Source organism: Vigna radiata, chromosome 7, assembly GCF_000741045.1.
Source record: "Vigna radiata var. radiata cultivar VC1973A chromosome 7, Vradiata_ver6, whole genome shotgun sequence".
NCBI lineage: Eukaryota > Viridiplantae > Streptophyta > Magnoliopsida > Fabales > Fabaceae > Vigna > Vigna radiata.
The window spans coordinates 26,954,925-27,027,013 of NC_028357.1; the positions used below are offsets into that span (position 1 = coordinate 26,954,925).

The window sequence follows — 72,089 nt, forward strand, 5'->3', positions numbered from 1 at the left end:
TTTACAATTTGGAGACACCTTAAGCCTATAAATGGAGGGATCTCCCCCATGTGAATTCACTTTTGAATTGAGCATTGTTATGCTTTCAAATACTACTCAACTTAGGTCACCAAGGCTAGAACACTCCTTCCTCTTGAGTTGGCCAAACCTGTCTTGAGAGCTCTTCAAACACGACTATAGCCTTTATCCTTATGAGTCATATAGCTTTTATGAGGATCCACCATCTCACCACATCAAACCCACCATATATCCACAATATTCCTATCACCATCAAGCTTCTGCAACCACCAATCCATTTGGAAATCTCCACCTTGCTTGAGTCATATAGCTTTGGGGAGCTTATCCTATCACTACGACTATTTAAGGCCTATGATATCCATCAATGAAATACATAGAATTACAAAGTCAAATTATACAGTGATTGAGAGAAAAAAGAAAAGAAAGCGAGACTGAAACATTATGCCTGAGTGCTTGAGAAAATGAGAGAGTGAGAGAGATGGAAAATCTAGTAAACAATATGTCTATGCCACAATTGCTAAAGAAAGTCAATTTTGATAATTGGAGTCTTTTTATAAAGGCTCTTCTTCCAAGACATATGCGATGTAATGGAGAGTGAGTACCATGAAGAGAAAACGATGGCCCAGATTGCCATGCTGAAAAAGACATGAGTGAAAAATCAACTTTGTACTTATTATATAGAGAGGTTGACAAATCAGGCTTTAAGAAGATAATGAAACTCACACCTTCAAAAGAAGCATGAGAAATTCTAGATATTGTGTACAAAGAAAACAATCGTGTTAGGTAGGTCTGACTGTAAACTCTTACAAGAGAGTTTGAAAACTTGAAGATGGAGGACAAGGAAAGGTGACTAAGTATATAACTCAGGTAGAGAAGGTGGTCAACCAACTCGGCAAGAATGGAGAACCAATGTCAGCCAACATGGTTAGGGATAAAATCTTGAGATCATTAATGATTTTAAGAGCATTGTGGGTGCCATAAAGGAGTTCAAGGACTTGCTTGTGTCCTCTAAGTTGAAGAGCTTGCTAGGCCCCTTAGGGCCCACGAACAAAGGAGAATGAAGAAGAATGAGACCCTCGACCAAGCACTACAAGCACAACTTGACGTGAACGGAGGAACTCGGAAAACTCAGGGTCGACCTCTTGGAGGACAAGGAAGAGGTGTTTTTAAGCATGACAGCGAAGATAAAATCGGTCAACAGAATTAACGTGACTGAGGACAAGTGAAAGGTCGAGGAATTCGGTCAAGAGTGAAGTGTTTTAAGTGTGGCAAGCACAAACATTACACAAATGAGTGCAAATTAGTGAGTTGCTATAATTGTGGCAAGGGTGGTCACAGCAAAATTTTGTCGAGCTAAGAAGGAGAATGAGAAAAATCACCTTTTAGAGAAAGATGACAAAGAAATAGTTCTTTTGATATTGAAGAGCTTGAAGGTTAAGCTATCGAGCTGGAGGTTGAAGGTCGAGCTGTCGAGCTAGAGGTCAAACACCGATTAACCCAACTATAGACAAATGAAGAGCTCAACAAGAATGGTGCATCACAAAGCTTGGCAATGTTGTTGATTAGCATGGAGAGCTCAAGATTTTTGGTAGAGAGCTCGGAAGCGTAGAGCTTGATGTAGGTGAAGAGCTCAGCAAAATGTGTAAAGAGCAAGGTACTAAGCCTGGTGGAGAGCAAGGTCGACTTGGTAGAGCAAATGGGAAGCTTAGTTGAGTTGTTTGAGAGCTCAGTAGAGAGCATAAAAGAAGAAGAGATTGCGATGAAGAGCTTGAACGATGAGTAGTTGGAGAGCCCGACGAGCCTAGGAAAGCAGGAAGGAAGAGCCATTAGAAAGCCCGACTTGCTTGGTTCAACGACTACATAACTCGACAGAATGCAAGGACAACGTGACCAACTTAATGGTATGCCTTGAAAGCTTGGGAGAGAGTGTGGATAGCCTAAAAAGGGATGTGTAGAGCTCGAAAAAGATGGCTAAGGATGTGCAAAGCTCGACAAAGATGGTGGAGGTCATGTAGAGCTCGACAAAGATGTTCAAGGTCATGAAGATTAGGGTGACAAACTTAGAGATGGAAATGGCAAGAATAAGGAACGAAAAAAATCTTAGAGCTTGAGGAATAACAAGTGAGACAATTGAAGATGTTTGTAAAAATGATACATGAGACTGTGGAAAAGAAACTAAAAGAAAAAGATGATGAGATACAATGTTTTGAGAAACTCAATTGGATGCTCAAGAAAAAGTGAAGAATCTCAGCATAGAGAACTAAATATGGAGGGAGTTGACATAGAACAATATGAAACATAAGCCTACAATTGTTAGCAAAGAGAACCACCATCATAGTGAAGTAGCCATTGACAAGTCAAATTTCAAAAACAGTGATATTAGAAATAGAATGATGAATGACGAGTGTAAGAATAGTCATGAAGAAAATTATAAAAGGGTTGAATGTGCAATAAACCGTGGTGGCAACAAGATTATTAGGAAGATGGCCAGAACAAAGAACAAATAAACAAATATTAGAGACAAGTCAACCAAAGTCAAGAAAAGGATGACCATAATGAAAATATAGTCGGCAAACATAATTAGAAAGTTGGTTAAAGTAATGGGGAAGTCATTCATTAATAAAAACAAAGAACTTAAATCTAATTAGAATAATAAGCTTGATGTGAGATAATATATATGAAAAGTCGAGATAAAAAATAAATAATAGAAAATTTAAGTTTATAGAAGAATTTTATTAGATAAACTTAAATATGAAGTATTTTAGTAATTTTATCATAATCATAGTTTTTTTTATATGATTATTATGTTTCCGTTTTTATTTATTGTAACAATTTGCTATAATTTGATTGTCATTGTTACTGGTTTTATCTATTTACAGTTATTTGTATGGTCAACAATTTCATGACCAGGAATTTGGTCAATCTAATCTTCAACAAACTCTCATGTGTATATACATGGATCATCACCTGTGTTTTCAATCTCTATACCAACAACCTCTGAACACATACAATATTTTTCTTAATTAACCAAATAATTTTTTTAATCTAACAAATATGTTTGAAACTTCGACCTTCACCCCTCCATTTGCATCCAATCACATACCATTCATGATTATTATCAATCCATAATGTGTTTGCAAGGACTCGATAACGAAAATGGCAACAAGAAGACAAAAACAACAAATTCACTTCAGCTCCTTGTGACACATCTCACAGATAAATTATTTTTTATAATGTAACAACGAAGTTAAAATTTAATAACAATTTTCATTATTAACTTTCCTTTTTTTTTTATCTTCTAGTCAAATTTATAGTTTCATTTTTTTCTTACTATCTCAAAATAATCAAACAAATATTAATATGTAAATAAATAAAACTAACATATGAATATTTCTAATCACAAACCTTTTCAATAAATATTATTTATAATTATACAATATTAACTTTCACATAAACAATTAATAATAAAATATCAATTACATTTTTTATACAAAACTGTGTCTTGTAAGACATTATAAACGAAAATTAAAATCATGCAAAAAGTCGTGTTGAAAGTGTATAACTTTAGTGTATATGACACGTGTACAACTTTAACTTGTATGACTTGAAATAGTGTCCATCATGTTCATTTAAAATTAAAAAATAATAATAAAACAGCATTAAGCGTACTTAAAATTGTATTTGACTCACTAAATTTATCCTCTTACACAAAAATTATGTGAAATCAACATAACTTCATTTTGAAAAGTTTAAAATTATCATGCAAATACAACTTACTCATAATATAATGAATTTGTGTTATATATAAACACAACTTACTCATGTCCCATATCTACGATTTTTGTTTTTAATTTTCTCATTTTGATCATTTTAGTTTAAAATGACCCTATTATACAATAAATTTAAATATTTTTGATTAAATATTAAACATTTAATCCTATAGGCATTATTTCTATTTTTTGGTCTATGAATAATCTTGCTCTTTTCCATAAACAAATTGATTACAGAATTTGAGAAAGTTATAAAAGAAAAATAACGAGCACATTATCTTATCAACAGAAGAATCAATCAGTAAAAATACTTAAAATAGAAATAAAATTAATTTTAGACACTTAATAAAATCAATATAAATAAATATTTTTAATAAAAAATTAAATTAAAATTATCCAAATTTGTAAAATACTTGAAATTTAATTACTTGGAAGTAATTATTTGGTCTAGTTCCGAGTGTCCATGCTTTATTTATTTTAATATGTTGAGTGACATTTATTTTGGTGCACCCACTGGAACCCTACCAGAGTATATTATTCCTTCAGCTTTCATATCCCACCCCACTTTGTCTAATTCTACACTCATTTCTATTTCAAAATATTATACCTCTCATTTCCATAGTGGTATCCAATGCAGTATTATTATTCCACTCATATTATCAAATGAAAAATTGTATATAAAATAAAATAAATTAAATTAAAAGTTATAGAAATAAAAGTAAAAAAAAAAAAACATCGTAAATTTAAGTATAACTTCTTAAAAAGCTAAAATTGTGTTTAAAAATGTATAAAAATGCATAACTTCTAAACAAAAACTAATAATCCTACTTATTTGTAGAAACGGTTTAGAAAAGAAAGAGTGAAATTGTATATGCAATGCAAGATGTGAATAAAATAACTAACAAAAGCTCTATTAAGAGCACTAAAAAGTAAAAAGATTAAAAATATTTTTTGAAGTACCCTTATGAAATTATATTTTGAATTACAAGTTATTTCTATAAATATTTGTTTAAATTTTAAAATAAATTAATCTTTCCATAAATTTCCTCTTCCCACATGAACTCTCAAATAATGCTTTTTAATTAGTTTCGAATAGCGAGCATGACGGAGTGTTGTCGTTGATAGAAGAAATGTCAGACATTGCAGTTTTTCTGCGAGATGTGACAAGTGCTGCAGTAAACAAGCCAAGTTTGAAAGAGTAAAAGTAAATTATGATTGAAGAGAGTGGGTTTTGACTCCTAACCAGACCTAATTAAAATCGATTCTGTTGGTTTAATGGCGGATTAAATGAGTTAATTAATACAAGTTAGAAGCATGTCGAATCTGAATAACAAATACAACATTATCAAAATGAAAAGATAGAAAATATGTATGAATTATTGCAAAGAAAGGTGAGAAACTAACCTTTTCCAAGACATAGGATGGGTTGTGTTGAGTGTCTGGAATTACAGCAGTTACGAAAACACCAACGGCAACCTTTTCTGGGAACTTGTCCATGGCAAGGGCGATGTTAAGCCCTCCAAGACTGTGACCTACTAAAATGACCTTCTCATTTGGGGGAAGTGAGGCCAATAGCTGCAACAAAGGTTCAGAATACTGTGAGAAAGTATGAACATCTTCAATTTTCTGCATGTTGGTGCCAGAAGCTGCAAGGTCCAGCACGGAGACCTTGTGGCCTGCAGATTCCAAGCGTGGCTTCAGCTTATACCAAACCCAAGCTCCATAGCAAGCCCCATGCACCAGAACATAGTGCTTCCTATCTATACACTTTTCTGAACTCATTATGTTTTCTTGTCCGGGATTCAACTCACTACTTTCTATCCCTTCTCTTATTTTTATACACTGAAATGCCTTTCAACGGTCAAGCTACATCTTTACTTATTGTAATCAGAATACGCATGAATAACATAAATTCCTGTAGGGTTATAAAAAATCCAAAATTATCTTTTTATTTTTTTTTAGATTGTTATTGTAGGGAAAAATTAAACATTTTAAAAATTATATCAAGTTCACACATTTAAGCAATTGGATGTAATATATTCTTTATGCATAACTGATTTAATTCTCGTAAATTATGTTTTATTTTATGATTTTAAATAATTTTTCTAGAATAAACTAGAATGACAACTTCAAAAACTTTTTTTAAACTTGTTTTATTTTAGTTCGTCGTCCTAACATGATTCGAATTGCGACACTAAAGAAATAGTGTATAAAAAGGGAAACTAATACCCATAGTTTTAGAATCTAATTATATAATTGTAGAGGAATCTTGAGGAATTTTAGAGCAACCTTAATTGGATATTGTAATTTCATTTAGAGGAATCTAATCAATATAAAAACAATTTAAAATTGTGTCTCAGAATTAAAAAAGAAAACATAGTTTGCAAATAAAACATTAACTCAAATTTGAAACTAAAGACTATAGGAATGGATATTTTAAAAGAAAGAATCGAAACAAAATTATAAAAAAAATCATTGTATTAAACTGAATATAATTATAATAATATTGTTAACAATACGTTTTGAATGATATTTCAGTTTATTATTATATTTTTACCTAAAAATTGGATTGAAAAATAAATATAACGAAAATAAAATTTAAGATTTACTTTGAGTAGTTTAAAGTGAAATAAAATATTTATATGCATCTCATTTTTGTTTTCACTGTAAAAGTTTATCTTCGTTCTTATCTTTATATTTAATGGATATAATGTCACATCTTCATCATATACTCGTATTAATCCACACATATTCTAGTATTGTTTTAAATATTAATTTAATTATACTTAATAAATAAAATAAAATAACGTAAAAAACATAATATTAATAATATTTAATGATAAAAAGATACACATCTCATTCTATCTAATATCAATATGAATAAAAAATAATAATTTATATAAATTTGTAATAATAATATCAATTTAGTAAAAGTCAAGTAATGATATAATGAAGTAAAACAAACTTTAAAAATAAATTTTAAAATTAAGAATAAAAGAAAAATAATATAAGTGTTTTAGATTTAATCATAAATTAAAAGTGTTTTATGTTGTAAAACAAGAATTTATTTCAAGAAATTTTATTTTCTCATTAACGTATACAGTTTTATTTTCTCATTAATGCTCTGCAATGCTACATTCAATTTATATCAGCAACAATCATTTTGCATTTTCTCCTAACTCTATAAATAGAACACACCTCCTTCATTCCAAAAGGAAAGCATAAAACACCTTCCAATTTCTTGCTCTTCCTAGTTCCTCGTCTTAATTTATTTGTTTTCTTCTATTTATATTTCTAACTTTTATATCATGAGTATAAATTCTTTTAGGGTGTGTTCAGTAGGGATGATCGGAGGTGATTAGGGGAGAGTGATTGAGTGGATTTGAAAATAATATTTTTTGTTGTTTATTTAAGTGAATTTGGAGATAAACGAGAATGAATTTTGAAGTAAATTTTTTTAATTTATCATATAAACTAAATCCTACACTAATTCTCACAAATTTTATTTTACATAGACAAATTAATGTCTCCCTAATAAGAGTGGTAGCTTTTTTTATCGTTTTCTAGATAAGAAATTATTGATATTCTTACATAACATTATAGCACTTTAGTATTTTATTTGCTAGTGATGATATCGAGAAAAATTGTGGGCAATACTTTCTCTTTTTTTAATTGCAATTATAGCAACTAAGAAAAACACAAATGCAACAAAGAGGCTCCACTATTTAACTATACACTGGTTTTTAAGTGGATGGTGTGCCTTTTGATATACGTTCAAATATTGTGCTTTGATTTGTTTAAGAAATTGCTGTTGCTTTAATATTCTTTTACTAACATGCAAATAATTGGAGAATCAATACAATCTTAGCTTTTACTGTTTCATAATATTTTATAAATTCTTAATCATGAAGTATATCTTTCATACGCTATTAGATCCCATAACCATATGCTAGTGTGGCTGCGTAGGCAAATCATACACCATATTTATATTATATAGTAAACACGGATGCATTACTAATATATATATATATATATGGGGTTTGTTAACACGCGTATGTCTGTTTTTCAGTTAATACGTTTTAATAATGTGTACCGCATTATAGTAGACAAAAATATCCTCATTTATCATGGATTCTAAGTTTTAAGGTCAAGGATATTTAAATAATTTTCATTCTCAAAATTAAAAAAAAAAAAAAAGAAACCCCAAACCCATCCTCACCTCCCTCATTTCTCTCAACCCTTTCTCTTTCATCTCTCTCACTTCAACATTTCCTCTGCCATCTCTCTCACTCCAACATTTTCTGTCTGTCATCCTACTGTTGCCCCAATTGAAAAAAAAAAATCAGAAACACTTTGTCATCAAAGATATTTTCTCTCTCATCTCAACATTTTCTCTGTCATCACTTCAACATTTTTTCTCTCATCTCAACTCAATTTAAGATGGTGGTAGTAATTTGAATCAGAGATATTTTTTAAAAATTGAAAAATTTTACTCTTTTATAATCATTTTATATTTATTAATGTGTGATTATACTTTTAAAGAACAATATATATATATATATATATATATATATATATATATATATATATATAGACATGATTGGAAAATTTAGATTTCCTGTTTTAAAATCATATTTTTTTATTACTTGATAGATTCTATAGTGTGTAAGTGTACAATTCTAAGATTTATTAAGATTTTACATTCATCCTGTTTTTGCTATAAAGAATAGCTTATATTATATATCAAAATGAATGTGTTTAACAATACGTTAAGATATTAAACATTGAAATGAAGGACTAGCATATTAATTATTCACCCTAATTAATGTATGTGTAACAAAATTTATGTTTCTTAACCAAAATTTGTCAACTCTTAAGGAAAGTGGTTTGCACTTTGAAAGAATATAACGAAATTATGTGTAACAACTTTTTTTTTTTGTCTTGAACATTTGGAATCAGTCTCCACAACATCTTAGAAATCTTTATTTTTATGAAAAACTTCAACACAGAGAGTCATGGATGATCTATTTATAAGGTAGATAGGAATAATGTTATCATCAATCTTATAAGATTTAGATGATTTGTGACCACAGTTGTTTAACTGTAATGAAGCTCCTTCCCATACTATTTCATTTCTTTTGTATGTAAAAAAAAGCCACATTATCATTATCACATCAACGATAATATTCGGAGAAACATTTTATATAATAGTGAAAAATAGTTGTCTAAATACTTTCGTTCTGGAAAATAAAAGTCATGTTGGGAATTTGTCCTTATTTTTCAGTTGGGTTTCAATTTTGTGAGGAGAACTATCTGATCCTTAATTTTTATTCAAAGCAATAATCTTCGTTATCCAGATACAAACATGATCTTGCATTAAGAGTACAAATTTATCAATAAAAATTCAGCCAGAAATAACGGCAATGGTGTGACGTTAATTTTTTTCTTCCATCTCATTATTTTCCCTAGTGCAAAAACGCTGATTAACATCCGTTGTTTTGAGCTTTTAACATCTACAAAAGAACCGACATCATTTCCGGTGATGTCAATGGGACGTCGGACATGAATATAACCAACGTCTAGGACTAACTGGACGTCGGGTGTAGAACTAACTGGATGTCGGGTGTAGAACTAACTGGACGTCGGGGGTAGGACTAACTGAACGTCTAAAGTCATTATATAGAAGTCAGTCTGAGCAATAACCGACGTCTTAAAGGTACTATAGACGTCGATGTATACATTAATCGACGTCTAATCCAATGGTTGTGTTTTTGTGCAGTTTTGTTCCCGTCTTTGGATAGCCTAGTAGCACAATCTCCTTTCGCTAGTTTTCCCCCAAAAAAAGCTTGCGTCTTTTGAATTTCTTATGGATCGTTTCAACCCAAAACCGAACCTGGGTTGTTGCTTAGTTCCATTTTCATCCGCAAGAGGAAAAATTCACAGTGAAACATAACTAGGCAACGACCCAAGGTCGTTTTTGGGTTGAAATGATCAAAAGAAATTCACTACACGTGGCTTTTTCTGGGAGGCAGCTAGCAAATGGAGAATGTGTTACTACGTTACCCCCAAGAAAGGAACAAAACTGCACTAAAATACAACACAAAGAAAGAAAATTTTAATCAGTTGAACCAGAAGATAATCGATGAAAGACTAAAGAAAGTTTAAACGGTAAGCATAAAAAAAAATCACACACCTGGGATGCCGCAAGAGAGAAAAAGGAGAGGAGGAAGACGATAAATATATCAGAAACAACAATGGAATGTCGCAAACAAGAAAAAAAAGAGGTGCCGCAAGAGAAAAAGGAGAAGAGGAAGACAATATCAGAAGAAACTGAATGTCGCGAAGAGTTTGCGGTTTATTTAAAATGAAATATGGCGTTGATTGCTCCAGAAACCGACGTCTATAGTCACATAGAAGTCGGTTATCCCACTAATATGACGTCCAAGTTAACATTTAAACTGACTTTTTGAATACCCATTAGACGTCGGTTTCGAGGGGAGCCGACGTCTAGGAAGATGAACTGATTGACGTTTGATTTCCTGTCAGGGATTTTCACGACAGTTGTGATGGGGTGTCGACGTCTATAGTAACGTAGACGTCGGTTCCCCTCTAGACGACGTCTAGGGCCCTCGAGTTTGGTGAACATAATTAATTACAAGCACATAGACGTCGCTTCCCCTCAACACTGACGTCGCTTACCCTCAACACCGACGTCTAAATTGAAGAATTTTTTATCTTCCCGCCTTCTAAACATGCCTTATACGTCGCCCTTTGACTACGTGACGTCTAAGCGTCTGAGAATTAGGTGAAGAGCATTAGTTGCAGCCCAGTAGACGTCGGCCCCCGTTAACACCGACGTCAATGGACTGTCTTATCACCTACCTCAGGCCATTAGACGTCTACAATATCATAGACGTCGCCTTACCTTAAATTCGATGTCTAGTTTACCAAGCTATTTACGATAATGCCACTGTCCACTCATATACGTCAGGTTACCAGCAAACCGACGTCTACTGGGTGACGTTAAACAACGTTTTTGCACTAGTGTTTTGTCTATTAGCAAAAGATATTTTATAATTATGATAAAGTATTTGGGGTACTATAATTTATTTATAAGATATGTATAACAATATAATACAATATTAGTTAAAAAAATCTTATTTGTGATTTCATCCTTATAAGAGATATTTTCCTGAGTACATTGAGATTGAAATATATAGGCTAAATCCCTTTATCATTCTAATTTACATTTGAATTATTTAATTTGATTTTTTTTTCAATTAAGTCACATTTTTTTTTTGTTAAAATGATTCAATTAAATATTTTTGTTAGTTTGGTGTTAACACCATCTTTGTATATATTCGTGATATTTTTACTCTATTCAATGTAAACCTCTTAGTACATTGTAAGAGAGCTTAAGTGTTAGAATGGATAAATGTATTAAAATAACGGGATCAAGCCTTTTATGTTAAAATAATTTAAGTATATAAATAGAAATTTCAATCATATCTCTCTAAAACATAATTTTTTACTCTTTCTCTCCCTTCTCTTTAAAATTACTCACTGTCGGTTCATCTGATCGGTGATCAGAACCTCTCTAGGTAATCCTGAGATCAATGACTTCCTTTTCCATTGATCAATTTCGTGTTTAGAGCAGGTAAGTTTCATTCCTTAAATTCTCGTGAGTTTTTGGAATTTCTGGTACATGCAAGAAAGTTTTGTTGTTTGCATGTGTTTAGCAGTATTATTTTCCCCTTTCTAACTTCATTTTGTCAGAACTGCTGCAGCGGAATTGTTAGCATGGAATAACAAAACAGAGGGTTTTTCATATAAACGTGTGCCTGTTAATTTCTACTCAATTTATCTTACTACGCAAATAATAAATATAAATAAAAGAGTAAGGTTGAGAGAAATTTGCAAGATGAATTTTATACTGGTTCAGATCTTACCAATCCTACATCCATTCGCTTATCTCAAACCGAGATAAACAGTTCACTAAGCACAAAACAATTACAAATTACAATCACAAAGAAACAATTTGTAAGAGATTAGAAACCACCTCTCTTGATACCACAAGAGATGAACCTGCACCTCCTTTGAATCTTCACAAAGGATGAGACACCTCCTCCGAATACTTCACGAAGGATGATCCTCTTCCAAACACCTCCTTAGACGCACCAAGGATGAACTGGCTATTCCTCCGTCACCGTAGCAGCACTTCATCGGCTCCACAGACGAGAGTTTCTCAAGCCGAACAAGAACACACAACTCACAATGATTTATGAGTTCTAAAGTACAAGGGAAGAGTTATTGTTGATGGATAAAGAGAGCCTATATATAGACTCAACCAAATACTCTTCCATTCTTCGAAACTGGCTATTTAATGCATTTAATCGATTAATATTAGTGTTAATCGATTAAAATGAGTACAACGGCTAATTTTCAAAAGTAGAAAACTCCAACGGTCACTTTTAATCGATTAAAATGAATTTTAATGGATTAAAATGAATTTTAATGGATTAGAATTTTAATCTATTAAAACAGAAAAAGTTGAGTTTTCAGCTTTTACTTGTTTTAATCGATTAATACTAGTTTTAATCGATTAAAACAATGCGATTTTGACTCTTAACATCAATTACAAAGTATGAAAGTACATGGAATCAAAACCTATTACAAATCTAAGATCTAAACATTTATACTACATTTATTACAAAAGCTTTTCAAAACAAAAATAAGTCTTCAAAGGATCTTCATGAATCTTGATATATCTTGACTTGATTTGGACATCATCAAAACTTCATCTTCATCATTTTGCTAACAAATTTTGGTTCTTTGGTTGATCTCTTCTCACCAATCGGTGAGCTTTAGGTGTGCATAGGACTTTTGGAGTTGTGCATAAAATTCTGAAGTTATAGAGTTGTTCGGTTCAGTTAAGAGGTAAGGGAAGCTAGTTAATTTAATTAATATGTGCTATTGAAATTTTGATATTGTGAAATGTGGTGTGGAAGTTTGTATATATATATGAAATTGGGTGATTGTGTGATCTGTGTAGTTGTATGAAATAAGATGAACTGTGACCATGTGAAATTCTCTGCAGAATTATCTGTTATTGTTTGGCCGAGTGAGTTTTGAGGACGTGGAGAAGTAAAAATGGGGAATTAGGACCAGGTGTGGAATTGGTTGGTGGGGAGGGTTGGGATAAGTTGTTTAGGATTTGTTAGAACCCTTAAGTCACTCATAACTGTACTAAAAGTAGTTGCGTGTGGAATTGGTTGAAGGGATTTACTATTTGTGAAGAAGAAAAAGAGAGATGGAGAGTGTTAACTTCACGGGATTTGTGTGAATTTGTGAGTGAGGATTTGAGGGATGGGGATTAAAACCAATCCCTCCTTTGATGATAGGATTTGAGGGATGAGAAATAAATTTACTAAATAACCCTTAATAATAATAATAATAAATAATAATAAATAAATAAATAAATAATAATAATAATAATAATAATAATAAATAATAATAATAATAATAATATTAATAAATAAATAAATAATTATTATAAATAAATAATAATAATAATAGTATAATTTTTTTTCATGTTAAAAATTAATTTTTATTTTTTTCTCTTCTTATAATAATGTTTACAATTATATATAGAGTTAAATATGTTTTTGGTCCCTTAATTTTCTGTGAAAATTGGAATTAGTCCATCTTGGAAACTTTGGTCCAATTTAGTCTCTCAACTTTAGAAATATGTGGATTTAGTCTTTTGAACCAAATTTTACTAAGTTTATTTAACATTTCAAACGTATTTCATGATAGCATTTGAGTTGTTTATACTATTTGACACATTTTTTTCTTCAATGTTAATTGACAAATGCATTTGAAACCTCAAATAAACTTAACAAAATTTGGTTAAAGAGACTAAATTCATGTAGTTCTAAAGAGAAGGGACTAAATTAGTCCAAAATTTCGAAGAAGGACTAATTCCAATTTTCCCTGAAAGTTAAGGGATAAAAAACATATTTAACCCTTATATATAGTATTAACAATTACAATTTTATATTATTTTTACTATTAAGGATATTTTGGTAATATTCAATTTTTATAAATTTACACTGATTTTTACAAACTTTACTTTCAAATTCACTCTAAAATCCCTTCAAACAAATAACAATCAATTCACTCTCATATCTTCTCAAATTCATTCACTCACTCTCCTCCAAATCAATATCACCTATAAGAGATATAAAAATCATTAAAAACTTTGTTTAAACTAAAATTTTTACACTATATAAAATTTTAATTACAAAATGTAATCTCTTAAAATGATATAATCTCTAGGAGTTTATTTTATCTATAGGAAAAAGTCTCTTTAACAATTTTTTTTTGACAACTTTTTGACAACACATACGTGGCAGTCTATGATTGGCCCGTTTCAAATATTTTTTTAAACATAAATTTAAACAGACTAATAAAATAATGACACGTGTCCTGTTATAAAAAAATTGTTAAAAAAGAATTGTCAAAATATCATTGTCCTTATCCATATGAACCTTATTCATTGGATATTCAATCACAAAGATTGAGGTACCATAGCTTGTTTGTTTGATCGCTTGTTTGTTTGCTTGCTTGCATGTGACTTAAATCCTTTTCTATCAGACGAGCAACAATTGTTAGTGACCACAAATGGCAGCAGAGGCCTTTGGGAAGACGAACACGTTCTATCAGACAAAGGTGGGAGGATGACGGTGGTGACGAGTAACAGTGTGAGGCTGATTAAAAACACCCTACGAAAACGAAGAACAACAATGTTAGTGGTCCCCTGATAGAACATTGGGTGGAGGGGAGAAAGAGGCTCGTAAATTGCAGTGGTCACTGATCTGTCGTTGTTGGTCCCGTGTCGGAAGTGGACGTCATTGGCTGGAGGGGAGAAGAGACTCGTAAATCGCCAGCTGGAGGGGAGAAAAACATGAACCACTGCAGATCACTGAAGAAAAACGCAACGCAAAAGTCATTCCGCCAATTCTATCTAAAACAACAACCGGTATGTTGTTCCGTCGCCGCTGGTGAGCTGCCAGGTTATCGTTGTCGACTGGATGGGAGAGTGTGGCACTACCAATCTAAGACCTAGCAAAAATTAACAGATAAATTTAAGTTTCTTGGAGAATTAGTAGACTTAAAGATATCAATTTAAGTACGTTGGAAAAACTAAAATAGTATCTTTTATTTACCAGAATGTTACCGCACAAATTTAAGTGTGTTTCCTCGTAAACAAATTTAGATTGACAGACTTAAAAGCCTATTATGCATATAGAAGCACAAGAGAATAAAAAGTGAGAGAAGAAAAACAGTTGTATTATCACTTGATAGAGAAAGATACAAAATTCACATCCCAAAACAGATACATGCAGAGTTCTTATATAAGAGATATAACTCTAAAAGAATAACTAACACACAAAAAGAAACATTACTTAGGAGAGTTTATCAAATATAAAGCTCTTAGTGGAGGTATAAAAAAAATGAGAACTGATTTTCAATGGAAAGTTTAAAAGATTCAATAATTCGTCTTTAAGACTTCGTTTTTGGTCTCATAATAAATCTAATATTCCAATATCAAGTTTATTGATTGTCATTATTAGGATCAACAAATGTAAAAGTATTGTTCGTTTTTTAATTTGAAGTCCAATCACGGTTTTGTCCTTAAAGATTAATATTTAATAAAGTGTGGTGAAAATAGCATGAAAATGAAGAACTAGAAAAATCAAAATTACCATCTTTACATAATCACGCTCAAAAGCGTTTCATAAAAAATTCCAAAAAGGTGGTAAAAAAGGACAATAAATCGTAAAAAGTTTGGGAAACAAAAAACTTGTCGTCAAAAGAACGAAAGGAAAGCTACTAACAATACAATATTATGAACTATGAAAGAAAAGGAAAATTACAAAAAAGAGAAAAAAATGAAACACCCAGACTAGGGTTTTGTATGGTGCAATAGGTAGAACGGTATGAGGAAAAGAGGTAGGGAGAAAACAAGAGCCAAGGAGTTTCTATGTTTGTCCAATATGATAGATCCACTTCATTTACAGCAGAGCACACCTGTGAAACATGAAAAAAAAAAAAACGAAGAGCATAGAGGCGGAATAGGAGAAAGCCGAAGCAGTTTCTGTTATTTAATTTTCTTTCTAAACAATATTAGCATAAAGAAATTCAAGAAATGAGAAACTCAAAATGAATTGGTCTCTACGATACAACTTCGTACGTATCTATGGTCAAAATATAAAAAAAAAAAAAAATGGTACAAATTTTTTCAATAATATTTTGACATTGTATATTTGTTATTTTCTTATCGATTAAGTATTTATTTATTATTATACTGACATATTCTAAACTTAAAAAAAATATTGTGATGTTTTGAGATTGTTGATAAGGAGAGCATTGGTTTAACTGAACTTACAATCTTAGAGCTTCTAGTTTTTTATGATGACAACACATAATTAATAACACATGTGTATGTGTTATATTACATGTTTATTGCTTTTATGACTGTGATCATATGAGAATATGTTTGTGTTGTTTTTGTTTCTGTGATGATCATTGCAAATTACTATGTTATATAATGAAATTTTATTTTTGATTGCATGAAATATGTTTTAGAAAAGAAAAATTACATGCACTTTTGTTGAACTTTAATTTTTAGGTACTAGAACTAAATTGACCATAAAGTGAAATAAAGAAAGACTAATGTGATTTGAGCGATCTCACTTCTCATAATCTTTTACCTTCTAAGAGGTACTATAATATGTAGAAATGATTTTCTCATTTCTTAGTGTAAAGTCAATATTATACTCAAGAATAATTTTCTTACAAATTGGTCCATTAAGAATCGAAATTGAGTTTAGATCTACAAATATTAAAGTGATAATAACTGAATTTAAAGAAAAACATGTAATTTAAGGTTATATATATATATATAAACCAAATTAAAGTTTAAAGGTATATTAATTTATCTAGAGGTGAGTTTTCTGTTTTAACGGTTGTGATAATAAGTTTGTTTTGAGTGTGTTGTTTTTTTGAACCCTCATCTTGTCTTTGGCTAAAGGAATTGCAGATTTTTTGACAGTAAAGATTGGTGTAACTTATTCTTCTCTAATGATTGGAATCTCCCAGTATCATGAAAATAGCTCTTTTCTTTTCTGAGCGTGATGGTTGAGTTATACATGTAAATGTTATCACTTTAATATATGCATTTAAAAACTGAAAAAAGTAGTAGTCGTAGTCTTCTGATTTTCTGATTAGTCTTTTTCTCCCATTAAGTCTTCTGCACTGCTTGCACGATACATTTCTTTTCAATGCTTACTGTAAAATGTTCAGTGATTAAAAAGATTAAATTTTCACAAAGTCTAGACCAGTCACTGTAAATAAATTTTCATTTCATTTATTAAGTTTGTTCTATCAAACTTTAAAATATGTAATTTATTAAATATTTATGTGTTTTTGAATTATGTTTTATTTTATGAATTTGAGGTTAAGTCTTGCTACACAAATAATTTTCAAACACTAAACTTAGATCGAAGTTTTAATCTTAATTCTCTCTCCATAATTCAGTCAGATTGAGTACTATTTATAGAAAACATTGTGATGGTAAACTTTGTACAAGTACTTTTATAACAATATATAGTAAAAATATTTAATTATTTAAATATTAAACATGTATTTATAAACTTTTAGGATAAATTTGTTAATAATACTAATAATTAACATAGAGTTAACATAATTATTCTGATTGATAATATTATTTATGATTGGACGGATTGATTATCCAATCGTTTCGTGTTGGATTAAAGGATACTGTTGGATCCGTTTATTGTCGTATAATACAAATTATTTTATTTAAAGACTAAAATTTAGTTGTCTATTATTAGTTTTTTTAAACTGTTATGAGATAGTCATGGGTAGGGCTGTACAAAAATAACTGAACTGTATTGTATTATAGTTAATTATACTATATTATACTAAAAAAAACTCATTCATTTATACTATAACTTAAATATATTGTTTTATGGTTCAGTTTTTAAAAACACATCATTATATTTTCTACAAACAATTGTAATATGAGTGATGATACTAAAGACCAAAAGGCATTCATATTCATATTACAATTCAAAATAATATTATTTTAATCATATTTATTTTATTTTTAATTTGAAATTCTAATATACATTATTATTGTATTATTAGAGAGTTGCCAAGTGAAAATTCTTTTAGGATTATCAAAGTATTATTTTTATTATAATGTCATGTATTAAATAAGTGTATTACTATTATAATTCTTATCATTACTTAAATTAGAATTTTTCTCAAATGCGGTAGTATTAATATGCAATTGATCTCATTTTGTATTAAATTTTAAATTTTTTTATTTAAAATAAAGAATATTTAAAATTTATAAATTATTATTATTAATTCTATACATAATTAACGTTTTTAAAAGATATGAAATATGTTGTTATGTTTGAATAAGCAATACATTATCTAAAATATGATTTCTTATTAAATATATTTTTAGTTGTTAGATGTTTGTGGCCTATTGGACTATTGTATGAATGTATAGTGAATATATTTATTGCCTTATTTCATTCGATTAATCGAATTGGGGATAGTGTTGTTTTGAATTATGGACATGGTTATGTAAACCCTTACGATGATGGCAGCTGGAAGCATACGCATTATTGCATACGCATTATTGCATACGCATTATTGCATCCGCATTATTGCATCCGCATTATTGCATCCGCTTTAGTCTGTAGGTCAAATGATTATTTCATTTTAGTTCTGAGTTTCTAAGATATGGTTAGGTTTATAAATGTATGTTGAACGGGTATTGGATTGTTAAATAGGGGGTGATCTCTTGGGATATAGATTGTGATAAAATAAATTGTGTTTCTTGTACTAATTGGGAATGCAACATGTGAATTTATTGTGTTGTAAAGACAAACTTTTGAGTGTGTTTGATTAAACTTTACAAATTGATTACGGATAAAAAAAGAAATTTTTTATTCCAAATAAATCAAAATGGTTTTTACAATTTTTTTATCAAATTTTTTATTAGATAGTTTTACAAAGAAATTATAATCTAAAGTTACTTTATTATTAGATAGTGTTAAAATTAAATTTTAAAACTAGTGCAATGTTAAAATTAGTACAATTTAGTTTAAAATTAGTAGTTCAGTTAAAATTAGTATAGTTTACAATTCAGTTAATAGTTCAGTTAGTGCAGTTCACAATTTAGTTAATAGTTCAATTCACAATTCAGTTAATAGTTCAGTTCAATTAGTGCAGTTTACAATTCAGTTAATAATTCAGTTCAGTTTATACTGTAGTTTAGTACAATTTAGTATAGTTTAGTTCAGTTCAATTTGATAAAACAAAAAACAATTTAGTTCAGTTTCTCTTAACTATTTTACAGTTCAGTTTAAATAAAATAATTTTTAGTTCAATACATTTTTCAACAGTACAGTTCTATTTGTCTACCCCTAGTCATGAATATAAATTCCGCTAAAAGTTTAGTTAAAGTCTGTCGATCATTCATTGGTTGTTCAAAGTCATAAGAAATAATCATTCTCCATCCATATCACGAGTTTAAAATTGGAATCCTCGTGTGAATGCTTTTGTTCTCACTTGATTAGCAACAGAAACAAAATAATCAACATTTATTGCCAATAATTTCAACTTTTGTGTACAAGAGGCCAAATCGGACCCATTTCACTGTATGCATATATATATATATATATATATTATATGGATAAGGATACTTAGACAACATTTTTTTGACAATATTTGAACATTATCTACATGTTATTTTGTGATTGGTCCAATATTTTACAATTAATAATAATAATTATAAATATTACCATAAACCAATCACAAAATGACACTTAAATGATGTTTAAATATTGTCAACAAAATATTATATAACTATCATTATCCATAATATTATATAGGATATATGGGAAAACGGAATAGAAGGCTGAAAAATGAAAAGAAAAGGTGATGGGTTCAGAGAATAAGCATTTTGTTCTGGTGCATGGGGCTTGCCATGGAGCTTGGTGCTGGTACAAGCTCAAGCCACTCTTGGAATCTTCTGGCCACAAGGTCTCGGTGCTGGACCTTGCAGCTTCTGGCACCAACCTGCAGAAGATTGAAGATGTTCATACTTTCTCACACTACTCTCAACCTTTGTTGCAGCTATTGGCAACAATTCCCCCAAATGAAAAGGTTATTCTGGTCGGTCATAGCTTTGGTGGACTCAACATAGCACTTGCCATCGAGAAATTCCCACAAAAAGTTGCTGTTGCTGTTTTCTTAACAGCCGTTGTTCCAGATACTCTGCACAACCCATCCTATGTTTTACAAAAGGTTTCTTTCTCACCCTCCTCTCACCATTTTTCACCCCTAGCAAGAGTTTCATAATATTTCTAATAGATTGTGTTCAAAAAANTTCCNNCANTTTAAAANATTTTTANTANTTTATTANTNTATATATATATATATATATATATATATATATATATATATATATATATATACATACATTTAAAACATATAAAAGTAAAATAAAGTTAATTATATTATCATTACTATTAAATTTTAACTTTTCTTTTTTCATGAAAAATATATATATACAAACGATTTTTCAACAATCAGCACAATCATTTAATAGCTGTATTATATCAATATAAATCAATAATTAGTGAATTAATTGAAATTGTTTATATATATTTAAATAAAGTTGTTAATACATTATAGAAATATAAATAAATGATTGGTTAATTAAATTGGATTATTGTGTGATTACATATTTAAATGAATTTGTTAATTTAACAATGTCCTTTAATTTAATGAGTAGATATAATAAAAATAATATTATATAAATTGTTTCCGTGGTCCGAAATTTCCGCCTTTAAGGACTATCGATAATGTTGATAGTGCTCCACAACACAAAACAAAACGGGGGTGCACCAAAATATGGACCCATAACAACGTGTCGGTATTCAACTTTCCCAAATATGCAACTATATTTCTTTAAGAAATATATAGTTTCTTTATTAATTGTAAACTGACGATGCAACATCTTTTTATTTTAATTAATAATACATGCATAAAGATTAACCTTTTGTTTTTATAAATAGACATATATTTTTTCCTTAACATATTAACTGTATTGTCTACTAATATCAAGTCTACAACATCAAGATTATTTATTAAATAGTTAACCATTCTGTAAATTTCAACATAACAATGTATATATAATAATAATAATAATAATAATAATAATAATAATAACAATAATAATAAAGTTTTCATCAGACAACATCTGCACCAAGGATAACTCAAATGCAAGAAGTATATAAAAAATGTTATCTTCTCTGAATAGTTACATATACATTTGCATCTTGTTTTCTAAGAAATCAAAGAAAATAGGAATAATAAGCTTACCATATATGGCCAATTTCTTGACTTAAACAGTACATTGAGAGTGTTCCAGCTCCGGATTGGTTGGACTGTGAATTCTTGCAGAGTGGAAACAAAACAGTAGTTCGTTTTGGTCCCAAATTCGCGTCCACCAAACTCTACCAAGCCTCCTCCGCTGAGGTATAATTATTATTACATGTTGCAACATTCTATTCCACAATGGAAAAAAAGTAATATATATATTTTTTTATGAAAATAAAAATAAGGATTCGATTTTGCAGGATGTAGAATTGGCCAAAACTCTGTTAAGACCAAGTTCCCTCTTCCTCGAAGACTTGTCTCAGCAGACAAATTTTTCTAAAGAGAGATATGGGTCAGTTACTCTTGCTTTTATTGTTTGCACTGAGGACCTTGGAATTCCATTGAATTTTCAGCTCTGGATGATTAAGAATGCTGCTGTCAATAACGTTGTAGAGATTAAAGGTGCTGATCATATGGCTATGCTTAGCAAGCCACAAGAACTATGCGATTCTCTGCAGCAAATAGCTGCTAAATATGCATGAATTCACCAAGCAGCCTTTATTTGTTGCCTTTTGAAATTAACATGCCTTTTAATTATAAGTTCTTATCTCCAACTAGTAATATCAATAAGAACAACAATATATTAATACAGACTTTTTTTTTTTTACATCATTTTGATACATCATGTTGAAAATAGTATAGTTTAGTTTTTCACATTAAGAGATGGGGAATTGATGAAGCTTTAAAATCAGAATCTTTTAAAAATCTTTTTCACAAAAAAATATCTCTTGAAATGTAAGGAATAAGATTTTTAAATACAGTGGAATATAGTTGACTATGCACAGAATAAAGTCGACATTGAATTTAAAAGTGTAAAGATAGAGAAATCAAATGCAGATTTTTATACTGGTTTGGCCAACCTGCCTACATCCAATGTCCTTCCAATCCTAGGAAGCAAATGCACTATAATGATCAAAGTTTTTACAACAAGGCTTTTATAGCGACAACACGTCAAAAATATAAAACACATCTCTAACACTTTAATCAAAATATAAGCATATAACAAAGAAGAACAACAACAAGATGTCCCCTCTCCTACATTCTTCAACCCTTTTGAGCAACCCTGCATATGGACATTTGTGAACTATTATTCATTACACCTTCATGGAATTGTCAACAATAATTTATACCATTCATAGACGATTACTCTTGATATATATATATATATATATATATATATATATATATATATATATATATATATATATATATATATATATATATATATATATACACACACACATCTCATGCATGAAAAATTTTAATCTTTGGACGTATTCAAATCATTTAAGGCTGAAGTTAAGAATCAACTCAACAAATGGATTAAGAGTGTGTGATGGTGAATACTATGACAAATATGACGATTCATGTGAACAACGTTTAGGGCCTTTTGCCAATGGGTTCACCTAGCATGATTGGAGTGGCTAATTAGTAAAATTTGGTAACAGGTGTTGTAGGGTTTTGAAATTTGGTAATTGGTGTTGAAGGATTTCGAAATTCTATTTAAAGTAAAACGTTGGGGAAGTAAATCACTATTTAGTATTTATTTATTTTGGATTGGATGTTTGGTGTTTCCTAAGCTGACATTATTTCATTACTAAGGTCATTGTATAACGTCGAACTGGTGCATAGTTAGACGTTATTTCCTTTTAGACGGCGGTTTCTATGTTCAAGAGACGTCGAACGATTGAATTTATTTAAAACAATGTCATCGGTCATTGTTAATGTTGATTGTTCTGTTATTGGGCATTGAACACGTGACGTTATACGCGATTTTTGTACTAGTGCTAAAAGATGAAATCAGACTTTTCAAGATATAATAAGGAGCATGATATGTAATTCTACCTTACCATAGTCACTCTGGAGAGATACACTAAAGACTGCAGCTTACATTTTAAATAAAGTGTCAACTAAGGCAATTGCCACAACATCTTATGAGCGAGCTTTGAATTTGGTGCAAGCCTAGTCTAAAACACTTTTCGTGTGTATGGATGTCCAGTTTGAAGTAAGGCCTTATAAGATAAATAAAAAGAAATTGGGTTCTCGAATAATGAGCAACTACTTTATTGGTTAGAACATCAGATGTCGACATTTTATTCATCTTGCATAGAATCTCGACATCCGATGTTGTGATTTTCGAATTTTCATATTCAATTCATGTTTGATGTGCTCTATATCTCATGCACCTAAAATAGATTAAAAAAAAAAACACTCCTAACTTCCCACCATCAATCTCTCATCGGCAATCTCCCACCAGTGACACAACCAGCAACAACACCACCAAGAGACATCCCAAGCCTGCTTGAAGCACCACTCCAGAACACTCTAAACTTCCTCAACAAATCCTCTCAAATCTCTCTCGACTTTGAAGATATGAACTGGAGAGGAAAACACTCAACCAAAATAAGTGAAATAGAATGGAGAGAAACAATATTAAGAAAGAGAAGAAATTATGAGGGATGTAATACAAATGGGATGCAATGGGGTTCAGGGTTTCTTAATAGATGAGAAATGGAGGTGCATGTTTCGTATGCTTCGCATAAATTCTCAACGAACATAAATAACTACCTCATTAGTTAGAAATATTTTAGAAAATTAAAGTTAAAGGATAAAAAGGTTGAAGGTATATGATCAAACACTCCATAATAAGTTAAAGAAAAGTAAGCAAAATAAGTTCGGCATTCGACACTATCAAAAATTATTTCACGTCTCTTCAATTCATTTTAGTCACTTTTTTAATAATATTCTTACGACCGACACTGTATTTTCAATAACAATGTCTTGGCTTGACCGACATTTTTTTAATAAAAAAAGTTATTGGAAAAAATATTTTGTATCATTTATATTATTATATTTATAATCAACTTGTCGTTAACTACATCGACACTCAAATATTATTATTTAATTCATAGTATTATTTAGCTTCTCTATTTGTGTTTTCATGACTCTAATTAATTGTTACTATTGATTTTTTCCAGTTCTTAGAATGAGTTTAATGTCCATTTGACTGATTCTAAACTTTTTATTTTTTATTTTGTTGTACTAGAGCTTGTTTGGTAAACGCTAATAGCATTCCCTTCATAGCCTACACTAATTTATGCCATTTAATCAACGTGATTCATGAAGTGTTTATAACATGTGTATTATCCTAAAACATTTCCACTACATAATGTTCTAGAATATTCCCTCGGGGGATTTGCTTAATCTTATAAAATTTCCACTATCCCAGAAAAATACGTTTTACATATGATATTTTTTGTTTTTTATATCCTTTGACATCTATGCAAATGATATAAATTTTTATCACTTAAAATTCTCAGCATATATTTACATAGAATCTTATAATACTTGACATAAAATTTTGTTATTTAAAAAAATAGTTTTGGCTTAAAAGAAAAATCTGAAATAAAAAAAAAAAATGTTAACTATAATGGTTTTGTATTCTGTATACAAAGCACAAACAACAATGTGAGAAATAAGAAAAGAAATTAGAATAGAGATATTTATGCATATGTGATTAAGATTCTAAAAATAATTATAGAGATATAAAGTACATACTTTAATCATGTGTAAAAATTTTAATAACATAATTAACATCGATATAATTAATTAAATATAAATATAAATAAACTTAAGCTTATTAAAAATATTAATTTTAATAAAATATTTTGTATAACATTTATATATTAATTAGATTTGATTTAAATTTAGAAGGAGACAAAATTATTTAGTTTTAAAAAATTTATAATCAAATTAAAACAAAATAAAAATATAATGATCAAAAGACTAATGTAATGATTTATGATATTGTTAATGTTAGTTACACTTTCCATGTCAAGTGACACAATATATTTTGACAAGTGACAATTTCTTTTAAATTAAAAAATAAAAAATAAAAATAATAAATATTTAAAAAATAAATTAAAAATAAAAAATCACAAAGTGACGTTTAATACTCTCTTTAACTTAGTGACGACAATCAGTTGATTGCTTTATTTTTTTAAAAATAGAAAATGAATTGAAACAAAAGAAACTGATACGCGACTTTCAATAAAAATGTAAATCAATAAAATGATTAAACTTTTATTATAATTCAGTCCTCTAACAAAACTTGTTATGTACTTCGTGGTTCAATACGAGAGACCAAAGCATAAACCTAATATATAAATTGATGGAATATGAGAAATCCTTTTTTCATATCTATTTGATAATTACCGGAATCTCCTTTTATAATACTTTTATTTTACATCTAAAGGAAATTGTTTTTTGAACACAACTCAAAATATTAATGCATTTATTTATATATTTATTCGTCCCTTGATGCATTTAGTTGAGTCTTGAGGGCATATTACACACAATTAGAGAAAGAAGGATGAAAATGTACGAGTGATGACAACTCAACGAAATAGACAAGACTGAAGAATAGCTTACTGAACGACAGAATCTATTATGATAGATACGTACCTTAAAAGCAAAGGAGCATAAACCATTCAATCTAATTTGGATTCTGTGTCCAATTTGTGATCCAAAATACAAAGAAAATGTGTTCCGTGACCCAGGTAACGAGGGAAGGTGTCGTGATGTAATTTGGACAAACATATTACGAAGTAACAAATATCGATTCAAAAATAAATAATCAAGATGCCGATAATTCCATAATTTACTGAAAGCATTTCTATATTTTATCATAATCTTTACTGCAAATTCCTCAACGACTTCACCACTACATCATATAAACTGAAAGACCTAAATTAAAGATTAACTTCCTGTGATGCTTCAAAGGAATGAAGGGTTTCAGTTACCATGGATAAATGTGTTGAGAGATGAGTAGAATAAAGACCAGATATCAAACGAGAGCTTTAACAAGGATGTATATTTGAAAATATATATATTTAAGTCATTTTGCACCTATAGATTCTGCTATATGCTATCCACGATGAGATTGAACCCTGCATTCCTTGGCTTTCTTTGGCATCATATTTCAAGCTTAAACATATGAACAAGAATACCTTTAACCCCATAGACCGCTCTACAAACTTCGACAATCAACTTAGCATTGTTGGATGCCCTGTCTGGAGCATTCTCTTGATCATGTCCATCCCAAATGCAGAATCTGATGAACTGGTCATTGACAGTACAAGGTTAAGTCAGCATCTTCAGCATAACTTTCAAAAGTAGAAGTAACTAACTACAATTCATGACGCAAGATGCGGAGGGTAGTAATCTCATTCAATATAGATATTATGTACATCTAGGCTCATGGAATAATTGCTGTTTATACTAACCAACCCATCTGAAGACCTTAACAAATTATATTTCCTTCAGCTTTTCAAAATAAAATTACAAAAATATAATCTAAAAAGGCAGTATATCATTAATGTATGGGACATGTTGTTAGGAGAGTGGTTATTAGTTTGAATTGTTGCTGCTAGAATTTTGGAGATGTTGCTTATTGTGTTTGTAAATGTTTGCTGCAAGACATCTATTTCAGATTGTCATGTCTTTGAAATTCTGTTTTCCTCTTTCAGTTTTAGCATTACAAAATAAAAATGTAATATCAACAAATAAATTATGTTTTATGATAATTCTTAAAATATGGGTTTAGGTTTATCTCATTAGATTGTAAGGTAAGGATTGTTCAAATTTTATATTAAGTCGTGTCTATAATCAAATATCAGACTATACCATCACACACATGAGACTGCAATTAAGATTGCCACCAAAAGATGGCCATCTAATGCTATCTTAGAATTTGGATCTATAACATAACTTGATTCTACAAAACTGTCTCGTCCAATGAGATTGCCATTAAGGTAGTTCTCAAAGGGACCGCACCTAAGACAATCTAAAAGAGACCACAATCTAGACAACTTTTCAACAATAATTCTAAAAGCTCTTCATCGTGTCACCGATCACAAAGCAAATATCACAGAATTGTTTTGCAGAGACCCTAATTAGCATTTGACCAGTTGATTTAGGGAATACTTTTGCACTGACACAAAATTTTAGAAATATTAGTAATATGTGACAACAAAATAATATATAGTGAAGATCATGGAAAATATAGTTGATAATACCTATTCTACAATGATAGATGGAGGGCTCCCGAATAAGTAGGGAATATAAGCTATCAAATTCAAGGCATTCATTCTGCTAAAAGAAAGAACTTTGGTGCAACAACAAGGGACGGACTGCTTGTGAACTAGAGAACATGGGTTCAAATCCTAGAAACAACCTCTCTGCTTGCAAGAGTTAAGGCTGTGTACATTTATGATTTGCCACGTTGAAGATATGATGAAATTTAGGAGACATTGAGGAGAATAAAGAGCCATCACAATAAATTCGCATGAATCTATTATCCATGGTCTTCAACTAACACTATGCCTTGAGGCACTACTGGAAAAAGAACCTGCTTCTGACATGTTTCCTTAAAACACTTGAGAATATCTTGAAGAGCACAAGAAACAACAGTGAACAATGTACAAATGCACAGTGGACGAAAGGTACCAAATTATGTTCAGTGCAACAGTTGGTGACTGGCAATAGCAGACAACACAGAAAATGTCCAAAAACAGAGACAAGCAGAGCGGCAATAAACCTACTCTAGTACCAAGTTGAAGACTAAATTTTGGTGAAATGCTCAAGTTATTACCAAGTTGAAGACTAGATTTTGGTGAAATGCTCTAGTGAAGAAGCAATAAGCAGCACCTCTATTTATAATCATTCACGTTGAACTACATTAAGAGCAATAATTGGATGATGCAACGCCCTAGGAAAATGATAAGCCACTACACATGAATCTACCTTTTAGCTATCCTAAGCATTAAGTCCGAATGAATACAAACAATTTCAAACAGAGAACATGATGCAAGCATCGGACTTGAATTTGTCGAATTAGAGATATGTCTTACCTAACAAGTAATGACACCTTTATTTACAAATGATTACAAACAAAGCAAGAAAATAGGTAAAGCAAAAGGGTGGACATTCAAATTACAGTATATCATCCAAAAAGTCTTGTCATGAAATTAGGTAAAATTAGTGGGTAACAAAATATCACATAATCAACACTAAATAATGTCAACACGAATTTTCTTCAATGATGATCCCAATCAATACAAAACAATTTATGATTTGAAACTTTTCAAGTTATGCAGAATAGATACCGTCTCAATAAATTTACATTCTCCAAACAATAAGCTGATGCAATGCTCTTAAACAAATGAATGTTACTAAACACTACCCTGAAAATAGTTTTCATGAAAATGTAATTTATGTTCTCTGCCCTGGTCTCTCTTCCACTAAACTCTGTCAACAGTAATTTTCAACAGTGATCCCAATCTATATCAAACCATTTATGATTTCAAACTTTTCAAGTTATGCAGAAGAGACAGCTTCCTTTCAATAAATTTATATTCTCAAAACAATAAGCTCATGCAATGCGGCTTAAGCAATGCATGTTACTAAACACTACCTTGAAAATAGTTTTCATGAAAATGTAATTTCTGTTATCTGGCTGGTCTCTCTTCCACTAAACTATACAGCAAAATTCATTGCAGTACACATTAAAGTCTGCAATTCTTTCTACCAAGCTAGACCATAGCCATTCAATTTTTTTTCTGCCTCTCCCTAATTAGGGTAAAAGTAACAGTAAAGCCTAATTTCACTATGTGGAGTTAGCTGTATGGATCATTTGACGCCGATGTGGTTCAGTCAAAACCTAATTTGCAGTGAAAGAGAAAAGCAATTTAGAATGGAGTGTTTTCAAATAGTTCTCAACTACTGGGTGAGGAGGGGGAGATCTTATCTTAATTCTTTAACATTTTATTATTTCATTGGACTACTAACATGACCAAGCCATATATTGGCTAAGTTTTTGCCATCTTTTACTTGAAAAATGTCGCTCTGTTTTTCTCTCATACGATTGTCCCTAAACTTATATTTCTAGTAAATCCACCAATCTAACTCGGCCTTCCCTATGCACTGAACCCTTTTTAGCACTTGACTGACCAATATAAACTACAACCTGTGCATTATCAAATCCCTTTCTAATTTTGTAGACAATTCATAAGCACAAGCACTTTCGAATCCTTAGAATGGTCCCCCATGTTGGACCTAAGATGCCTAAATTGTACAGTTTGTGGCAGTGTTATTCTGAAATTTTACCTCTAAAGCATTGTTAATTTCATCTTACTACATTTTATTACAATATATGTACTTCAACTTAATCCCACTCAATCCAAAAACCTCGGACTCCTAAAGCTCAGATTTTCTACAAGTCATATTGAGAAAAGAAAACTTGAAAGATATCATGTTATCAACACAATCAACCAAGTAGAACACTGCCTTAAAATCAGAGCGGTCAGAATATTAAAGAAATATAAGAAATGCAAAATCACAACTGGTAAGGTCAGCCAGAGTACACACAACTCACCTAGGTATTGTAATTTCATAGGGAAATGAAACAGCGCCCTCAAGATTTGGAATTGGTGGAACATGATCCTTTTTCTCATTAACAAATTTAATTATCTGAAACAAAACCTCACGTAGTGATGCCTCCAGTGCTGCACTACGGGCATTTCTATCCTCCAATGCTCCCTCTACACATAAGAAACACAAACGGAGGTAAACAACACCCTACCCAAAACACGTATAAGTAAAGGAGTGAAAAAACTAAATTAGTAGGAGTGAAACATCATAAGAGATTTAGTTTGACAAACAGAGCAAGCAACTGCACCTCCTGGATCTACAACTTTGGGATGATGACACTTGCTAGAATGCACCTTATGCTGAGCCACATTCAGATTAATATACCACTGCTCCCAATACAAACGTTCAATCTTGTTACTGAACCAAGACGCCTGTTTGTTTTTCACCTCATAGAAAGATAAACATATCTGCACTATCCAATTCACAACCCAGTCAAAATAATAATTACACAAAACAAAATCAAAATACAATACCCCAACTATCTCCATTTTCACCATATCACTGACCTGACTCTTTTTGTTTGGGTGCTTCTCCACCCAACAAACAAACTGCTCAATCTTCTCATCTATTTTCTTTTCAAGCTCTGCCTCTCCACATTGCACCTACACACCAAGAATGATATAAAAAACAGAACACAATACAATTAGTTTATTTCACGTGTTTAGGTGAGTGTTTGCAAAATTGATTCTGATTAAAATTTGTTTAGAAGTGAAGCAATATATACTTAGCTGTTTTTATACGAAAAAGTAACAGTAATAAAATCCAATATAAAAATTTGTTTTTCAACCTAAAGTCTATCTAAACTTGCTTCAACTCAATTAATTTTAGACCAGATCCATTTCGACTCTAAACCAAACATGCACTTATAATTGTAATGGATATATGACAGTTAAAAAGAGTATCAAATATATTAAAGCACAAGTGATAATAGCACTATATTGAGATTGAAAACGTACATAAGTTACATCAAAAAGCTCCAAGTCAACGTCTTTAGGGCGCACAAGACCCAAGGCACGGTGAAAGACGATGGTGTGCAATATGCCTGCAACACCGTCACTCTGGTTATTGCAATTGAACAAACTAACAACAAAATCATAATTGAGAAAATTGATTAGTAATAGGAGCAGCGGAATTACATCGCAAAACTTCACGTATCTCGAAATGCTCGAGTTCCAATTCCTTGAGCTGGCAGACCTCACAGTTCATGATCGGATGAAACCCTAAGAAGGCTGTGCGGTGTTGGAAGAAGAAATGAAAAGACGTGGAAGAAAGAGTATTCGGGAATAGCGTAAACGTAGAGTGTTCGTGATTCCACTGTACAAATTCCTAATTACTATTAGTTCTTCCTGTTAGCTATCAGAGTGGGAGAGACAAAGCGCAGATGATGACTTTACCTTCTTTACCCATAACAGATACTGTACTGTATAATACCAAATTTCATCAAACATTTGTCATATTAACTAACTAATTATAAAGATTTTTTAAGTTTTTATTAGAATATATTTAGTTAATCCTGAAACTTTATCGATCAATATTTAATATAGCTAGTATTTATAGTCATTATTAACTTTTAACTAATTATATTTATTTCAAACTTTAAATGCATGGTTCTCAATTAAATTTAATTAAAAACAATTTTTTAATTAAATTACATTTCTATATTGTTTTATGATATTAATATTTAAACTTGCTTATATAAGTATATGCATGGTATCATAACTACTTAGTGTCAAGAGAATGTTATCTTCCAACAATGTGCATTTAGCTCGAAAACAAATTACACAAAACATTTTTAAATATTATCTCATAAAATAATAACTGAAAATATATTCACATTTAAAAAATAAAAATTAAAAAAATGTATTTAAATTTTTTATTTCATTTTTAATTATATTTAAAAATAAAAATTAAAAATAGAATGTTTAAATACCAAATTCATATATATTTTAATAACGCAATATAATAAATTATTCATACATCTTTTAATAATATATATATATATATATATATATATATATATATATATATATATATATATCAAAATATACATATTAAGGACTAGAAAATGATTAATAATAAACTTAAAAAATAAAACTCGATTATTATATTACTAAAAGTCATATCAAAATAGGATTTTTTATTAATTGAGTTTCAATTTTATTTTATAAGAATTATTTTTTTTAATTATTTTTTTTTTAAATTCAGTTTTCTATCTAGATTTATGATTTATTTTTTTTATCATTTTAAAGATTAGAATATGTTATAAAACTTTTGGATATAATATTTGATTAGTTCGTCAAACATAATATATTCATCTTTTCTCTCTTAAATTCATTTTTAGATGCATGACTATTGTATGTTTATGTGCTTTTTAACACCTCTAAACGAAGTTTTGTTCAATTAGGATTGTTAGGATGTGATCATTTAAGCTTTCCTTGTATAAATATTGTTTTCTTTATGATTAGAGATACTTAGAGGCGGAAAAGTGGTGTATTCTTGCTCCTAGTTAGGTAAGAGGAGTTAGTTTATTTATAATGATCTCTTTGTTCTGAAATTGATGAATTTGACTTGTGATGCTATGATTTCTAAATTATGGATATGGTTTATTATGGTTTATGCTTGTGGAATTGGTTTAATTGTGTTAGAATCATCTAATATGCTCTACTTAACTTGGTTGAATTAGGATTGTTTGTTAATACAATGTTAAGTGGTACCAATATATCATTGGGCGACTTGTGAAAAACATAAGTCAGAGAGTCCTAAAGGTTTAAGGTGTTAGGCGCCACTTTAATATCGCCAAATGCTTAAAAGTCAGTGACACCCAAGGGGTTAACATCATGCACCACCTATCGTTGGGTGCCATTGTCCAAGAGTCGGATGCCATTTGCCCACCACTGGACACCACCTTATTTTCCTTTTTAGAGTCATATTAGGAAAATTGGGATTTTCGTTTCATTAACTGTTAGATCAAGTTGAAATTTTGATAGTTGGTTTAGACATAAGATTATTCACTTTGACCATTAAAATCTTTTCTTAGAGATTTGTTGTTAGAATAATCAGTTGCTTATGATTGTTGTATTGTTTTAGGTTTCTCTTACTTGGTTTGTCAATTGTGAAAAACATTACTACATAGATGTGTTGGTTAGTTGTTAGGTACATATTTGTAGTTTTGGTTTGACCTTAAAATAAAAGAGTGTATATTGATAATAATTTTTGGTTTGTAGCAAGTTCAATTGGGTTTTGATTGATGAGAAAAATGAGTTTGATATGAAATGTAAAACATGTGTGTGCTATATTGTGAATGATGGATGATTGTGATATGAAATGTAAAGCATGTGTGTTGTTATATTGTAAATGATGGATGAGTTTGATATGAATTGTAAAGCAAGTATGTTGTTATATTGTGAATAATGGTATGTTGTGAAAATGGAATAAATTTCAAGGAAGAAAGTATTTCATTATTGTGTAAGGTGTATTGAATAGGGACTCAAATAGATATTATCCAAACTTTACTAAGTATTCTAACTCACATAAAGAAATACATTTAGGTAATGAGAGTCAATGAAGGTTCTAATGATGAAAATTTGATTGAAAGATAACATTTGTAATGTGTCATAGTGAGCTAACCCTGTCATAAAGAAAGATTGGATATAACCCTGGTATTATAAGTCAAAATCTATTTTTTGGTGTTATAAGCCCAAATCTATTGGAAGCTTTATAATAAATGCATAATTTATGAGTCTAATTTAACACACAAAATTCTTCAAAGGTAGTTATAGTTGATCTAAATGATTTTGAATATTTGAATGAAATTGTTTGTGAACTATTACTTGTATTAATTCTTTAAATTATTCATAAATGTTTTTCCTTTTTAAATATATTAACTTATCCTGAATTATGGTTTTTCTTTTCGCTATATTAATATATTTTTTTTATACGTTTCCTCTTAGATAAGTTTATGTTTATCAAACTTTAATATGAGTTTTGAATAATATTGTTGTTTTGTTTAATAAAAAATATTAATACTTTAAATTAGTATAGTAATTCTACTAATTTTGGGTGTTACATGTAAAATATAAGTGTTATTTTATTAACTTTCTAATAATGTATTTAGTTAGAAAATTAATTACACAAGCTTTTTAAATTTTCTCTTAAAAGATAACTCAAAATATTCTCACATTTAAAAAATAACCCAAAATATACTCAGATTTCAAAAATAACAATTAAAAATATTCTTAATCAAAATAATTAATTCAGTCAAAGCAAATTTTCTATTTAATATACATATTTCATATTTTTATTTTATCTTTGATTATATATAAAAAATACAAATAAATTATTGAAAAGGTAAAACTAACTTCACACACATTTTAATAGTAATTACATTATAAATTAGTCACATACTCTTTAACAACATAACATGAGACAATCTATCCCTAATTATTTATATAATTATTATTGTGTATTTTATGTTCTTAAAAGAATATATTAAAAGAGTAAAGTAAATACAAGTCGAACCAAATTAGGAAGATAAAGAATGAAAATTCTAAGTACTCTCAGTTCTTTTGAAAACAATGAAAGATCAAAAAGGCCCAAACAACGTAGATATAATGAAAAGAAAATTGCTTTTGACACCTCCGGAATTATTTATGGAATGATAAAATGACTTTTTAAAATCCTTATTTGTTTTCAGAAAAATACTATATGAAACTAAAATAAATTCTAATTATGCAATCTATTTCGTTTATTACTTCTAAGCACCAAACACAACAATAAAAAGAAACACGGATACAAGATAGGCATGGATAGGACCAAAATCAAATACACAGATGTAAACCAAAATTAAACACATTTCAACTTAGTAATATATTTGGATTATATATTTTAAATATTTATTTTACAATTTTTTCAGTAATGTCTTCGAAACATGTAATCATTTTTTTTTCCAATATAATTTTTAATAGTATGTTTTCACGAGATTCTTAAAATGTTTTTTTTTTTATCAAGAAACTTTAATAGAGAGATGTAGAAAATAATCATAAAATAATTGCCCAAAATGCATCGATCCAACCCAATTTTCTAACTGCAATGTGGCCCAACTCAGCCAATAAATTTACATGGTTCTATCTTAAGCAATTATGCTTGCTTAGAACCAACTAACATAAAACGATAATGGTTAGTCATTAAATCTAAAACCTTAGTGTTTTTAAGTGATAGAAAGTACATTCTTATGGTTTTGTTTTTAATTTAGTGACAAATTGATAACATTTAAGTTTTTATTTTTATTATATCATTTGATAAATATTTGGGCGTTGATCTCGTACCTCTACATTTTGGGCCTTCACCTTCCCATCCCACTTTTATCCCTTCTTTTATTATTTATATTTTTATTTTTTATCTATATTCCTATTATACCCTTAATTAAAATTTATTTTATAAGTTAATTTTAATTCCACTTAAGAAACCTAATTTTTTATTTTCTCACCTTCTGCCCTCTTGTTCGGTTTCATCGTTGTTTCTTCTAATTCTTTTGTGCTCTCTTTTCTTTTACTGTGAGTATCGTTGGCCTGAACGGATGTCGATATCCGTTGACGGATATCCACATCCGTTTCAGATGCCTGGCGCCTTCTTCCTCCTACCACTGAAAGACAGAGAAAAACAGAACATGCACACACAAAAAAACAGAACACGCAGCACTGAAACGTTGTATTACATATATTAAAAAAAACAAACAGAAATGACAACACTCAAGAAACGAAACGAAAAAATAAGCTCTGGCAGAAACAACAACATATATGCGCCAAGAAGAAACCGATACGAAAAAAACTTCTCTATCAATCGGAAGAAGAGACGAAAAACTAACCTCTCGAAGACCAACCGGCAGAAACGAAGCACCGCCGCCGCCGCACCGCCGTACCGCCGCACAAACTCGCCGCACCGCCGCACACCCAAGCCACACCACCACGAAATGCACAGATGAATAGAGTACTGGAGTTGGGAGTCAGAGTTTAAAAAAAATGAAAACGAGTAACGAGAAACAGATGGGGGTGCTGTGTTAGCCTCAGTGAAATTAAAAATGGGAGTGGGGGGTTCTGTGTTACGTGAGGGAGGGAGTCAAATGGGAAAGTAAATCTAGGGTTAGGTAAATAAGAGAGGGTTAAAAAAGTAAATTAGAGAGTACAAAAAAGGTTATATTTATAATATAACAAAAATTAAAAAAAAATTAAAAAAGATAGGAAGGTAGAAAGCGAAAAATGTGGAGGTAGAGGGATCAACCCCTAAATATTTTGTTCTATTATTATAATGTTCATTGTGAAAGTAACGACATATTTCTTGTAACGGCCCAATTGTAAAATTAAAATACTATCAAGAGGTAATCACATAACTATATCAAATGCCTAAGTGTAGAGTTTATAATATAATGTATAATCCTCTTCTAGATTTTAAAATATAATAATGATATTTTAAAACAGAAAGAAAAGAGTAATTGATAGACATGCTATATTTATACTAAATTATTCACGTCTTTCTCCCAATATAAACTATCATTGTTACTATTCAGATTCTACATTATTCTTTACTTTCATAAAGTTCACGATCATAAAAGGAAGATGACAATACCAAAATAAAACATATGATAAACTAAAGTTAATTTAAAACAAATTTTAAATAAAAAAAAAGAATATACTAACACTTTTGAAAAATAACTATATCAATTTTACAAATCATATAAACTACTATCTTTGAAGGACGGGTGTATTTATTAGCACCCTTACACTAACACAAAAATAGTTTTTAATGTCTGTTATTTTAGGCTTTTGACGTTTGTTAAATGTTCGACATCATAGCGAGAAACATTAAATTGACATTTGTTGTCTTTGAACAGACATCGATTCACGTCTATTACATTTATAATAGATGTTAATTAACGTCTATTGTAAGAACAACATACGTCAATTTATGTTTTTTTTTAAATGTCGTCGCCGTGAAGGCGAGGGAGTAGACAGGGATAAAAACACGCACAATAACGATTCAAAAATCGTCGTCGCAGTTGTCCTAAAATGCACCCAAGAACTGCACCAAAAGCCAATGAAAACGAATTTTAATCTGTGCAAATGAATGATAATGGTTCCAAACGTAATATGTTCGGTGCAAAATGATTTTAAACAATGCAAAGTGGAAGAAAACTTACCTGAATGTTAATGGCGAACGAGAGAAAGCAAAGGAAGAAGATGAACACAACGAGAGAGGAAACGCATAATTGGTCAACGCGAATGAAGCAAAAACTCAAATGAAAAGGCGAAAGAAAGTAAGGAACACATTATGAGATTTTGGGGTTTAAAAAGGCATTTGGCGTCGGCTCCATCTACGTTTGACGTCTGCAATAGTGACTTTTCAATTTTGATTTTACAGCTTCTGGTAGAGGATTTGATGTCTGATTTAGGGGCTCGACGTCTATGTTGTAAAAAAATTAATATTGGCGCTTAAAATGAGATACTTTCGGACCTTTTTGACGTCTGATATGGGGGGCGACGTTTAAATAAGGATTTGATGTCTGATTTGGGGGTCAACGTCTATGTCGTAAAAAAAAATATTAGCTCTTAACATGGGATATTTTTGGACCTTTTTGACGTTTGATCTGAGGGGGCCGGCGTCTAAAGGAGGATTTGACGTTTGACCCTAGGAAAACCGACTTTTATAATGATGTTTTATTTACAAAAATGTCACCGGTCATTTTTTACATTGAATTTTCGGTAGTCGGCCATTATACGAGTGACGTTAAAGGCCATTTCTGCACTAATGTTAGACCATGAAGATGTCAATACTCATTCAATCTTGCCTCTCAAAAGATATAGCTATAAAATGTTCGGGCCTCCACTCCATCTATAGAGCATATCTCATGACCTTGACTTTTTTCGACTCATTCTAGATATTATCTCCATTGACTCTCAACACTAGTTATTTTCATATATATGAATCTAATTACTAAGAGAGTCAGAATGATCTCATTTCAGTCTCTATCAATACAGTACACATAATACAACTATAGTAATATTCTAGGAATCACTACTACCTCATTCCATATCCATTATAGTAAAAACTATCAAATTTAAATTATTTATATAATTTCATATCAGTAAAGTCTTGCTTAGTGAAATCATGTCTCACTCAATTAGTGCCCCCTAGGAGGGGACTCGTCCAATGACCATAGTTCTCACTCGACGAGAAGGATACCTTAATGCTCTCACTCTTTTCTTAAATCCTTTTCGCTCAACGACATATAGGTTCACCCAACAAGAGAATACTATGAATAATTTCTTAAAAACTTATCCTAATGAGACTTTCTGGCTTAGCAAGGCAAGCACAAACCTTGTTCTCAGGATTTTTGCATTCTTATACTGGCCCAAACAAGCTTTGGCTTGCTCAACAAGTATACCCCCTTTGACTACTTTTAATATGTTCGCCTAGCATGGAGTTACTCGCCCAAAGAATTAATACGTTGTATCTCTCTAACTTGCAAATTATGCACTCTTACTTAGTGAGTCATCTGCTCGCTTAGCATGTTTGCATAGTTATGCAGGTGAGTTCTGATACCAAAAGTACTCATGACTCACTTGTCCAAAATTTTCATCCATTTTGAATTGAAAACATGCATAATCTTAGTTATCAAACAACAAGTTAAATTAAGATATCAAATCGTTTTAGAGATAACATAGGACAAACAACAAAAGTCACAAATAAACATCCATTCAGTAAATCACTTTGTACATGTAAGTTTATCATCTTAAACAGATTCCACACAACCAATCTCCTGATCAATCATCATCTTTCATTAAAATTCATAAATCATTAGTATAGTTATAAATTAAAACTAGTTTATCTTACCTTTTTGTAGAAATTCCTTTCTTTATAATTGCTCCTAAAGTTCTAAATCACATAGGACCGTCTAACTACCTACACAAACATCATATCAACGAACTAAGCTTATCACTAGGATTAAAATTCAACAAAGATTCACTTTGAGAATATTTAAGTCAGATTTATGGTCATCTTAGCTAAATGTACCTCAAAACACTAAAAGGCCTTTAAAAGCAAAAGTGAACATGTTTTTAATTTTGGTCGAACAAATATGAAGAACTCTTTACAATGATTTCATTGGTGATTCCTAATCATAAAAGGATGAACAATTAATAAAAAACTTAAAGAGAAGATAAAAGAGGTTTTAATGAAGATTTTAGAAAGATAAAGTGTTTTATAAAATGAAACTCAATTATTAGAAAATTATTTATAGTTCAAAATTTTAATGATAAAATAATCGAGCCTTATATTTTAAAAACTATATATACTCTTTTAACTCCTCTTCTAGATCCTTAAATTCTTTCAAAGAAAACAATTTTATTTCCTCGAAAATTTACTTATCAAGAAAAAGGTAATGTAAGCTCTCTTCATGTCATCCTCTAGATCTCAAGTGAAATCACATGTCCTAACATCTCATAAGAAATTCATATGAGTAATGACCTCTAAACCGCTTTACCTATGCAATTTTCCTTCCTACCCGCTCGCATAAAAATTCACTATGTATTTCCTTAATTGTTTTTCCCACTCTAACATGCGATTTAAACAGTGATAGGTGTTTCGAGTATAAGGTCGAGTTACTTCAAACACCTTTCATGTGATGTTGTCTAGTAACGTCTAGTCTTCGTCTTCACTCCACCGTTAGAGGTGCCAAAGGTTCTCCGATGCTTAAGTCAGCAAATCGTCCGTACGAAATTCAAAACAATGGTATTAAATGCGCAGTAAATGCAATCACCTATCTCTTACCCTAATCTCGGCCCAATCTCAACCCAATACCCCTAATTATCGTTTACCTTAATCCTCATCAAGAAAACTTGTTTGTCGAGCGATGTCGTCTGGCGTTAAATGTGTCGTTCGACTTTATCTGTCGATATAGGTAATTGGTTGTCCTGGCTTTTCCAGGGTCGTCCGTCTCGTATGTTGTGCTTCACTTTTCCCAGGTCGTTCGACCCCCTACAATACAATAGGTATTATAGAGGGATGATAGATAAAATCAAATTTATGAACTTTTTTTACCAATAAAAGATATACACTTCCTTTCCATAGAGATTTTTTTTCTTATTTTTGTGGTCATATCTTACCAAAATTCTTTTATCTGAAAATCATATTAATACTCTTATTTTATGGACCTCAATCATACACCTTTTACAAATGAACCCACGTGAGTCTTAAAAAACATATCAAAGTTAAGAAAATATTGTTTAGGAATTTATCCTTAAAGAAAATAATGACCATAATTAATATTTGAGATGATAATAAAGTTTATTAATCTTTTGACTGCCACTACAACAAAAGTTTGGGAATTTATCTTTAAATGCCCCTTTAATGCCGCATGTAGGGGCGATCTTTTTGAAAAGACCCTTCTTTGAATTGAGGGAAGCCATTAAATATGAAAGAAAACAAAAAGTTTAGTCAAGTTAATAGTGATCGGCTAACAAGCGTAGGTAAATAAGACATCTTACCAAACACCTCATTATAGAGGATTTTAGACCCAAGTCAATTGACAAGATTCCAGAAAAGGAGGCAGTGGGGTACCTAGTTGATTAGCTCCACGACTTCTACCTATACCGATGTCATTGTTGCCTTGTACCATGAGGTTATTTTCCTTGGATTCTCGATCCAATATAGAGAAAACTTAGGACGATTAACCTCGTCAAAAAATTTGGATTGACCGAGATCTGTTATTCCAACTTTAAAATACTTGGTCTTGAACTACTTGAAGGAGGCAATGTATAAAGTAAATAATCACCTTCCTTTCTCGAAGATGAGGGAGACCCACCCATTTTTGACATTGGGGTGGGTGCGAAAAAAATGAAAAAAAAGATGGGGGGAGTAGGAGTGATGCTGAGAGTCGTGCGCAACACAACAAAAGCTTACATAGAAGCCCAACTATTTGGGCGAAGCTGGATAGGCGCCCGTTAAGCTCACTTAGCAAGCCCATGCTAAAGTTACCAAATGGAAGGCGAACGAGTAGGTCTTTAAACAAACAACCATACATGAAGAAGAAGTCCTTAAGACTGCCTCCCTTTCGACAAAACACCCGTTTGTTCCCTTTGCAAACAATAAGATTGAGGCACTCGACATCAACAAGGGATTTGACAAAGTAATTGACGCCCTATGCGAAAGTAGGTCACGTACTCTCCACCTCGTGGGATACCCAATCGTAGCTCTCGATGAGCGAGAGTGACTGAAAGACCACGTCCTTCTTGTTGGTCTCATCGATTTCCAATGTGGCATCAACCTCGACAAAAACGACACATGCGACTTTATTAACATCTATGATGTCGACCGAGTCTGTCTCTTGCTTAGTTGATCCCAAAATTGAAGAAGACATGACAATGATACTGACGATGACACATCATCAGCTTGCCTTTGGCTACTCCTTCTTGCAGACTCCTCATTTGATGACAAGTCAACAATCAACATTATTACCTAAAAGCAAAAGAAGTATTATATGTTCGATTGGTAAGGGAAAGTAGAAAACAAAAGTGAAAATGGCAGGGGAGGTCCACACGTATTTGTAGTCAAAATGACCTCCTAGACAACTATCTTCAATCATTGGATCAAGCTAGATCCAACCGTTCACAACTCCACATGTCAAGACAATTAATTACAATACTAAGCAACTTAAAGTAAAGTGTGATTACTACAAAGTTGAACCATAATTAGGGTGTTGCTAATCAAAGGTCAACTCTGAAATCTATAAATATAAGTTTGAGATAAATAGATAGGTAATTATATTTATTGCACTATTAATATATTAACTGTCAAACTTAAACTAATATTGACATCAAAATATTTTTTACAGATGCCCTGAGAATAGTTTAGACGAACGAATATAAGAGACTTGTATCAGAAAGAAACTTTGAAATCTCTTTTATTACTTTTTGAACGGTCACCTCTATCTTACACTCTTATTATATATATAAAAGTACAGATAAAACATGCTTAAACACTAAAATAGGAATGGTAAATTGACACGCAAGTTATTGAAAGTGAGAAACAAAACATAGTAAATTATTATGTTTTTTACTAGTTTGTTCAATCTGTTTTACTATTTGTCTTTTGAAATTTGGGTAAAGTTACAGTTAGTCTTTCACATGTAGGCTCCACAATCCAAACCAAAATGATGGGCTCCATATATCACTTTTTTCTTTTTTTTTAAAAAAAAAAATTTGGACAAAAACAAATAACAATTATAGTGTAGTTGTGCTGTCCTTAATAATACAAATTTGTTCCGCCATAGAATTGAATGCTTTTATGTTTGTAAAGATTAGGTCATCATTGCACTGCGCCAATTATTCATCATCGCTAATTATTTTTATGTAAATTTCGATTAATATAAATTAGCATGTGAAGATCTTTGATGAAACGCGAACTTATCATAGCCTCGCTATGGTATTGCTGACGCACACTCCTAACTACCTTTAGTTTCATCTTCTTACATTTCTTTAGATTATATTAGATTTTGGATTTTGTGTGCATCCAAATCCTCTAATGTTGTTGTTCCTCTTATATTATTATATCAGTTTGACAATATTTTATGCACGCATGAAACTAAAATTACCAAATCGGCTGTGTCATGCTTCGTAATTTTGTCTTCTTAAGAAAGAATGCATTGAAAGGAAAGAAAGCCTTTGAGAATTAATTCTTCTCATCATATACATGTTTCTATACCAATGAATTTTATATTAACTTTAAAAGAAAAAAAGACAGTATAAGATCTATACTCATATAGCTAGCTGCATTTCAGTCTGCAAGCATAGTTTTATACATGATGAGAATGCAATAGATATTAAAAATTTTGAGAGTGTAGGGCTTGCGCCTAAGGCGTAGTATAATATGTTTTTGTTAAAATTTAGTTATAGAGAAGTTCACACATGCTCACAGACTTCGAATAGCTGATAGGGTTATTATAAGAATAAATGAGATACAGGAAATCTTGGTCTGGGGATCATCAGTGTATAGTCACATGGGAATTGTGGTAACTGGAAAAGAACTGAGTTATTCTTTTAATATAAAACTAAGCTAAAGATGGTTGGGTTAAATTAGTTAACTGTGGGTAACAAAGGCTGCTTGAAATTTAAAAATCCAAGAAGGATCAAGATATGAAGTGGTAGATATCTAGCAAGCCTTGGTAAGCGAAAATTCTCTTAACAGTCACCTTTGGTCGTCATGGTTTTTTGGTTGTCAGAAATTCCTCACACAGGTTCGTCCCCAGTCCAATAAGACTACAACCCATATTCCAATGGCATGAGGTGATCTGCTACATATATTGTATTTTCCTCCCCAAAACAAAGAATCTTGTCCAACCATATCTTTTGTCAGGTGTGACCCCTTCCTTCGCCTTCTCACTCCTCAATCAATCTCATTGAGGAATGTGGACGCCTACCTATCTACATGTAATTTTCCTGCTTTTAAGATGGGGACCACCCAGTATGGAGGAGTTCAACCAAAACAACAACCTTCATATTATCTATAATATACACTTATATATTTCTTCTAACTTTCACTCTTTCCCATACGCATAAATTACTTTCTACACACAAATTCATATATTTACATTCTTTCTCTGTCCTTAGGGCATATCTCCCTGGGTTCACCAAGTACTGATCGGTACGCGCAACATTGTTTTAAATTATGGTGTGCAACTGTAACGTAAAAGTTTGTTAATCTGATAGAAAGAATGTTAGTTAGCAAGGTAGGTTAAATTAAATCGAGACTTAAATCTCAGTTGTTTTAAATATTCATGAAACCATGTTTTAATCAGAATTAATTACGTTAGAAAATAGAGTGATGAATAGGGTAGGCAATGCATGGGTGTTTTGGCAGTGATATGAGAGAGGAGAGAGATGGAATTGTTTGACATAGGTGGGATATATGGAGCATGCAGGGTCTAAAATAGATTGAGATGATCGAAGGGAGAGTGAGATACATTGGAATCGGCGTAGAGAATTAATAGTTGCAATGTGTGGAGTGAGTGGATAAGTGATTGCAGCAGTGTTTGAGGATTAGAAGCGTACCTATCACAGTTAAAAGGGGCGAGGCGAAGGGAAGAAGTGGGAAAAAAAAGAGGAAAAACAGAAGAAAAAGACGAAATAAGAGGAGCCCTGGGAAAGCTGTAGTGCTGGATAAGGGGAGACATGAGTAGGGGCCCATCTATAGGAATGTGGGATTATATCCCATCCCATCCATGCATTCTAGTCATGTCCTTTCAAATTCATACCTACCTACGTTTCTTCACTCCATTCCCCTAAACCTTACAACAACATACACACCAATACTAATGGATTAATCTCATACATTATTATTATTATTATTATTATTATTATTATTATTATTTTTCATCAACTTAAAATATTTATTTCTTGTAAGAGAGTGAAATGTACTTACTATAGATGAATGGGAGAAAAAGTTGAAGATTATTAGGCGCCAAGTGAAACTAAGTTGATGGAAAATAAAAGGAGAGAGGGTGAGAGTGGGAGACAGGGCCCTTGACGGCGACCACAGGGTATAGTATCAATGTCTAGGTGCCCGCACTGCCCGCGTTGCCCAACATGTACATTGAGAGTTATTTGTTCTCGTCTTTACCCAAAGCTGGCGTCGTTTTCCGCTTTGCCCGCCCAATCGGAACTTTTGATTTTTAAGGGAATAAAGTTTGCACACCAAACCAAACACAGCACTAATGTAATATTGTAATGACAAGTAACATAACATAACATACCCTTCTTCATCATCCTTGGTAATAGCTGCTACATACTACTATGTTTGTATTATGTATGTACCGTAAGGACTAAAAGGCATGTCGGTCTTCTCTTCTCTTCTGATTTCTGAATTCTGAATTCTGAATTCTCATAAATCTGACCCACTCAGTCTCTGTCTGCCTCTCCGGACGGCACGCGCGCTCAGGCTATGCTATTCATTCATTCTGCGATGCATACAGTACAATATACATTACTACGCTACACTACACACCACATCACATCACATTTCAGTATTTCGATCCCAATAATTGACATTCCCAGTTTTTGTTTTCCTGCTGCCTCTCCTTTCCCTTTCGCATTCTTTTTTTTTTTTTTTTTTTCTCTTTTCTTAGACCCTCCCAACAACGTCACATTATCTCTCTCTCAATTCCTCTACCTCACTGCTAGGTATTTTCATGCACGCTTCCCAGAAATACCATGCATATATATGCCAATTTTGCTAGTCAGATTCAAATTCCAATTGTTACAACAACTTGTTTTTGTTTTTATATTTGGACAATGTTTTGATTTGGTCAATACAAGGTCATCACTGCAACTTTTAAAATCGGCTATGTTGGGTTGTTCAACATTCTTCTATGTGATTTTTACACTGCCTTTTCCAAAAGTTTGAATCAAAGGTGAAAGGAACACTAATTCCCTTCAATTAATCAAATCGTCTAGTTGAATTAAAACAAAATACCCTTGGATTGGTTATGTCCGATCAATATAGATTTTAATACATAGTTAATATTAAATTCGTTTTATATGTCAAATAAATATTAATTTTAGAAGCCTAAGACTGGTAGATAATGAGAGATCACCAAATACTGATTGGTTACTTTATATGCTTTCTTATATCTTAAGTGATTAAGATTAATTTGTCATTGATCATCGACAATGTCTCTCAATCAATCAAAATCTTGATTGACAAATGGTTCAGCGAATCCGAAACACATAGACCCCTCCTTTTCCAAGAATCTCCTCGTTCCGTCTCTTGTGATCGCATATTTTTGTTTCTCTAACTAATTATCCTTGACTTTACGTTTTCAGAATTTACACCAGTCAGCTTCTTCACATGATCATCTACCTAATTCTCATTAATATACAATATTTGGCATAATTCTCCCAATAATATATGCTTACAACTGATGCCCAAACACAACTTGCCACGTTACTATAAATTGATGTTTAATCTGTCTTCTAGCTTTTAGATAAAACAGTATAAAGTATTATGACGGATTCATTTCAAACCATTTTTTTATACGCCATGAAGAATTTCTACCAACTCAATACACCTTTCAATCAATTCAGACTGAGACCAGAATTAAGGAGTTATTCTGCAATAAAACCTCTATTACGGTGCACATATAAGCGCACCGAATTTCCGTTAATAGGTATGCAATTTATCATCGTTCATTATTCCTCGGTTTTAAAAAAAGTTTTATAATTGATGGTATTTTTGTTTTCATTTTCAGAATATAGTATTCACCATTCAACCAAGTAACTGTCTCCATCTAATTGTGTTTCATTGTGGTAGAAGCAATATGACTCTAGACAAATTTTACATACCTATTTTTGGCTAAGATCAAAATTGACGTACCTATGAAATTATAGGATGGAATCTCGACTTTCCCAAACAAAAAAAATATTATTATGAAAAAAACAAATCAAAGTACCGGAAAAATTAAGGAAATTATTATTAACAAATTATTGGCTCTATTAGTACGTCAGATTCCAACAGATAGTATTATATCTCCATACATACAAATTTGTGGTGATGATTTAAATTTCATATTAACTATTTATCTCCTTCCTCACTTGTTAGCTACATACTTTTATCTATTTATTTATGAAGTATAAAAATTTATATCAAACATTTTGCAATATCTATTATTTTTCCTCTTGCACATAAAAAAAATCTATAATACTTACCTTCGTATTTCTAATGGTCTATCTACACCTATAGTTATCCACGACGATTTACTTTTTTTTTTTTTTCTAGATTAAAGTATCTTTCAAAATGGGCAATTTATACGATGTAGGAATAGCAATACCTTTTTATATAGTTCACATGCATTTTTATTTTTTTTATAAAAAAATAATCTACAGAAAGGTTATAAAAAATAGTAAAGACAATGAAACCTTTTCCTCTAATTATCTAATACATAATTAAAAGTGATAATTAAATTAAATAATAATGTGTGAATGGATTGGTAGAAAAAGAAGTTGTATACATAGAAGCAATAGTATAACGTATAAAATTAAAATAAAGAATGCAATATCTAATATCTGCAACGCTTCACATTCTCTGAATCGCGCACTGTTGTTGGTCTTGTTAGGTAGAGTGGACCAGAGAAAGTAGAATGGTGATAACAAACATAGGCAGAATCATTTGCAAGACGCAGCTGCCAATGAACGTACATGCTTTTATATTCCAATGTTAGAATTTCATGCAATTTCCATATGCGTTTCTCGTTGTTTTTATGAAATTAAAAAAAGGGTATCTGAAGATGATGAGCATTTCTGAGGCTGAGTTGAATTCTCTGATTATGGATGATAGAGGTCTTGCAATAAGGCATAGAGAAAAGATTCATGTGATGAAAGAATGGATGAATTGATTGCTTGTGGCATCCTTATTTTGTTTGTTAGGGTGTGTAGCAGAGGGAGGACAATGGGACATGTGTTTGTTCTGGGCATGGGGAGTGAGTGTGGGGAAGGGCTGAATTGAAGCCATGAGTTTCGGGCGCGCAGTGGCTCTTTCTTTTAGTTACTATACTTGTAGGGACAATCAGCTTTACACGTACTTCCACGTGACTAGCTCTCACCTTGAACTTGTAATCATGGTTTTTGAACGGAGAAGAATCTTCATCCACATTAAACCCTCAATCCCTTCCTCCACCAAGTACCACTCTTTTACAAAACTCCATCACTACCCTCTATCTTTCCTTTTCATTCTATCACAACACTTCAATCTACGCAACTACAACAAATATTTACACATTTAATGCTTTTATGGAATATCATTGTTTCCCAAGTGGGGGAACAAAAATATATATATCCTTCATCCTCTACTTTTTCATTTCTCGTATTCTATTATTATCGATACACGAGCCCGTTCATTCATTTAAGAAAAACATCTGTTAAGTATTATATGCAAATTAGTTTTTATTTTTTATTTTCGATACAATAGGAGATGAGTTTTCGTATTTGTTAACTTTATACGTGGAAGCGAAAAACATCAGCAGCGAAACGCCCAGTCCATAAAAGAGAAGCACGTTTTTAGCCATATGCGTGTAATAGGAAAATGAAGTCGAATTCAAATCCGTTGTCTGCAAGTTTCTGTTGATATGCGAGCAAAAAGAAAAGGAATTCAAACTGTTTGGATGCATAGAAATTAACGAAGTGTCTTTACTGGTACTGTTTACTCATAAGTGGGACAAACAAAATGATTTCATCCCTTACATAATTCATAATTGATTCAGCAAAGACCGCACGTATGATAGAATGAGTAATGATCAGTGCATTAATAAACCTCTCCTAACTGAAGTTGGAATCATATAAGATCGAAAGTAATAATTAGCTTAACAAAAAAACTATTGTTTATTGTATAATATCACTTGTAGTCAAAATTTTCCAACACCCAAAATGGAAAGTGGAAACTGAACGTTATCTTTCTCTGGTAGAAATTGATTTTGTGAAGGCTACGGAGAAGATGTTTTGCATAATAAAGTTGACAAGGTATTTTTTTGTTTTTTTTCTTGATGGGTATAATTTTATTTAAGGAAAGGTAAATTTGTTGTGAGTGTAAAGAGTTGGCATAGAGTGTATAAATATGTATATATTATTGGGAGCCCCCAATTCTATATATTCTTTGGCAACAAGAGTACCTGACTGCCAACGAAGCTGTCCTACTAGCAGCATAAAACAACGAAGCTGGCCAATTGAATTCCCAAAGGCGAGTGTCATCATACACTTCTACTCCTCTCCAATCTATATACTCTTTAATTCTCTCTCACTCATACGCAGAGCAAACCCACTTTCTTTCGCTTTTCTTTCTCCACTAACTCAAAAAGCCTCGCCACCCTTTTGCTTTTCGTTTTTGGATTGTTGTAGATCCACCAAGATAAAGAAGATGATCCAAGAACTGTTGGGTGGAGCTAGCCTCATAGCACCAGAAAGAAAACCCTCCATTAATGGAGGGGGTGCAGGAGGAGGAGGAGTAGTAGGAGGAGGAGTTTTACTCCCAACTGCACCATCTCCCTCTTCTCTTCCTTCTTCCTCAACCAATAATGTTACCCTCACATCCACCACCACAGCAACTACTGCTACCACCACCACCACCACTCCCACATCGGAAAATCAAAACCTCAGGTGCCCGCGATGCGATTCATCCAACACCAAGTTCTGCTACTACAACAACTACAACCTCACTCAGCCCCGCCACTTTTGCAAAACGTGCCGCCGCTACTGGACCAAAGGTGGCGCTCTCCGCAACGTTCCCATCGGTGGCGGCTGCCGGAAAAACAAAAATATCGGCGTGGCGAACTCAGTGGCAAAGACAGCCTCAACCAAGATGAAAGCCGTTGCATCTGAGCTTGGAAAATCACCAGGTTTCGGTGGGTTTGAAGTTGAACACGAGCTTCCACCACCGAGCCAAATCCTTTGGGGTTCCCCCCAAAACACTCACCTTCTGGCTCTGCTGAGAGCTACTCAGAATCAAAACCCTAACCCTAACCCTAGTCCCATGTCCATCAAGGAAGAAGGGACCCTGATTGGGCACATGGTGAGCACTGAGCCCTTGGTTTCAAATACGTTGCTGAATCACCGAACCTTAGGCTATGATGCGGTTGCGCAAGTTCCTTCGCTTGGTCTGTTTGGGAGAAGCAATCAAGATCAACAACAAAATGGGGGGTTCCTACTTGGGGAACATCAGAACAGTGGAATTCAAGAGATTTACCAGAAGCTAAGGTCATCATCGGCTAATAATTATTGCGGTGATAACTCGTCACAAGTGTTTATGGGGAACATGGCTTCTAATTATTCCTCTTCTGTGTCCAACAACATTATGGAAACAACATCGGTAGCTGGGGGTGAATTCGGATACTGGAACGCTCCAACCTTTTCGTGGTCTGATCTTCCAACAACGAATGGCGCCGGTGCATATCCGTAACAGAAATAACTGTTTTTCTCTCTATTTTGTTCACCGCTTAATTTTCTTTTCCTGTTAGACAGTAGCATAGTGCTCCTAATTAATCACTTTGTATCTTAAGAGTTTGGTTCTTTTGTGTTGCTTTTGGTTTGGGTGGTATATGAATATGGATCTAGCACTTTTTCAGTTCTTTTCTCACTAGCCTTCTATCTTTTTTTATTTTTTGCTTTTGTGTAAGTTTGGTTGATGGTGTGCTTGGCTAAGTTATCTGTGGTTATTTCGAGGACCAGAGTTCAAAACTGAATGGAGAATTTTTTAATGGTTCATATTACTTTCCACGTCTCTGGATTTGTTAATGTAGTTTTGCTTCTTCCAAATCGACTTTTCCCGGAGTCTTAATTCCTTCACCTAATATAAACGTATGTATATCGATAATTGCAAGCAGGAGAATAGAAAAATGTAGAGTAGATTGTTACTGACAATAAATCGGGAAGGTGAGAGGTTCTTAAGAAAAACAATTTTGTAAGGCAATAAGAAAGAGTAAAGTTGGTGTGTAGAAGAATATATGATCTTGGTATACTAAAAAGTTTAGGGTTTTTGTTTTGGTGTGTGTTAGAAGGAGGTGGAGGAGGCGTGGTGGTGGTCCTAGTGGGTAGCATATGCAAATGCAAGAACTTTGTTTTGTTACGAGAAATCGACGAATCTAAGGGAAAACCAGGCTTTTGCAAGGGTTTCCTGAAATAGCATTAGAGAATCTTGGAATTGGTAATGGGAGGAATCCATCTGCGTCCTTACAGAGAGCAGTGAGCACTTATGCTATGCCTGACTTGTGTTTCTCCGGTATTGTCCAAAATTTTATTTCCTTCTTCCAATACTGACAATATCTATCAAACGCACACGCACAATGTTGTGTCTGGATTCTGGAACTAGCTGTCGACTCATCTTGATTCTTGGTATTCTAGTCAGTAATGCGAACCTATCTAACGATTCTAACCTATTATGAGTGTCTCACACGTTATGTGACAAGAAGCAGTCACTCAGTCACATGCAAACAAGTAATTCTAAATCATTACGCCGACTCACTAACCTTTCGTGTTTTTACCACACATTCAGAACCTCTTCAACTTTCAGAAAATATTATATCCAATCAGTAATGTGTGTTGTTATCAAGTATGCCAATAACTGTACTCCCAGAAACAAAAGGGAAAGCGAAACATAAAGAAGAAAGCAAATGGAAACAGAACTTGTACTGTTTGATTGAAAAATAATAATTTTATTTATTTTTAATACTATTATATAATTATTTATTGTTATTATGTATTAAAGAAAGCAAAAAAATAAAATATTATCGAACTAATTAATAATTAATTATATTTATGAAATATAATCAATTCTGATATATATATATATATATATATATATATATATATATACATATATATGCTCCCACATATTTGTTTACGTTTTGTTTATCTGAAGACATTCCTCCATTCAAACTATCACCATCTCCCTACTTTTCTCCTCATTGCTGACCTCCCTCTTTCTCTCACCACGTCCAAACCACGCTTAAATAAAGATAAGTTGGACTAAAAGCTGAACTGCCAAAACTTAGTTATAGTGTCCCTCTGTGATGATTCTCAAATAATAATAATAAAAACAGATAAATTGTGTGCTTCTTTAAGACAACTACAAACGTTGCTATTTAGGTTCGATGTATCTTTACTCGCAATAAAGTTGAATTTTATATGTTTAGAATATTATCTTTCACAATAGAATGGAATTTCTTGATATTATTTGTACATTACCATTAAGCATGCAATTAATGGTAGTTTAAATCCTAAATAATAATAATAATAATAATAGTTGTGATTATCACACAACAGAAGAAAATAACTTAGTAGAATACAAAGAATAAGGTGATTCAAAAATCTGAGAAGAGAGAAGCAATGTATCGAGACATGGCTCTAGAAGCACGAGGAAGAACATTGATTTGAACAAGAAACCATGTCAATCATCTGAGCATCATAGATCTTCTCCATTTTAGTTGTTCCAGTCGCCAAAGACAATACCAGGATTCTGGAACATTTACTATGTTGCAATACTTCATTCACTATTGCTTATATCATACATTTTTGTTATGTTTGTGGGTATTAATTTTATTTAGAAATTCATACAATTTAAAAACAAAAAAGCTTTTGCGTAGATATTTAAAAAAAAAATTAAAATTAGAAGAAGAAAAATGAATTTGTGTAAAGAATTATTTAGATAATAGAAAGTTATTAGAAACTGACTTTCTATCTGTTGGAATTGCCATTGTAAAAAGTCCAAATTTATTTAAACATGGACTAATTTTGATCTAAAATTTACAAAGTCTTATCCTAACTAGAGGAATATCAATATATGCACATCAATACAACAAATAATTTAAATATATATGGATTTTTAGTCTTTTATTCTAATATAATAGGTCTCTCTCATACAGCATTTTAGTTTATTTTTTACTATTGACAAAAAACTATCTAAATTTGATTGAGAAATGGAATATCAAAACAAAAAAATTAAAACTTAAGAAATCAATTATACAAATAAAGTAAAAAATTATAATCAGATATGATTTGTTTTGGTAATTACTAAAATAGTGTACGAAATGTATAACCAAATAATAGAAAGAAAAAAAAAAGATTACATTAAAAATGTCGAAAGAACAAACACCAGTGAAAATTGATGATATTAAAATATAATATAAAATAATTATAACAGAATCGATTTAATTCAAAATACAGTGATAATTTTATAAATATTAAAAAAGATATCAAAATTGGTTGTAAAGAGAACATATTAAATGGGTTATAAAGAAAATTCATTTCATATGTTTTTTTTAATAATCCTTTTCACTCAAACATTGCGAAGGAAACGGTAACTAAGTACCCTGGTCATCGCGTGGTACTTGCAGGCAAATCAACGGGTTCAAGTTAGATAATTTTTTGAAATGTACATGTTGGAATTGTGGGTTATAGGAATTGAGGAAGACGAAAAAGGTAATGAAGACTTTAATAATATTTTCTGAATTACAATGTGACGATGCCGTTCATAAGGTCTAGCAACAGTTTATCATGATGTATAAGGAAATATGGGAACAAGAAAAACGAAGAAATCATTAGAGATCATCCAATATACATTAAAAATATTGAGTTATCTTTTGGTTGTTGGATATATTTGCGGTGTCATGGATCTGGTGTTTTTTTGGTTGTAAAGTTGCTTGCATGGTGGCAAGCATGGAGGACATTAATGTTTCTGCCGTGGTACCCATTAAAGGTTTGATGTTCTTTTTTATGACTTCATGCCAATCTTTTTCACTACAGTATAAACTGATTGCGTATGTTTTTTTTACATAGAATTTATACATACTTGAACTATATATGTTTTATTAATTCTTTATTATTGATAAAAAAAAAATGTATGATAATTTGTTGTTCATTAAGAACTGGTTAATCTTGCAATAATTGAACTCGAAAGTGGTGAGGATTAGGAAGCAAGGGAAAGGAGGTGGGAATACTATGTTTTTTTATTATGATTAGAAGAAATAATAATGTAATACAATGGGCGTCATGTTGAGTGAAGGCTTACATAACATTTTTCTTGAATTAACAGTCACACCCTCGTAACTGAAACTTGTAAGCAAAATAATGATAAGAATGAAGAAAAGTGAAAATCCAAAGTTACAACTTATGCTGATAATTAATCACATGAAATTATATATAAAACCCTTGTGCGCCTATGACTTGGGGAGGTGTTTAGCCTTGCCACAATACAGTACATTGGGAGGGACAAGAGTCTCAGTGTATAGACTTTGCTCATTGTTCCACACCCTCAGATACAAATCTTGTCCCAAATACCTTCTTTCCCAGATTGCAGACCTCAAGTTCCACATACCCTTATTGTCCAAAGATACCAATATGGCACTCCACGACTTTGGATACACCTGTCATTGCATATATGCAACCGATTAAATATACCACAAATTTCTATTGCTCTTCAACGTAAATATAACTAACACACTCACCTGAACAGTATATCTACTAATCCCATCAATCAAGTTGTAAGTCTTTCTAGCATCAGGGGTCCACGTGCCATGGTCGAATCTAGATATTTAGATTTGGTTAATCAATTTTGTGATAAAGAAAATAAAGTTTAAAAAGAGTAAAAATTAGTTATATCCTACCCAACAGCATAGAAGCTAGACCCATCCATGTGCCAGGACTGAATGTAGTTTTCGTTGTTCTGGAAGACTATTTCTACGAAGTCATGGAGGGTGAATCCTATGACTGATGTGCCTAGTTTGGGCAGGGTGCCCTCAGGAGGAGGAACATCTTTGATGGTATTGAGATCAAAGACACCGGGGATGTTATACCAATCAGCAAGCTTCAATGGGGTATTCGGATTCACGTGGGAAATTCCATTCACTGCATATCGTAACTTTCCATCGATTTCGGCTTCGGAATTTGCCAATATAACTGTCCTTACAACAGGGATGGTTCCGTAGTGGAATGAGCCCTGAGGATTTGGTCGAGCTGCATTTGCTGTCAAATTCAGTCTTTAAACAAAAGTAAACAAAACATAGTCAGAAGATTCCCAATCGAAAACAGTGCAACACTGAAAATAATGAAGTAAAATGTTTCCTCATAAAAAAGGTGAAAGTGATATATGTGAGAAAAAAAAAAAGTGTATTTACATTTCAGCTGTTTTAAGTATTTTTCTTACAAATAAAAAAAAAATAGAGTACCTGATGGTTCTAGCTTGCTCCATGGACCATTGTACATCATTAATGGGTGGGCCTTGAGGCAGTGGAATTGGGGACTTAGTGTTGGAGGCAGCATAGCGAAGAGTTGCTGTGGTAGTGAGAAGATTGGGCCCAGTAAAACGGGAAGATGCAATAATGGCATAGTCAGCGATTGGGCCATTAAGTGTGACCAAAACAGTAACAGATTGGCCCACATGAACATCAAGGGAGCTGTAGGACTCCATGATTGTATGTGCACCTTCAACTTCGATGAGCTTCAAGTCATGCCCCTGAATCCTGAAGTTAAACGAGGTTGATAACCCAACATTGGACACCCTCAACTTGTATGTCTTCCCTGAAAATATTTTTATTTTTTCCCAAAATTAATAATAACCATCTCCATTTCATAGCCATAGGATATGAAATAAAATAACTTGATGGAAATGGTTACCAGGTAACCCAGTGAATACAGCAGCATTCTTTTGGCCGTTTATGAGAAGAGAATCGGGATCAGGAAGATGTTTCCCAGAGTCCAATCGTCTTCTTAACTCCTGAAAATCAACATTATACTATTATCTTTCCATTTCAAATCTCAAAACTTTTTCGATCATTAATTAATCATATCAGCATACAAGTTTAATGCTTTATACAATTTATAATATGAAATATTACAATTTCTAATAATAAAATAAATACATTAATATTTTAATAATTAAAATATTAATAATAATAAATAAAAACATTACTAAAAAAATATAAATAATAATATACTCATCAATCAAATTATTCAAATACTTAGAGTAAATTTTCTTTTTATTTCTCACCAAACAAATCAAATCTAAAGAATTTTACTTTCTTTCTTTTTTCTTCAAATTCACTCCTTTTCATTCTCTAAATTCATCTTCTAATCCATACATAATATAGTTTTACAGTTAAAATTTATTATAATAAGATTTGTTTTTTTTTTTTTTATGTTTTGATATGATGAATGTATTAGAAATCTCAAATAAATTAAAGATAAACCAAATTTACAATAATATATATAAGTTAATGCAAAGTTTATACTTGTTAGTTTTGTAAAACTAAATTAAATTTAAAGTTAAGTTGTTAAAACCTATAAGGCTGCTTGATGTTTATAACTAAGCCATTACATCAAGAACCGGAAAAATAGACAAAGATCTGGGGACAATTTTGAGGTGGTAGAAAGCAATTTAGGAAAGTGATTTCTTCACTTACTCTGTGGTTGAACTTGTACCAATCTCCAATGAGCAGGGTGAATTCTCCATCAGGGGCAGGATATGGTATGGATATGACAGATCTTTGAGCAATGTTGAAGCCCCCAAAACCACCAGCAGCTTTATGGATTTTGGTTGATGGGAAATATGTGTAGGTTCCCACTTGATCTTTTACCTGGAACTTGTATGTCCAGTTTGAGTTTGGAGGAATTGGACAGTTGGTTCCCAAAACACCATCTTGCCACGATGTTCTTCTTTGTTTTATACCACTCCTGTTTTGCATTACACCAAAGGAATCAAAGCTTCATGCTTATGCACTCAGTTTATAAAGTTAAAATAGTGGCAAAAAAATCACTAACCATGTAATCAGGAATTTTTCATCCAGCTTGTTGATCACATTCACCACGATATTGTCATTGGTGATGGCTTCAATTGTAGGGCCCGGAAATTGACCATTGATAAGAATGCCCTGGTAACAAAACCAAATAAATATCATATTCATCTACCCTTTTACAACTACATATGAAAAAATAACCAACCTGTTGTGGAAAACCTAGAGGATAAATTGTTCCGTTTGTAATTTCCCATGTGAAGTACAAATATCTGTCTTCTGCAATAACTGAGAGAGCACCCCAGCAAGCCAAAACTCCAAGAAATATCGAGGAAAAAATGCGCTGCTTCATCTTGGCGCTGTCAAATTTCGAATATCATTTTGTTCTTAATGAATTGCAATTTCAACTCAAGCTATGACGAAGAAGAAGTGAAGTGAAAGATATCTACATTAACGCATGCATTTAATCGATGGTGAAAATGGAAATAATATAGTTTTCAAAATTCACATTTCATCGATCTCGATCGACAGTTAATATAATTAAATTTTGTATCTATATGTTAGGAAAATTATATACTTTACAGTATATATTGCATATGTGTTAAGAAACTACGTAACAAAGGAATTAATGCATTAGGAGTTGAGAAAGAGAAATTTGAAAGCATACCAGAAATCTAAGCTCCTCTTAGACAAGAGGAAAGCAAAGATGATGAACTGATATGAAGATGGAGAATAGAGTTACTCACGTTACCTAATATATATATATACAGAGAGAAGTGCGGAATTGAAGATGGTATGGAAGATGCTCCAGAGTGTGAACTACACGAGCTGTGTACGCAACATACCACCAATTTGTACATGCACATTGTTCTCTTTAATTGGCACAACTCACATAACTTTCTCAAGATAATAGTTTAATATTGTGAAAAGCCCATGTTACGAAGTTGACTAGAATTTCTTGAAACAAGCAAGACCACCGCGTTAAAGAAAAATAATATATATTATTGCTTTTGATTTTGGTATTGGTTATTCAAATGGTTTCCGTGTGAAAATGTGAAGCAAGATGAGTTGGCTTTTGTGCTAAGCTTGAGTCCGTGGTGGCCGGAAGAAAAGATCCACCGGGTGCGGCGCATCAAAGTGGATGCTCATTAATTAATGGAGTAACTTCTACTATCCTCGTATTGTATCCAAATCTATTTTATATCATATCTCCTGTTCTTGTTTCTTCAATTTGAATTGAATTTTCATCATTCTACTAAAATAGAAGAAAAGTTCATTTGATTAAGGAGAGAAAAATATGAATCACTTAGGATATTTTGTTGAGTATATAGTTTTATTTTTAGTTTCAAACAGAGAAATCCAATCCAAGAGTGTAACGAAGCAAATAATATTTGAAGACAATGCGATCGAAGAGTATGGATCTATGTTGGAAGTTTTATTTTTCATTGAGTCAACTTGCACCTTCTTTCCTAACTTGTAATCCCGAAGCTCACATTCTGCTTCCCGCCAACTGTGTGCACATGAGCTCGTAAAACGCGACGTCCAGTGAATATTATAGAATGATGGGGAAAGTTGAATCCATATACGGATCTGAAGCTCAACTCAAAAGAAGACGAGTTTTGGGAATAATTCTTGCTTAAAAATCCCATATAAAAATTCCCACAATTCTAAGACCAATTGTGTGTGGTTATGGGGTAACATCAAAACTAGCAAAAGGCGATTTTCATGAGATTACAAAGTGTCATACCCAAAGACTATTTACATTCCGATCTTTTCTATCTTAAATAAATATTAACAATACGGTATAATTATTCTTTCATCTATAATCCGGACAGTCATTATTAAGTCAATCTGGATAGTCAATGAGAAATTTTGAGTTTGAAAATATCAACCAAACGCAATTATTAAGTTGAACGATTATTTAACAATTCAGACAACAACATATCAAACTAATATTGAATTAAATCAAATATGAATCAAAATAAATCAACCTTAAAATCAATTAACTTATTAAAGTTTATTACAAGAAAAGTCATAGTTACATATGGTTAAAATCTGTATCTACATCTAAAATCTGTATATAAAATAGTGTTACGGACAAAAATTCATATGTAAAAGGGATGTAGATAAATTAAGACGAAAAAATTCGTATATAATTACATATAGAAAAATCTGTATGTAATCTAATAACTAGAAATTTTATATATTTGATAAGTGTGAAACACAACCGTCAAATTAACAAAAAATAGTATCAAATAATAAGAATTGATTATCTTTTACATAGTAAACTAAACTACTTATATAATTGGTTAACGGTGGAAAACTATCTAAAAATTGCTACACCAATGTTTGAAGCTCCACCAACTAGCCATTTATCATCAAAGTGGTGGCTTTAAATTCTGGATAATGATACTTAGACAATTTTTTTGACATTTGAACATCGTCTACGTGTCATTTTTTGATTGGTCCAAAATTACTCCACAATCAATAATAATAATCATAAACACCACCATGGACCAATCACAGAATGACACGTAGACAATATTCAAATGTTGTCAAAAAATATTGTCTATTATCTTTAAACTTTAAACTGAGAATCTTCAACTCTTGTATTGATAAATAGTTTAATAGCTAGTGTTAAATCTGATGAAATGATCTATCAAAGAAATTATTAAAAACCAAGTTATAGAAAGAATCATTATATTATCTAGTTAAACTACAGGGTTTATAAGAAAAACAAAGATAATATATCTAATTATAAAGATAACAAAATATAACTATTCACTTTTGAATCATAATTAAACTAACCTTAATAAAAAAAATCACTACAAAATGTGTAAATATCAACCCGTACAAGTTTCGAATAACTATTGTTGGATCATGTTTAATTCTGCAGTATGTTCATATAGTCATGACGTGAAATATTGTGCAATTTGTCTTCGTAGAATAAGTCTTAGGTGAACCCATGTGTACCAAAAACTCCATAAACCTTGGTCAAATTAATTACTTTTGAGAAAAAAAAAATACCGAATGATTAGTAATTGTCAGAGTTTTATTGTAGGAGATGGACATTGTACCACTTGCAAATAAATAAATAGAAGTCAACTGATCATAAATGATTAAGTCAACTCCATAAGTTTCACTCATGTTCATGTCAAGAAAGTTAAGTAGAGTTGATAATAATATGGAATAGATCCAAGATCCCAAGATCTGATTTCCTGGGAAAAGGGAAAAATGAATGGAATTACATTACCCTTTACTATTTAAGTTTTCAAGAACGACCTTGGCATCTATTTTCCTTTTTAGTTTGGTTTAATCCTCTATTGTTAATCATTTTTTTTCTTCAGATTTTAAAAGAGTCTGTATTAAGACTAAAAGTGATATAATTCTATTTATTTAGAAAATTTTCAAAAAATATTAAGAGATCAAAATTATATTTTTTTGTTAACTTTTTTTAATGAGACGTCATCTAGTTTTATTTAAAGATAGTATCTTAAACATGTTTGTTACCCCTCTTTTCTCTACTCTTTTATTCACTCTTAGCAGTCATAATAATTAGCTATCTATTAATGATTTTGTACAACCTTTAAAAGGTTGAGAAAATAATCCATATATCAAGACTTATTTAGCTTTTACAATAAAAAAAATAAAGAAATTAATCAAAAAAGTAACCATAATAATATAACATATAATAGAAGGGAAAATAAAAAAATACTTATCAACAAAACTCATTACGCTTGAAAGTTTAAGTGTGAATAGAAGTTTATCAAAAAAGAAACTATATAAACAACTATAAACATATACCTATAACATCAGCTCCGTTCCCGTCGCCTAACATATTGTCCAGAGACAACTCATATGCTCATATCGTAAATATAATCAATGCAACTCAAGAGATGCACAAGCACAAACACAGGAAAAATGGTAAGCTAGTTTGTCAAAGAATAGACATAAGCATTATTTAATAATTCAACTATCAATCACCAAACAATATTCATACACGTTTTATCATTTAACTCTAGACTGACCATCTGGATACATGTATTGATATTGAACTATGGAAGTTCTCCTTTTGAAGTGGAACAACAACAATATCCTCATCAACAATCACCACCCTCCAAGGTTAATCCTTTCAAGCATTTATGGCTAAACAATTAACGAATACACTAGGGACCTCCTGCTACTCTCCACCACATAACTATCATTGATTGAAAGTTATTGAGAGCGTTAGAATAATCTCTAATTACTAGCTTCCTATATCAAAACATACACTTACACATGTAACCATTTAAAGGACCTCTCATTGAAGTCCTTATAACCATCATTCACATGTCATCACACCTTTCAACCATATCACAAAATATAAGATACATCATTATACCATTTACAACTAAACTTTGCAAAAAAGTCCCTTAAAATAAGCAAGAAAACCGAGACTTACTCGCCCAACGAGCAGTATTCACTCGCCCAGCAAGAGAAAAACCAGTGAGCTCTCATAGCCCAACAAGCTGGCTCATTTAACCCTTGGAACTAAAGCCAAAACACTCTACATACTTGCCCAATGAGAGCAAAAACAAAGAAATCTTAAAGCCCACTGAGGGAGATTGCCCAACCCTTGAAACTTACTACCAGAACCTTAATTTACTCGCCCAACGAGTAGTTTGCTCGTCTAGCCCCTCTACATAAACCGATAACGCTCCAAATCTGCTAAAAGATACCACTCCAATTTCTAACACTTCTAAATAGTAATTTAAACTACAACCAACCTGTATATATGCATATAACCCAATCTAAACAAGTTTTGAACCCTTCTACCATGAAATTCCCACCCAAAATTCACTTAATTCCCACTTTATGGACTAAAACTCAAATCTACCAATTCTTACTCAACCAAGAAAATTAGGGGTCTAAACAAGTCTAAATTGACACAAAAGTAGGCCACAGACTCTCTAATTTACCTAAAACTTTTTACTTCTAAAATTCATTATTCAAAACCTCAAAATACAACTAAAAGTCAATGAAAAACACAACATGTCATCTATTATGAAATTCTAGACCATCTACATGTTCAATCATCACCCAAACCAGTCCCAAATGACACTACTAAAGATCCCAAATTCTCATTTCTTCCATTTTACCATTTTTTCTAAAAGTCAACTATCAACACCATTCCTTTTAACTAAAATGATCCTAAATTCTACAATTACAATTCCATTCGACAATTCAACCAAATATAACACCACCATTTAACCAAAACATCATTCACAAGGCTATCACAATCCAACACAGATTCATATAAGGCATCAAACATCACATTACTGAATTTACCCAATTAAACCAACAAGTCACTCATCTCAATTTCAACTAATCATTATCTTATTATAATAGCTCATGCATAAGTTTCAATAATTTAAACATAAACACTAGTTTCTCTTACCTTAATAGGAAACTACAACAACTCTACCATGCTCACTACTCTTTGCTTTTAGCTCAAGGAATCCTAGAAACATACAAACCACATAAACATTATCAAAGTGAGTCCTTAAGACCTTTGATCAATGAAGAGCTAGAAAATAAACTCAATTGACACATGCAAAGGAACTCTTACGCATGAACCTGACCAAAGAATCAAAGAAAAAGAAGCAAAAACTTACTTGCTCTACAAGGAAGATTGATTGAGTAGAAAGAAAGGAGTTTTCACATTGATCGCTCAGACACCTCCTTATAGTCAAACAAATAATCTAGGTGTTAGAATTGTAAAGAGAACTAAGAAAAAGGTTTCTAGAGAGATGATAAGTGTTTTTAGTAATGAAACAAGTTTAAGAATTTCTATATATGTTATTAAATTATTTTAACTTTAAAATACTCAATCTCATTATTTTAAAACACCTATCAACTCTAATGTTTAACTTTCTAGGATCTTACTAATATATATTAAATTAAATTAAATATTTATTAATTTATAAATTAAAAAACAAAATTTAAAATAATATATTTCCAAATCTTATTAACATATTTTTTTAAATTTGAAATTAATTTATAAATTCATAATTATTTAATTTATTTTAATATTTAAATATAATTTAATATATGTTAACATTGAATACATTTGAGTTGTATCTTAATTTTTTTTATTTTGATTTATCTTTGGAGTTTAACATCATTTTAAAGTGAAATTATTGAAATTTGAATTACAAAAAGAAGTGTAATTTTTTTTAGATTTGAAAAAAAAAAACTTGTAATTAAATAAGCTAGTGAACTAACTTGTTTAACCCATCAATCCGTACTGGACTAGATTGGATTCAAATTTTTTAGTTGACTAATAAATGAGTCAGATTAGGTTGGCTTACTAAGTGGTTAACCCATAGTGAACCAGACCGAATTGAACCAAATAACCCATTTTGACGTATTGTTTCTGACTACTTAGTGTATCAACAAAAACACAAAATTAATGTACAAAGTGTAGCATTAGTTGCAACATGAGTGCAAAGTTGATGACTAATTTTTTTAAATAAAAATAGTTTAAAATAAAAACTTCACATCGACCAAAATTAATGTTTGTTTTGGTTATATTTTGTGATATATATCATAAAAGGGAATTACGTTTTTCGATATATACTGTGAACGCTCGACCTCCTAATAGTATAGTGAAAAAATGTTCTCGTTAAAGAAATTGACAAAAGGAAAGGAAAAAAGTTGGAGGAGAAATTAGGAAAATTGAGAGTGGCAATAGTAAAGCCCACTAAAGTTAAATTGCAACACTACATATCCCATTCTCAACATTTTCTTCGGCCCAATAATCCTGGGGTTTCCATTTGCCACTTCTACCTAAACTTATTTATTCCTCATTGTAATAAAATTATGTACCTCAAAACATTATACTTTATTTCATTTATTATTTTAAAACTTGTCGAATCAGTTTATTTAACAAGTACAAAATTTAATAAAAATATTTTTATTACCATCACATTCATATTTTATGTCTTAAAGTTGTATATCTGTTTATATCTATTTAAAAAACCTAGATCTGTTTATGTTTATTAAACTGAATTGATGAATATTTGATACTTTAAGAATTCTGTATATAATTGAATAGAAAAGGAATTATTTATATAAGTTTGAGTTTAACTTTTCATTAGGAAAGAGAATACTAATAAATTAATGGTTATTCTTGTGATATCAACCATGAACGAAGAAACCAATTGGTAAAAATCATATACGAGAATGAGCAGTGAAAGTTTGATAAAAGATATAATTGGTAGTCAAACCCTCATGACCAGAAAAGGACAGCATAAGATTAACGAGTGAAGATTGTGATACTAGGGATCGTTGTTATGTCCGACAGCTTTGCCACAAAGCAACACATTGTTGGGAATATCATATTCATTATGAAGGCTGCGCTCAGAAGTCCAAACCCTGAGATATAACTGTTGCCCAAGATACTGTCTTTCCCACATTGCAGACCTCAGATTCCACATTCCTTGGTTGTCCAACGACACCAATATGCTTGTCCAACCCTTTGGATACACCTACGTTAAATCACCATCTCAAAACATCAGAAAATATCTAAGTACGTATTTTCAAGAGGCTTTTTCGTTCACACATACATAAAACTATACACTTGTTTATGTTACCTGTGCAGTGTGTCTGGTCAGGGCATCAACTAGATTATAGGTTCTTCTCTTGGCTGGCGTCCACTCACCAAAGCCATAACTGTCATTGTTGCAACCAACACCATTAATTAATACTTTTCCTTAAGCTAATTCTAAGTAAAGATGATTGCTTCTACAATACTAAAAGAAGATTCAAGCTGACATACCCCACCACCCAGAAGTCATAACCATCAAGATGCCAAGATTGCATGGTGTTTTCGTTGTTCTGAAAAACAACCTCAATGAAGTCGTGGAGAGAAGTTGGCACTACGGAGGTTGCTACGGATAAGGGAGTGTTATCAGAAGGAAGGCTTTGGAGTGAGTCAACACTGTAGATTCCGGGAATGTTGAAGTAATCAGCAAGCTTGAGAGGGGTGTCAGGGTTAACGTAGGAAACCTTGTTCACAGTATACCGCAGTTTTCCATTTATCAAAGAAGCTGAATTGGACAATACAATTGTCTTTGTAGGAGTTATTTTTCCGTAATGGTACGACCCTTGTGGGTTAGGCCTAGCAGCATTTGCTGTCAGATTCCATCTGCACCACCAATTAACATTTTAGCAGATACAAAAAAGAGTTAATAATAGTACATGCATGGTTGATATGGAGAGTTTAACACTGCCAGTCAATCAAACTTTGTTGTATATGATAATTTTAACGATTATTGCAGTAATAATAATTATCGGTAACATAGCTTGTAATTAGTTATTAGTATGAAAACCTTTTGTACCATGGATGTGTAGAAATTAAATTCAACTAACTAAAACTATAGGCTTGTTGATTTTGGTTAGAGGTTTTTATCAACCTGTAAGTTCTGGCTTGCTTCACAGACCAGTGGTATTGGTGAATGGGGGGACTAGGCAGGGGTCCCGAAGCTGGGGAATTAGAGTTTGAATAATGTAAGACTGCCGTTGCTGTGAAAATTTTTCTGGAAAATCTTGTTGATGCAACAATGTAGTAGTCCTTTGGAGGCTGATTTAAGGTTACCAACACAGTAGCTGATTGGCCAACGTGCACATCAAGAGTGTCGTATACGTTCTGGACAATGTGTGATCCTTCGATCTCAACTAGCTTCAAGGTATGACCCTGAATTCTGAAGTTTATTGATGTTGACATGCCCACATTTGAGATCCTAAACATGTAGGTCTTTCCTGAAAATAAAAGGCTAAAGCGTGAATATAGTGTTTGGAGATACAATTTTGACAAAGTTGAAATTAATCACTTGGAATCTGCCTAAGGTTGGACCGTATTCTTTTTGAAAAGACTGACCCTGGTCACCATTTACGGTAGTATGAGCCTGGCCATTGATAAGAAGACCATCGGGAAAGGCAAGAGATTTTCCAGAATCCAAAGTCTCCCTTAATGCCTGCAAATATCAAAAACAAAACGTTGAGAATGTAAGGTGGCAAATTTGCAAGGAAGCAGAACGCATGAGAATAATACAAAGGCACAAGTTGAAGATACCTTGTGGTTGGTCTTGTACCAATCACCGATGAGTAAAGTGAAATCTCCATCAGGGTATGGATAAGGAACTGGAATGACAGATCTGTGGTAGACATTGAGTCCTCCAAATCCTCCAGCTGCTTTATGCAGTGAAGTTGATGGAAAGTATGTGAAGGTTCCAATCTGATCCTTGGCCTGAAACTTGTATGTGTAATTTGAGTTTGGAGGAACAGGGCAGTTGGTTCCCGAGACCCCATCTTGCCATGAGTTTTTCCTTTGTTTGATGCCATTCCTGTTTTACAACAACAATGTCATCCCATTTTCTCAAATAAAAGGCCTAAATAAGCATGCTACCAAGTTCAGCATTTCTGTCAGATGTCTCAGGAAACTTGGAATCTCTAGTTATTCTTTCTAGAATTGACTAAAACATTGTAATTTGTCTAAATGCATCTCTTGTATCTAACAATTTTACACATCTAGTTGATGAAATGAAAATATCACTTCATTCAAAATTCAGTTACAGTATGAACGAGACACGAAAAAACAGAAAAAAGAAACTCACCATGTAAGTAGAAATGGTTCATCCAACTTGTTGACAAGGTTGAGCACAACATTGTCATTGGTTACCAAATCCAGTTGAGGACCCGGAAACTGACCATTGATCAGAATGACCTTGGAAATTCAAGCACTAAAACTTTAGATTCGGCTTCAACCAATTTATCCAAACATATCTTAATCAATGAAAGCGTCTTATATTACCCACCTGCTGAGGACTACCTAGGGGAGAAAGAGTTCCATATGTCACGGTCCACGTGTAATATTTATATGAATCTTCTCCTTGTACAAGACACACACTCAGCAGAGCCAGAACAACGCCACGCAACAGATGGAGCAAACAAGTGCTTCCCATTGCGTCTGTCCACAAACAGAACATCATATGACAACATAAAATAACACTTATGTTTCACTCAAGAGTAGGAAGAAAATAATGAAAGAAACAAGGAACTAAACATGAAGCATCACTTTCGAGTTATTGAAAAGTACCACTTCTGTTGTTTTCTCTTCAACAGTGAAACTCAGTAAGGCTTGGAGGCTTAGCTATGCAGAGGCCATTTATTACATGTGATATATTTATATATATAGAAGGAACATTGCTAACATAATATAATTAAAAAAGGGATCATGTTTGGTGTTAAGGTAACAAATTCATCATCCATTTTCTGCGGTGTTAACGCGGTTCCATAAGTTGATGTTCCTTCAGGCTAAAGTTATACTGTGCGAATTTTATATATGTAAATTATAATATACAATACTTAATTCTGACAGAAAAACATATATCATTATTAAAGTGAAACCAGCTTTATTTGGGTACCACTAGCATTTTTTGACCAATAGCCTCCTGAAATTTCGCCACTGATCATATCAATTTTGTTTTGCTTTTGAGTTGCAGATGTAGCTGCATTCTCACCATTCAATTAAATGATTGTTCCGGGTTTAGCGAATGATATATTTTGATATTTAAAGAGTTTTTTTGTAGTTGAAGTTCTTTAATTTTCAAACTGCAGCTTAAAAATAAAGTGATTTTTGTGTATAGTAGATATGCAAATTGTTGAATTGCTTTTACACTTCACCTACTGACCCATACGCCAATAAAGAGGAAGACTAATTCCTTGTGAAAGGGTACCATACTCTCACCGATCAAGGCTATTTTTTTATTTCTTTTGAGTTATTTGATAGTTGCATTTATCGTAGTTCATAATTGTTCCATGTGAAGTTCATGTCTCCAGAGGGGTTTGCTCATCCAAAAAATAAAAGGGACAGATGGGTATGTAAAAAAAAAAAAAAAAATCATATTTTAACCCATATTTTTTACGACACAGCCTATTGATTGTTTTAAAATTAATTTTCATTTATTTTTTTATTGTTGACGAGGGAGTTATTTTTCCCAGGCGTAGCTTCCAACATTTGAAATGCATTTGAAATGCATTTGGTACAGGTGAACTTCCATTCTAAAAAAAGGAAAAAGTTCTTTTAACCACACTTTTTTAACAATTTTTTGTCAACGTATATATGATAGTATGTAATTGGTCTATTTCAAATATTTTTTAAACATAAATTCAAATAGATCAATAAAGTGATGACACGTGTTTTGTTGTCAAAAAGTTGTTAAAAATAGTTGTCAAAATATCATGATCCTTGTAAAAAACCTAGCAATGATGCATCGTGGCTTCACTTGTTTGAGTGTGCCTTCTATTTCCTTGCTTGCTTGTGGCTACATTGTTTTGTTTTGGGTTTGCCTTGGTAAAGAGATCAAAGTAGTTCTCAGTCCAGTGTTTGAATATGGGTTCGTTTCGTTGGTTAGATTGTGTTCGCGCTTTGTTCTTTGAAGCCCATTTGACCTTTTACAAGTAAAATACGTATAATCCATTTTTTTTCTCCTATGGTTAGTTTGGGATTACTATCGGGAATGAGATATATTTAGTCATTTCACTGTCTACATTGTAACGATTTAATGGTGAATGATTAGTAAACATGTTCATTTTCATGCATTGTAATTGTAGTTGTAGTTTAAGTGGTTTCATGCTTTCAATTTTTTATGAATCACTTCTCTTTCATTTCCAGATTTCCTTCTTTTTTTTTTTTTTCCACACAGTAACCCAACCCAATGCAATTAGTTTGGGTTCAAATTTGTAGGGTGTTGCTCCCTTCATCATCCCAAGTGCTTTTACATCTTCTCACTATTTTCTTTTATTTCAAAAATATTTTACACCTCCCTACTATTTTTTTTATTCCAAAAGTATCTTACACCTCTCCATTATCCTTAACAATCTTTCTCTTTCTCTCTCTGCATTAATGGAGCATTCATATGGCTTAAATTTAAACTTGTAATATATTGTAAAATATATAATTCATAGGAAACTTCAATTAAATTTTATGTCATATCATTACCTAAAAAATTCCACATAATATAACATTGTTACATCAGCATCTTACATGTACACCATGTCATCACAGGCACCGTATATAATATATAAACTTAACGTAAAGAGCTTAATTGGTTCATTTTTACAAGTTTTAGGACCCGATTGAGAAAAAAAAACGATAATCCACTTGATACTCACACACAAATACGATGACCAAATGAGGGTTTAAACCTTATATATATATATATATATATATATATATATATATATATATATATAGGGTTAAATATGCTTTTAGTCCCTGAAGTTTCACTGATTTTTGGTTTTAGTCCCTGCATCAAACATTGATGGCATTTCATCCTCTTAGTATGGAAACATGTAAAAATAGTCCTTAAAAATGGACGGCGTCAACTTTTGGTAACGACAATAACACGTCTTCTGCCAACTTGACTTGATTGTTCTCTCTCTCTACCAGATCATCATCAACACAGGATGTTTATTCGAACCCGATTTGGAGGTGCTGCCGGCGATACAGGTCGCCACCGGACGCTGCCGGCGATACAACCCTGAATTCCAAACAATATCAAATTTCAATCTCCTTCTCATGGCTCTGGTAATTGCTCAAAAACTTGATATTTGTCTCAGTATCTTCGCAAAGCTCCCCTCTTTCCAACTTATGCCAGATTGTTGTACCCACTCTATCATGATAAGATGCCACTGTGAGAAAAACGACATGGATGAAGCCAAGAGGGCATTGGACACTGCTCTGGAAAAAGGGTTTCGACCGGATGTTGCAACCTTCACCGTACTCATAAGCTCCCTTTGCAAGAGGGGGAGAGTAAACAAGGCAAGGGAGGCTTTTGAGGCCATGGGAAGAAAGGGTTATAAGGCCAGTGTTCAGGCAAAGAATTGCTTGCTCAAGGGTTTGTCCTATGTGGGGAAGGTGGATGAAGCACTTGAGATGTTGATGGGTATGAAGGGAACCTCATCGGAGCCGGATATTTATTCCTACACTGTTGTGATGGATGGATTGTGCAAAGTGGGGAGATCAGGTGAAGCAATGGAGTTCCTCGATGAAGTTTTTGGAATGGGGTTGGTGCCCAGTGTGGTCATGATTGTGCAAGCTGAATGCACTTTTTATGCTGGCTGGAAATTTTTGAAAACAGCAAGAATACTGTGATATATTTTATGTTTATGATTTCTAGCAAGTTTAAATGATAATAAATTTGATGTGCAACCAGTAATGCAGCCAAGTTGCAAATATGACCATATGAACAGTGAATACTAATTTTGATTCACTTAATACAGGTGTTTGATTAACAAAAACAATAAGAAACAATTGTATTAAGAAGATGTCTGCACTAGTTGAGAAATTCAATCAAAATGAGGAAGTGGCATGATGATTTTGTGCATTGTTGGAAGATTGACCATAAAAACAATTTAGACACATTGTAAATGATCAAACAAAGTTGTCCAAATGTATTCAATGCACAAAAAACAGCAAATGCTCAAATTCACCACTTGAGTTGCCAAATTATGCAGAAATCTTTAAGATGCAGCACAGTCAAGCAAATTTTGGTGGAGGCAAAGTGAAACAGTCCAGCAATTGAGAAAATCAAGGAATCCTAAATCAAGATCTAGCTTGAGGAAATCAGACTAGTGAATTTTATAGGTCGTAATTTATATGCAATGAAGTATAGCACGGTGCCAAGCCATGAACAAAATTGCAAATCTGTGATGCACAACTGTTGGAATATTTTTAGATAATCATCACACCAATTAACACAAGATGTGCAGCCACTAAAACTGATAAACACATCGTATCTGTAGTCTTGGTTTTGGATGCTGTCTGAGGAGTCGTATGAAGAAGAAGAAGAAGTGGATCCCGATGATCGACTACCAAAGGTGGAAATCATATCAAGTGTAATAGAATTAAAATCTCTAGCTGAACTATAACCAACATTTACAAAAAGTGGGACATTAACAAGAGCGCCAGTGTCGAGTGTGGCCGGTTTTGTTCCACCTGTCGAGTGTGGCCGGTTTTTCATCTTGTAAAACCAGTACGATGACAATCAATTAGCAAAAACAACACCGATGACTGGCTATGGGAAGACGCATTCCTCTCTCGCGAAGGAGAAGGGGCAAAGTGGTGGTTGCCCGCCGTTCAGGGTTGTATCGCCGGCAGCGTCCGGTGGCGACACGTATCGCCGGTAGCACCTCTAAATCGGGTTCGAATAAAATCCTGTGTTGATGATGATCTGGCAGAGAGAGAGAACAGTCAAGTCAAGTTGGCAGAAGACGTGTTATTGCCATTACCAAAAGTTGACGCCGTCCATTTTTAAGGACTATTTTTACATGTTTTCATAATAAGAGGATGAAATGCCATCAATGTTTGATGCAGGGATTAAAACAAAAAATCAGTGAAACTTCAGGGACTAAAAACATATTTAACCCATATATATATATATATATATATATATATATATATATATATATATATATATATATATACACACACGCACACACATAAAAATGAGATACAAAGTTAAAATAAACAAGGAAATGGAAACATTGACATCGAATATGTACATGAATTACATATTGACAAAACGAAATCCTTTCATTATTAAGCGAGTCCTTTCGAGAATACTTACACTTAGAAATTGAGGGACTGATTTTGTCAAGGTAGTCAACACAGGATTCATAACCGTAGGGATGGGTAAATAGAATTGAACTTCACTATATTACTAAAATTTGTACTGAACTAAATATTAATTTGTCTAAATTGAACTGAACTGTAAAACAGTTCAACTGTTTTTTATTTTATCAAACTGGATTGAACTGAACTATACTAAATTGTATTAAACTACAATATAAACTGAACTGAACTACTAACTATATTATTTTTAAACTGAATTGTTCTAGTTTTTAAACTGAATATTATAATAATACATATTCTTTTTAATTGAAATTTATTTTAATATTTATTTTATTTTATTCATAAGTGTCTTACAAATTAATTTTTTAATTATTTGATGTTATTATTTTCTACTTTATTTATATATTTTTTTATTATTATATGTGTATGAAAATTATTTTAGCTTTTATTTGTTTATTTTATTTTATTTTATTTTTAATTTATTTATATTTATTTTGTCATGAATATTATTTTACTTTTATATTTATTTTTTTAATTTTTATTTATATTTTTTTTGTTTTATATGTGTATATAATTTATTTTATATTTTTATCTACTTATTTTATTTTAAAATAATTTTTTATTTATATTTATTTTGTTGCCTCATAAAATTGTTTTATTAATCAATTATTTATATTTATATTTTATTATGTAAAAATTAAACTAATATTTATTAATTTTTTTGTCATTTGATATTCCTATAATATTAATTATTTTTGTTATATTACTATTTTTTTATGACATTTCATTATAGGTTTAAACCATTTAGGCGTCTCTATTTTTGTTAGGTATTCCCAATTTGGTCCCCTACTTTTAAAGTTTCCCAATTGAGTCCTTATAAGTGCTAATTTGAAACAATTTAGCCCCTGCTGTTAAAAATTGTTAACGGTGTTAAAATTGTGCACAGCTGGTGAGATGACGTTTTAAATGTTTTAGTTGGAGGCAAAATGTGGCACGGTTGAGAAAGAAACGTAGCAATGTTAAAACTGTTAATCACGACTAATTTTTAATGTAATTATATAAAATTTGGGAAATGAAAAAAGGGAATTAGGGTTCAGTTCAATAAAAAAGAAATTGGGATTCAATTACATTACAAGATCAGATACTTCGCCGTCTCCGGAGAGAATGTGCCACTCTTACGCGGCATTGACGGCACCGACCCATTCGAAGAAATAAGGGTTTTTTTTCTCACGATGCAGTTGTCGTTATTTGTGAAATCTCGTGACTCTAA

At 31.8% G+C, this 72,089-nt stretch overlaps 6 protein-coding genes across 6 annotated transcripts in view; 2 read left to right on the forward strand and 4 right to left on the reverse strand.

Moving 5' to 3' along the window:
- Positions 1-5,638, reverse strand: part of LOC106766843 (salicylic acid-binding protein 2) — a 9,636-nt gene extending 3,998 nt beyond the window's left edge. The window contains exon 1 of the mRNA XM_014651609.2: positions 5,193-5,638. Within this exon, the coding sequence (XP_014507095.1) occupies positions 5,193-5,570 (378 nt within the window). The 5' untranslated portion in view covers positions 5,571-5,638. The remainder of the gene's footprint in view (positions 1-5,192) is intronic.
- A 14,148-nt stretch (positions 5,639-19,786) lies between these two features.
- Positions 19,787-21,945, forward strand: LOC106767124 (salicylic acid-binding protein 2). The gene is made up of 3 exons (XM_014651956.2): positions 19,787-20,201; positions 21,312-21,437; positions 21,539-21,945. The coding sequence occupies exons 1-3, from the start codon at positions 19,836-19,838 to the stop codon at positions 21,818-21,820; spliced, it is 774 nt and encodes a 257-aa protein (XP_014507442.1). The 5' UTR covers positions 19,787-19,835; the 3' UTR covers positions 21,821-21,945.
- A 3,993-nt stretch (positions 21,946-25,938) lies between these two features.
- Positions 25,939-31,246, reverse strand: LOC106765802 (autophagy-related protein 101). The gene is made up of 6 exons (XM_014650542.2): positions 30,965-31,246; positions 30,785-30,870; positions 30,335-30,430; positions 30,076-30,235; positions 29,773-29,938; positions 25,939-26,459 (listed from the first exon to the last, which is right to left on the reverse strand). The coding sequence occupies exons 1-6, from the start codon at positions 31,032-31,034 to the stop codon at positions 26,384-26,386; spliced, it is 654 nt and encodes a 217-aa protein (XP_014506028.1). The 5' UTR covers positions 31,035-31,246; the 3' UTR covers positions 25,939-26,383.
- A 17,276-nt stretch (positions 31,247-48,522) lies between these two features.
- On the forward strand, positions 48,523-50,127 carry LOC106766838 (dof zinc finger protein DOF5.7). The gene has a single exon (XM_014651601.2). The coding sequence runs from the start codon at positions 48,780-48,782 to the stop codon at positions 49,815-49,817; it is 1,038 nt and encodes a 345-aa protein (XP_014507087.1). The 5' UTR covers positions 48,523-48,779; the 3' UTR covers positions 49,818-50,127.
- A 3,212-nt stretch (positions 50,128-53,339) lies between these two features.
- On the reverse strand, positions 53,340-56,937 carry LOC106768734 (L-ascorbate oxidase homolog). The gene is made up of 9 exons (XM_014654022.2): positions 56,810-56,937; positions 56,351-56,501; positions 56,171-56,280; positions 55,813-56,083; positions 55,028-55,127; positions 54,580-54,931; positions 54,019-54,390; positions 53,860-53,938; positions 53,340-53,778 (listed from the first exon to the last, which is right to left on the reverse strand). The coding sequence occupies exons 2-9, from the start codon at positions 56,492-56,494 to the stop codon at positions 53,572-53,574; spliced, it is 1,635 nt and encodes a 544-aa protein (XP_014509508.1). The 5' UTR covers positions 56,495-56,501; positions 56,810-56,937; the 3' UTR covers positions 53,340-53,571.
- A 6,359-nt stretch (positions 56,938-63,296) lies between these two features.
- On the reverse strand, positions 63,297-66,390 carry LOC106768736 (L-ascorbate oxidase homolog). The gene is made up of 9 exons (XM_014654023.2): positions 66,281-66,390; positions 66,000-66,151; positions 65,799-65,908; positions 65,258-65,528; positions 65,063-65,159; positions 64,599-64,944; positions 63,962-64,330; positions 63,777-63,855; positions 63,297-63,671 (listed from the first exon to the last, which is right to left on the reverse strand). Exons 2-9 carry the CDS (start codon positions 66,144-66,146, stop codon positions 63,462-63,464), a joined length of 1,629 nt encoding a protein of 542 aa, XP_014509509.1. The 5' UTR covers positions 66,147-66,151; positions 66,281-66,390; the 3' UTR covers positions 63,297-63,461.
- Positions 66,391-72,089: the final 5,699 nt, after the last annotated feature.

Excerpts from the sequence above, each read along its gene's own strand:
- LOC106767124 (XM_014651956.2), top strand. The coding sequence starts at position 19,836 with ATGGGTTCAGAGAATAAGCATTTTGTTCTGGTGCATGGGGCTTGCCAT. Across the intron at positions 20,202-21,311 it reads CATCCTATGTTTTACAAAAG|TACATTGAGAGTGTTCCAGC; the intron begins GTTTCTTTCTCA and ends TGACTTAAACAG. Across the intron at positions 21,438-21,538 it reads ACCAAGCCTCCTCCGCTGAG|GATGTAGAATTGGCCAAAAC; the intron begins GTATAATTATTA and ends TCGATTTTGCAG.
- LOC106765802 (XM_014650542.2), bottom strand. The coding sequence starts at position 31,034 with ATGAACTGTGAGGTCTGCCAGCTCAAGGAATTGGAACTCGAGCATTTC. Across the intron at positions 30,871-30,964 it reads GATACGTGAAGTTTTGCGAT|GCATATTGCACACCATCGTC; the intron begins GTAATTCCGCTG and ends ACGGTGTTGCAG. Across the intron at positions 30,236-30,334 it reads ACCCAAACAAAAAGAGTCAG|ATATGTTTATCTTTCTATGA; the intron begins GTCAGTGATATG and ends TGGATAGTGCAG.
- LOC106766838 (XM_014651601.2), top strand. The coding sequence starts at position 48,780 with ATGATCCAAGAACTGTTGGGTGGAGCTAGCCTCATAGCACCAGAAAGA.
- LOC106768734 (XM_014654022.2), bottom strand. The coding sequence starts at position 56,494 with ATGAAGCAGCGCATTTTTTCCTCGATATTTCTTGGAGTTTTGGCTTGC. Across the intron at positions 53,939-54,018 it reads TCTAGCTTCTATGCTGTTGG|ATTCGACCATGGCACGTGGA; the intron begins GTAGGATATAAC and ends CTAAATATCTAG. Across the intron at positions 53,779-53,859 it reads TTAGTAGATATACTGTTCAG|GTGTATCCAAAGTCGTGGAG; the intron begins GTGAGTGTGTTA and ends ATGCAATGACAG.
- LOC106768736 (XM_014654023.2), bottom strand. The coding sequence starts at position 66,146 with ATGGGAAGCACTTGTTTGCTCCATCTGTTGCGTGGCGTTGTTCTGGCT. Across the intron at positions 65,160-65,257 it reads GGTACAAGACCAACCACAAG|GCATTAAGGGAGACTTTGGA; the intron begins GTATCTTCAACT and ends TGATATTTGCAG. Across the intron at positions 63,856-63,961 it reads TATGACTTCTGGGTGGTGGG|TTATGGCTTTGGTGAGTGGA; the intron begins GTATGTCAGCTT and ends CAACAATGACAG.